The sequence below is a fragment of the Vanellus vanellus genome (genome assembly GCF_965231255.1).
Source record: "Vanellus vanellus genome assembly, chromosome: 2".
Lineage (NCBI taxonomy): Eukaryota > Metazoa > Chordata > Aves > Charadriiformes > Charadriidae > Vanellus > Vanellus vanellus.
This window is the reverse complement of record NC_138906.1, coordinates 2,213,323-2,285,411: the sequence shown is the minus strand read 5'-3', so window position 1 is coordinate 2,285,411 and position 72,089 is coordinate 2,213,323. Positions and strand designations below refer to the sequence as shown.

The window sequence follows — 72,089 nt, the reverse complement described above, 5'->3', positions numbered from 1 at the left end:
CAGTGTTGAGTATTTCAGTGTTGAGTATTTCCTCACCTTGCTGCAATGAATGTTCTAAGCTCCTTTAGAAGTTATGGAAATGTCTACAGATAATGCCATCCTGCAATCCCACGGCAAACTGAAAAGTCTGGGAGCTTGCACATAAATACACACATAAGCTAATTACGTGGCAACTTTAAATGGACTCTCAAACAAGCACTCAAATATTCATGCCCGCCAACCTCTTTTCCTTACATGCTTTGCCACTCAACGCCTTCTGTCAAAAGCAGAAAAACTCAGTGAAGGAAGGAGGTGAAATCCACCAAAACAGCACAGAGCAGATTTGAATTCTCCTTTAGGAAACGGCTGGTTGTCTCATTTGGAGTTAAATAATGAAGGATTTGTACATCTCCCTGTCTCTCACATCTCTGAATGGCTTTCTTCCTATTGACAAATTTCCCTTTTTGCACTTCGCACTGAAAATACATATTAGTGTGATGCATATGCGTGTGCACTTAAAATAATTTTAGACTACGGTTAGTGTTTAAAAAAAGCAGAGTAAAATAGGAGAGTTATTTCTGGAGAGAAGCCAAGAGAGACTGCGAAAGTACTGGCATGCTCAGATGCAGAGGTTTTTCAGAGGTCAAGTAGGTGAGCGCTGGGTGGGCAAGGGCTGCGGAGAGGTCTCAGCAGCTCGGAGAGGTTCAGCAATCCAGTCCGGTGGCTTATACACGACCACACGGCTCGTGGGGTCACAGAGCCGAGAGAAGGCATGACAATGTGGTGCAGCGGCAGCAGGACAGAGCCTCATTCCTCCTTCTGCCCCCATCATCGCAAGTCATACCAGGGATGTGGCCCAGTGGGCAGCACCACCAAGAATAAGGGGGAAAGCAATCGAAGAGGTAAATGACTTCTTCTGGCTGCTACCTGTGGCTTTCTGCAACAGAGACCTACACCAGCTGCCAAACCCACCTGGCTTTTTGGGGAAAAATATGCCCAGATTAAGCTCTTAAATAGCTGCAGATGGTGAACGGAGCCCTGATGTCTGCGGTGTCAACACGTACAGCTGCCTTAGTCTCTTTTCTCCCTCCTTACAGTCAGCAGAGGTGAATGGGAATTTTAGGGAACAATTTGTCTGAGTTGCCTTCAACACAAACTTTAGGGCGCAAGGAACCACACTCCAGTTTATTAAACGTATTGAACACATCTCTGATCACAATAAAAAGAATTCAGAGTATCTAGCTCTGGTGGAAATGTTGACTCTTAGTCACGTAATTCCCATAGCAAATACTTCACGGCAGCTATTATATACTGCTGTCCTACAGGATTCTGTCCAAGGACATTTCTTCTGTGCTTTGCCATCCTGTAACAGACATGAGAAATGAAATCTGCAGAGCATTAAAGGATATTGTTCTCAGAAATTGCCACCTTTGTGTGAGAGGACATTCATTCCCGTGTAGGTGGCAAGCAGAGTGTAACTCAGCGAGTCCTCATTACATCTCTGTGGTTCAGCCAATTGTTTGCAAGGTGCTGATTACAATCGCCGTCCGCGTCTTTCATTGTACGGGGGAAGATAATCAGGAATCAAAGAAAAATTATCAAGGCCCCTAAATCAGCCCACATCCTACAGAAATTCAGAGATGAGCACCACTGAACAGAACACAGCAAGGGAGGACAGGAATACAAACTGGCTTTCAGCAACATACGGTTGTGCCAGTTTCCCTCGGACTTTCATCAATATATGCCCTTCGAGAAAGCCAGTAAGAAATCACCAGTTTCAGTAGTACCAATATACACTCACGGCTAAGTCAATAATTGCGTATATTTGGATTTTTATTTATATCAGGGAGATGAAACCTTCAGAGGGCTTCAGAGGTAGGAAGGGATTCTTATGGCAACTGATTCCTGACCCCACTCCAGATGACTACTCAATTCATGTTTAATTTAAACAACTCTGTAATACAAATACTCCCTCTGTCCACACGCAGAAGTCAAAAAAATATCCCTCTTGGTTAAATTCCTGTGTGCAATTCAGGATCCCTACAACCTCAAGTCAAGAGCCTTAAACAGAAAATGTACCATGAGAAAGAAATAGGAGGAAGCCTGGATATTGGCAACGTCCAACATCCTTGTAGGGGGGGTAAATAAAAAAAGGAAAGAAAACAGTGGGAAATTGTCTCCTGAGCTGAACCACTGTCAGTTCAATAGCAGGAATTTCCACTTTTGTTCTTGTATTTGGATCAGAGTTAAGCACAAGAAATAGCCTTGCCTCAAACTACCTTTCATTTACTTGAGGTAAAACCACCTACTTTCCATCCTCCAGTGACAAACTATGGCACAAGCAGACTCAGTGTCATGCCCAAGGCAAGATGCTCTCTGTGCTCCACAGACACCTCATGTACCTTCTCCCTTGATGCATGTGACTGCCTGGAGAAAAGGATGCCCCAGCATCAAGTCCAATACTGGAGCTCAACCTTCATGAAGGGCTCTGAGGACATGGTGCCCACCAGCACTTACGTGGCTTCTTTGAGGCCCTTGAGCTCCACCAGCCCAGCCAGCTGCACCTACTGCTTGGAAATGATGGAGGAGGAGAAAGGGCCAGAAGGGTATAAATATTTGGCTGTAGGAAAGGTAAGAGATGAGCCTGCCATGCGTGTTTTGGGTACTGCGGACATGACTGGCAAGGCTGTACGATTATTTGGCAAACCAGGAGTAAGGTCTGGTCTGCAAGAGCTAAAACATAAATTCGATTGTGTGTTTATGTCACTGGAGCCCTGCACAGTGGGGACTTTCAGAGGATTTTGTGGCTGGGGAATAGTTCTTGGGTAAAAAGAAGGCCAGAGGTGAGGCTGGGATTGCAAGAAGCCCTTCCAAGTCTGAAACCTTTGTCCACCCTTGGGGAAACTTTGTGCTCGTCCGTCTGGTCATATCCCCGCATCCTTTTCTTTTCTTTTCTTTTTTATTATTATTTTTATCTTTTTTGCTCGTTTCTTTGTTTTCTCATGGGTTTGTGAGAGAGGTCACCCCTTGGGGAGCGGAGGGAGGGAGAAGAAGTGTCTGTCTTTTGTTTATGCAACATCCAGGCAGGCTGGGGACTGGCTGAGCATCTTGTCCTCTTGCAAAAAAAAAAAAAAAAAGAAACAGCCAAAATAGAGCCAACATATCTTTAATGGTGGCACTGGGGAGGGGGTGGTAGAGCTTTTTTGGGTATCTTCAGGAGCTGTTGTCTTTGGCTATGCTGCCCTGTCTCTAGACGCTTCCTGTCTTTCTGAGGTTTTGTTAATTTATAGAGTATCTGTGTTGGACTTGAGGTTCACTTGGGATATTGGTTCTTGCTGTAGTCAGCAAAAGTGAAGAGAATGGAGAAAAAGAGCCTCAGGCTCCCTGCCCGGCAACCCACCTCCCCATGAAGCCTCCAGAGCACTGTTTCCCCAGAGCAGTTTCTGGAACAGATGTGCTCTTCTGGATTCCAGGCGGGTTATTTCTACCACTTCGTTTTAAAGAGTTTTCCAACCCTAAACACGCAGACATCCTGGAGACCCAGCTCCCCTCTTTCCACTGCACACCTCCTCTTTGGCAGAAGGGAGGCCTGAAATTTCCCTTTTACGTTGGAGGCAGCGTTTCATCCTTCGTTATAGCACAGCCAGCGCAGGACCAGACCAAGTGTCTGAGAAATGGGAAAAGAGATCTTTGCTAAACACTGTGGCTGGGATGAATGTTTCCTATAACCTGATCTGCCCATCAAGGACTCCTGTTTCCTTTTCAGCCATCACAGGGTGGCAGGCAGTAAATACAGCCAGCTAATGAAGTGCTCAATAAATTAATGCGGGAAAGGTCTGCCATGGGGTGACAAGGTACCCGATACAATCCCTCCCTCCCCACAGGGGGATGGCAGCAAGGTCATCTCCAGTTCCTTCTGACATTATTCCTGGGAACAAAGCATCCTCTGGTTTTCATTCCGTTCTTTATCCTGCACCTTTGTCTCGCAGGTCTCACGAGCAGGAGCAGCTCATTAGATCTTTAACGTGATCTTAGTCAAAGCTACTCTACACAACACCACGTGGCTCAAATTATTCTGATGTATTCCCATAAATCGTGTCCATATTTTCATCCTGATGACAGAACTTTATTTAGCTTTCTAGATGGTTGCTGTATTTTGAACTCTGCCGGGGAGAAGCGTGAAATATCCAACACAGCCTAGGGCACACACTTCGCCACTCACAAATCTGTATGCCACGAACCCCGTCTAACCTTGAAACTTCTTCAGACAGTATTTTTGACTTCTGCTAGAAATATAAACCAGTCCCCTGTGGCACATATTTTCAGTTGTATTCTGGGGTTTTACATTTCAAACCTTTGTTTTTATTGCAAACTGGGCATTGGAGCAGAATTTGGCATTTTGATGTTATTTCTGTATTATTTATTAATGTTTATCCGATTACATTTTTTTGCAGTGCTTGTGTACATAAAAACAGGGTCTGGACAGTAGTCAGTATTTCTTAAGTATTTACACTGGCTCTGAAACAAACTCCAGCTTTGACCTTGGGAAGAATCACTTTAATCCATCACCCCTGTTCTAAATAACAGCAATAAGAAATTGGCTCCGACGTGTATGTGTCAGTGCCCGATAGCAGATGCTCTTGGGCTCCCAAACCCATTTATCGTAAGCACTACCTCGTTAGCTATGGACAGAGAGTCTCTTTTATCAGAAATAGCCTGTTTCTTTAGGGTGAGGAGAACCTTAACATGGTCTATAGGTGTCGTATGACTCCCTGAGTAGCCACAGCATCCTTCTAAACTCTGCAGCTGTGAGGCCAGTCATTGTCCTCCCAGAAAAAAAAACCCTCAGTTGATGAAACAGGGGCAGGGTATGAGTTCATAACATGGGCATAACGCTAGCATCGGCACTTATTAATACTGGACCTATCTGATATCACAGGCACTTAAGACTGCAGCGCTGCAGAGGTATCGTTACATACACACCACCGCTCTACCCGCGCACTCGCTGCCCTCTTCATTGGCACTGCTGAGAATAAAGTCCTCTTATTCCCATTTGTGAAGGGAGCTAAACGCATCTAGACACGATGCCAGATGCACCATCCCCTCTGTGCACATGGCCAAAGAGCTTGCCCTTTCCCAGATTCACCATCTTGATACTTAATCTAGTTTTCAGTCATGTCTGAAACGCCGCGTCCCTCGGTTAAACCAGGCTTATGGCAGGGGAGCTTTGATCAGGCAGCTTCACCGCTGCGCACAGACTATACCAACGAGAAATAAGCAGTCTTGTCTGTGTAATTATCCTCACAGCTTCTGCTGGCAGAGCTGCACCAGGCAACACTCACACCTTTTCATGCTCTTGAACAACATACATAAAGGCAGAAACAAGCATAAACACAGTCCCCTGCATCGACCCCTGGTTTGAAACGGCCCTTTAGCCCAGTGGTCGTGCTCATTATGGAGGGGAAAATTCTCCATTATATCACCCGCGCGATCCCACCACTGCCTGCAGGGTACTCAAAACAGGCTCTGGTCCCCAAGGGACGGCATCAGAGAGCTTCGGAGCGGGGCGGTTGTCCTCTGGGAATGTCTCTAAACAGGGACTTTGATTATGTGGTTGGAGACAAGGCTGTTTCCAGCTTTTGGTGGCGACATTTCTTCAGGCGATGAAATGTTTGCACAGCCAACATGCCCAGACTTTGCCACTGGGCGGGATGTGACAACGTGAGTCAGCCGTAATGTGAATGCAGGAGAGGTGCAAAGAAAAGTGTCGGAAAGAAAAGCTCCAGCTTATGCGGGTGTCGGTAACTTTTCCCAGACTAGAATTCACACCCATTCTCCGAAACAGAAATGTGAAATTGTTCTGCCACTTTTCATTTACAATTTGACCCCAAAAAATCATGGAAATTTGGGCTTTACTTTGAAGAATTTTCTTCTGCCGTTTTTCATCCGGTCCCTGCACATTTTAATGCTGCTTAAAATGTGGGGTTTTTTTTGTCAGTTGCTCACTTTTCTCTTTGATGGTATCATGAATCACTAGGAAAACACTGTAAATATGCATTTTGATGAAAACAATGGTTTTGAAAGAAACTAGACTGTAAATAACACAGTGAAGCAATTGTCTTTCTGTTCTGTTTTGGTCTAGCGTCAAGCACAGCATGGTCCCAGTCAATGGCTGTAATTTTTGGCAAGAACAATGATTATTAGGGATTTACAAATTAATAGCAATTAATGATGAGTAGAAGTTGCTAACAGTGCCTCTGTTCATTCTGGGGCTTTGCTCATCGTGCTTGTGATACTGGAATGTATGAATGCAATATTTTGTTTGGTAGCTGTCTCCCACATGTACACGTCAGCCTTCTCTCTCCGCTTTCTAGTTTTCAAAATGTATGAAACTCCATTCATTGGGCAGTAAAAGAGGGTCCCTCCTGGGACCTCGTGGGGGAATTTGACACTGCTGAACCAGAGAAAAGAAATTAATCTTCTACGAGGGCTTGACAGAGGCAGAGATCTCAGCAGTCCACTGCCACGGTGTTTCTGTTACCTCATGTCCTTCCACTCCAACCTCATGCCTTTGGTGTCTCTGTTGGCCTCTGTCTCCCAAATGACACAACCTGAAGGAAGTTTTTGGGAGCTCTGTAGCCCAACACTATGATTGCTTCAATGATACAGGGACTTGAAGATATGTTTGCCAGCAGATGGTTTATTAATACGGTATTATTGCTGCTGACACTTCAGAAATACCCACAGGCGATGGGTAGAATTCAATCCCATTGGGTTGCCCAACACTACTCAGTTTATCCCAAGATCCAATTTTATGCAAAGAATTACATCATTATTATAAAATTTGCCTCTTAAAATTGGGAGCGTGTGCAACCCCCACAAGGCCCAGTCTCCACTCTGCTGCAAACACCTCAACAGACCCAACCCCACCATAACAAATAAGCGTGCAACATCTTAGGAACCTCCAGGAGGTGTTGGGGGTTGGGTTTTTTTGGGGGGATTGTTTTTTTGTTTGGTTGGTTTTTTGTTTGGTTGGTTGGTTGGGGGGGGGGGGGAATATAGATGTTATAAATCTGGGACCTTAGAGAGATCTTCATAAAGTTTACTGAAGGTCTGGATCTGGGCAGAAGTTTGCTTTGGATTGCTCTGCTATGAAGACAATAAATTAGCTGTATAGACTAAACCTGGATTTTGGCTTCTAAGTATAGTTACTTGGAAGTCGTCTCTCTCAGTCCATTTCCACTCACCGCTCTACAGTGCTGGAGATCTGTAAGTCAGCGCGAACACTGATCCCCAGCAGCTTCAGAGATGAACTGAAGCTTCAGGCATTCAGCTCAGCAAAGGAACAATGTTCTGGGCAACAGCAAAACAAAAAAAAACCACAATGTGATGAACACATACCATGTTTTCAAGGACCTGTCCTTTCAGATTGAGGTAACCAGAGTGAAAACCCAATTAAATGTGGGCATCTAGAGAAGAGTGGTGCATCCAAGCTTTACTCATTGGTAGCTGAGATGCTGATAATATATTCAGTGGAGTTCTGACCATGAGGTATTTTATTCTACTGCTAATGTGTAAAAGAGAAAAGCTGAATCACGACCCAGGACTGAATATTTTTCCTTGCTGACTATGGTGGGTGCGCCAATCTGCATATACTGTAGATGTCTGAGTTACGTGAAATCAAAGAATCATAGAATCATAGAACAGTTTGGGTTGGAAGGGACCTGGAAGATCATCTCGTTCCACCCCTCTGCCCTGGGCAGGGACACCTCCCACCAGCCCAGGTTGCTCCAAGCCCCATCCAGCCTGGCCTTGAACACCTCCTTGAACACCTGCTTTCTTGAAACATCCTGGCACGTTCCAAATATCTTTGTTCCCATTATTTCCCAATACTCAATATTTACAAATGGCAGAGGAGAGGTATTAGTCTTTGGTTTCTGCACTTTTTGGAAGTTGTTTTTTTTTTTTCTGCAGTTCCATTGACTGAGATAAAAGGCTTTTTTTTTTTTCTTTTTTTTTTAAGATTTCTTTGGTGGGTGATAAACTAAAATATAGACAGTCTGGCAGGAGTAAGACATGACTGAGTGTCATCAGACAATGAGCTCCTCAGAAGCGTCACTAAGTCTCTGGGTTGCTCAGCTCAGCTGAGGGAAAACCTCTTCTGTACTGCAACTGTGATTTTTCACACTCTGGTGGGAGTGGGGATGGACTGAGGATATGTCTGCCTGGATCAAGACAGGAAGCCCCAAGGCTGTTTTTTTCCTCCACTCCGAAAAGCACTACATGACAGACTTATGCCCTCTTCTTCTGGCCCATCTTTTTCATTTCCTCTACAATGGGAATCTCTTTTGCCCCTGCCTGATTCTCCGCGATGTTTGATCTGTCCCTGTTAAGACACAATTTGGTCTGTTCTGTGAACAAGTGCATCCTCATGCAGCTAGAAGGTTTGAAATACAGGACAAATGTGAAGAGTTACGTCACATAAGCAAAAGGTGCCTTCTGGAAAGGCGGCTGCCAATGGATTTTCCAGCAGTATCTCTGTCTTTAGGTATCTGCGCATCTAAGTTCGTCTATGAGTGCACCTGGAAGAGACTCACAAACTTACATGCACAGATGCTGGAGCATGTCCATAGGAGAGCCACGAGGATGATCCGAGGGCTGGAACACCTCTCCTATGAGGAGAGGCTGAAACAGTTGGGGGGGTTCAGCCTGGAGAAGAGAAGGCTCCGGGGAGACCTTATTGCGGCCTTCCAGTGCCTAAAGGGGGCCTACAGGAGAGCTGGTGAAGGACTTTTTACTGGGGCATGTAGTGATAGGACGGGGGGGAATGGCTTTAAACTGGAAGAGGGCAGGTTCAGATTGAACATTAGGAAGAAGTTTTTCACTGTGAGGGTGGTGAGGCACTGGCACAGGTTTCCCAGAGAGGTTGTTGAGGCCCCATCCCTGGAGGTGTTCAAGGCCAGGTTGGACATGGCCTTGGGCAACCTGGTCTGGTGGGAGGTGTCCCTGCCCATGGCAGGGGGGTTGGAACTCGATGATCTTCAAGGTCCTTTCCAACCTAAACCATTCTATGATTCTATGATTTTCGCCCAGACCAACCCTGAGCATGCAGCTGTGATACTGTCACTCTGCCTGGTGTGCATGATAGACTGTGTGCCGAATTTCTACTCTTATACCTGCTTTACTGAAGCTACAGAAGGATACTACTGATACTTTATTTCTGGGAATCCAGTACGAAGTTGGAGTAGTAGACAAAGGTGATGCCCATAAGTCTACCTAAACACAGTGAAGTTCTTCTGAAGTTTTGAGCTGATTTGAAGACACACAGTGAGTTCAAACTGGAAAAGTACTTTGTTTTGCACGACCATGGGTTTTGAAGTTGTCCGGTTGATGGTGGTGGTTTTTTTTTTTTTTTAAATCTGTTACCAGGCTCCCAAAAGCCTGGTATCATCAAACTAGAAACTTCATTCCAGAAACGTCAAACCACATCTTGAGAGATTCTGCGTGAGTCTGTGTTATGTGTGTGTTTGTGTGTTTATTCCTGTGCACCCATTGATTCTTCCTGGTGGGAACAGAAGCTCAGCTTCAAATGCTACTGCTGTCCCAAATGACACACCGTTGCTTTAATCCAGTATAGGTCTACCTACACACATATATACTTTTCTTTCTTCATTTCTCCTGTCTTTTATCTTTGGCATGCATCATAACTCTCCCGTGGCACTTTTATTGAAGGGAAGTGAAGGAATTCACAGAACAGCTAGTTCAGAAACACAGGCACTTTTGGATTTATAAATGAAAACATTCATTTTGCTGTTCTGCTGGGCTTTTGACATATTTCAACAACTTCACCAGATAAACGGGAGAAGAAGGGTAGATGGACATAAGCTACCTAAGAAACTTTACGGAATCCAAAGAATTTTCTGTGTTAAATAAAACTGGGAAAAATAACTACGCTGTATCACAAGATGTTTGGTTAACTCGTAGCTCACATTGTCTACATTGTGCAGTGTGGTTGCATCTCTGCTTAAATATATATGTTTACGATCGGTATCATATAATCAGATACTAATTCTGCCAGTAAACATGAATTCACGGGTATTTTCACATCGTTACAACTCCAAAAACACTGCTGCTACAGTCAGATAAAGAAAACTATTTTACCTTGGGGTGGAGTTTATCTTGGTGGGGCAAGGAGGGGGTGAAGTAGTACACAGGCACGGTCTTTGCAGCCACAGTCTCTGTCTGTGAGCAAATCAGTCCAGCTTACGAGTTGAACAGGACAAATCTCATCCATAAAAACTCAAAAGAGGACTTCCAGAAGATATGCATACTTGTGAGTAAGCTGGGGCAATAGCCTAGAGCATTGCAAATGACAAAAATAGCACTGTTTAGGCGACCAAATCGAGTTCAAAAAGCCTGTTCTTGAAGCAGTTATTTAGGACCATTTTATTCCCAGTGGAAGGAAGAAGCAGTGTTTCTAAGGGCCAGTTAATCTCATCGTAAGAGCAAAAGGTATGAAAAATTAAATGGGTCAGGTGAGAAAATTAATCCTGAAACCAGTTCTGGGAAAAACTGCAGATTCTCTGGGGAATGGCATTACGGAGGAAACCAGGTGTAATTTTGACAACAGCTTTGGCTGAAAAAAAGTATAATTCTGGTCATAGAGAAAAATGTTGAAAATGTAAAAATGTTTCATTTCAAAATGATGCAGATGGATGCCTTTTGATTTTCCATTCCGAGGCAGTAATTAATTACTTGAGGTTAAAAAAACAGCTTTTAGAGTGATTAATAAGTAAGAAAATGAGCTGGAGCATATCACTAGGGAGTAAGATTTTTTAATTGACCCCCATAGATTAAATTATTGATGTATTTATTTGCTTATTTGCTTGTGGACACCATTGGAAAAAAATATTGCAGTATTCACTTTCCCTTTGGCTTCTGGATCAAAAAAAAAAAAAAAAAAATCCACACTGCACCCCCTGCTCTCATCCAGGCTTGGGTGGGTTTAAGGAGAGGGTAATGAAATGCCAGCCAATATCCTTGCTCCATCTGAAACCCCTTCTGCATGCCTGGGTGTCGCAATGCGAGTTACTGCCGGAATGTACTATGTAATTCTGGCAAGAAGTCAATAGGCTCGAACTCCTCAAATAACCAAAGCATGGTACTAAGGAATCAGTGGAACAGGCAGCAGCCCAGACAGCCGGTCCATTAGCAGCTTAACCACAGCAGATGTAAAGTCACCAACAGAACTCCCTACGGAGTCTCCCAAAGAGCCAGATGCTACTGCTATAAAAAGACCTTCTAGAAACTTGGCATGTCTCCTGCCCACATTTTTTTTTTTTTTAAAGAAACATTCTCTAGATAGGAGGTTATTTATTTATTCTTTAATTTAGGGTTAGGGGTAATGGAGAGGAGGAGGGAAAGGGAAGGGGGAGATACTGCTTAATTATTCTGGTTTGCTTGTGAGTGAATCTTGTGCTCGTGAAAACGAAATTCAGCCATAGCGTGTCCTGAGGCACGGGAGGCAATAGGCACAGTTCCAGCCTTCTCCCACGCACAGCTTTGCTTATGCACCTTGGACTGACCTGGGGATCCTTTCTCAAAGAGCCCTGCCAAAACACTTGGGGTGAAACACCAGCTGCTCTTTCATCCCCCTTGCCCCGTGGGCTGCGCTTTGGCCGTCCTCTTGCCTCGCACTCTTGACTGGTGCACACCAACTGAGGTGGGCGTGCTTGGCCTGTTGGTCTTTGCTTCTCGTGTTGCTCCGTCAAAGGACTTGCTTGCTCATTTCCAGCACTGCCAGCACTTCTAGTTTTCTTGAAATAATTGAGCCTCGTGTAAGTCCCACCTGCTGGATTCATGTGACCAAGGGTGTTTCAACTGTAATTTTAGTAACAGCAACAAAGCCAGTAACAAAAGCAGTAATAAAGTGTAATCCTCATGGTATGGATACCATCTGTGCCAATGAGATAAGCACTGAGGCCTAGGACAGATGGGGACACCAGCCCTACAGATATCTGCACTTGGGTAGGTGAATGACACCCATATGCCCATATGAAAGGCTCAGCCGCATCTGTGGATAAGGACAGATGGTGTTTGGGGGATGTATGATGAAATATTCTGCAAGATTTAGATATAACACCTCAAAGTGGCCCCTTCCTGGGAGTCTGAGCAGCGGCAGGGTGGTGGCTTTGTGTTTAGCAGTTGAGGAAGAAAGCAGCTGGTGGCCCACTGGAAAGAATAGGATTTCTCCTCCACCTAAACCGCACCTGATGTGGTTACCTGCAGTGGTAACTAAATCTCTCTGAAAAAAAGTCAGAACAAACAATTATACCTTGATTTTGATGCAAATTTTGACAGGTCTGGCCCTAGACTAGGCCACGTAGAACTCACTGTGTGATGCCAATAGCCCAATATAGAGATGAGTTTTGGTGAGAGAACAGCAGGGGAGGGAGGACAAAGAGACAGTCGATGGTACCTGCTAGCAGAGTGTTTCTGTATTGGGCCCTCAGGGTGCTCCTCAACTGTACAAGTCCTAGAGCTCAAAGGGTGTTTAAACTAGAGATACCTTCATAGGAGTGTCACAGAAGACAGGAGACATTCCCAAGAGATTCGTTGCACTAGCAGGAAAGGGAGAAAGAGCTGCATTTTCCAACTGCTGTACACCTTTGATTCAAAACAATATTAAGCTGTCATTAGGGTCTAAATGTGTATTTGCAAGACGGTAAAGGCAAGATGCCTATGAAATGGTGTTTGCCCCAAGACAAACTAGGCCCTAGGAAATCCCAGGAGACAATGCTGGGAATAGAAGTGGATGCTCACAAAGGGACTCTTCAGTAGGAGGTGGACCATGGATGGTGACTATCTCTGGTGCCCATCTCTGGCACACTAGAGCAGACCTAGCTGCTAATCCCATGGCTTTATCAACAGCCTGTTCAATGCATGGCTCTGTTCAGGAGTGATGCTTCAGAGGTGATTTCTTCAAAACCAACAATTCATGGTGACAATTTTTTTTTGCCACCTGTTTGCACCTTTGTGTACATTTAACCGGGGCTGGATATAAGACATTCCTATTATTATCATCTCTCTATTCCTCCTCTCTATTCCTCCCTCTGCACCAGCCTTTTGAATTTCCTTTAGCATTTTATTGTTATTGCCATCAGCTTGATACCACATCTAGCTCCCTGACTGCTGATTTTCTGTTATGGTTAGTCAATGGCACATTTTGTTACAGCTCTTATATTCATGTAATTTGACTGTGTTCTTTCACTCTTAGCAATTCTTCTCTGCGGGGATGACCTATTCAGTCATTGCTATGCAGTTTGCATCCTGGTATTACAATGCTCCACTGATCATCTTCCCTCCACTAAGTTTCCAAGTTGTCTGTTTTAACAATACCTCTTGCTTAAATAGAGTGTCGCATATTTAGATTTTTTGGTATTTCCTAACAAACTGTACCAGCCTCTAGCTTCTCCTTTTTCCATCCCCAAAGGATGTAACTTTCTTTTTTTTTTTTTTTTTTTTTAACTTTTTAAATTATTATTCCCAGGAAATGAGCCAACTTAATCCATGCGTTTTTTTACACTTCTCAGCTTTCCTTTGCCTCTACTGAGGTTTTTCCCAACAACATTTATTTCCCATTTCCCCTTCCCTCACACAGACACAGAAACAATGATGAAAACAGGTGACAAAGAATCCCATGTTTTACTGCAAAAAGCTACAGGACCGAGATATGTATATTAGAACAATTTCGAGTTTGCACTAGGAAAGACATTTTACTTGTTTCGTAGGTCAGACTGTTGGAATGGGAATTAGTCCTTGTGGAGAAGACATGCATCTTAGCAAATATTGTGTTCACTTCTGTTTTGCTTTGTTTTTTTTTTTTCCTTTTTTTCCAAAGCTAAGAAACATGTGAACAAGGTTGCGCCTGTTGCTGATTGCTGGGCATTCCACTTTTACTATCTTTCTCTGAAGATTAAGAGTATTCCTTGCATACATGAGATTTATACAATTGGTTTAATTTCTTGTCTCCCTTACTCTCTTACAGCTATCTTTTTACAAATGTAATAAACACCAAGAGAAATGTCCAGATGTTTTGGAAGGAAGAGAGGAGGGAAGGATAAAGCTAAATGACAAATACACTTTTTGATTGATTTAGTCATGAAAAAATTACTCCTGTTTTCTCCCCTATCCCTTAAAAATTTTGTATTGCTGTTTACACTCTGTATCAGAAAAAAAAAAAAAAAAAAAAAAAAAGACAAGACAATGCCCAGGTATTCATAGTTCAGATTCCAGTTTCTTCAGTTTTCTGGTGTATTAAATCTCCACAGAGGCCACCCTATTCCCATGAAGAAACAAAACAAAACAAAACAAACAAACAAAAAAAACATTTATCCAAATAACTTTTGGGACAGCACATTTTGTAGCTCTGTAATGGGAATCTGGGCTGAAAAATGAGAAGACATTCCATTACATCGAAATCCAAGGCCAGCATCCGGGGTTCTCGGCGCCTATCTTGTCCTAAAAATAAAGATATTTTTAAGCATTAGAGGAAGAAAGAAGAAGCAAACAATGCCACCAGGAATCAGCCTCAATCGTCCTCATGCAACTGTATGCAGCTTATTGGCAGCGCGGCCTGCAGCTGAGTGTCTCTTCGTTGTGTAGATGACAACTGACATCAAAGAGCAACCGCACAACATGACAAAATAGCCTTAGTTGGTCCCAACCCCACAATCTTACACTCAACGCGTAAATGATGAACAAAACACGGGAAGCAGGCACGGGAGGCAATATAGCCATGTCAGACATGAAGCTAGGTTACTCAGCTTTCCAGAAAAACAGTCCAGATCCTGGACCGCTAAGCAGTTTCTCCTACTTCTGTTACGCCTCTATATGTAGTCAGTCTCCTATCAGCAACATTTGAGCACAGGATTTTCTCTTAGCTAAAGTCTAGATTTCAGGCTGGATTCGGTTCCTGAACCGTAGGCATCTGATGCAATTTGGGAGACCCAAGGCATTCAGAACATTCCCATACAGCTGGCAAATATGACGTAATGTTCGTGGGAGATTTGTCCTTCTCAACGTCGGCAGATGGACTCACTTCATCTATGTCCCCTCTCCGGAAGGGATGAATCACTCTACATGCTCCATCTAACGACCTTCTTTAGGTCTGGAAATAGAGATAGCCTGCTTTCATGTAGATGCCTACTTGTAGGCATATTAATCTGATGGGAACCGAGGAAAATTACGTCAGCCAACCAAATACTGATGGCATATTCTAGGATTTCAGCTCACATGAGTTCAAGCCGCGGGGCTCAATCTGCTTCCCCACACCTCAGCACCTAGAACCACTTGAGATGTCCTAGAGTGCCCTGCCTGGCTGCCAACTGCCAGAAAGCACCAGTCTGCCATGGGCTCTGTGTCCCATCTGTGAGGCCATGGACGTATGAGACACCTGGAACATTTCAAACAACACCATGTACCCACATGTGGGACACCGAATTGAGCCTCTGCGTACACAGTACGGACTGTCCCTCCAGCTGTACTGCTCTACTACTTGAGCTTATATGTTTTAATAGGGTGGGTTTGTATCGCAAGGTTTGTGTTAGAGAAGTAGGTATCTGAACAACTTTGACAACATCCAACTCACTCCCAAAGATGTTCTTTCCTGGCATTTTGTGCTGTTTGATCAGCTCCCGTGAATGGATATGCACCCAAGAGATAGGCCAGCAGCTAAGGTTGACTGTTCATCGCACATCCAGTCACATGGCAAGGGGACACTTGCGTGCATTGCCTTCACAGGGAGTCCGTATAGTCCACTGCACATATCGCACAGCCCTGCAGTGGTCATTGGACCACCAGTAGGGTATAGGGCTTTCTGGCTATGTAAGAAAACTTAATGGGCACTGCTGCCCATGTCTTTCCCACTGAATAGTGCAAGGAGTAGATGTGTAACCAGTCTGGGAGTGTTTTGTACAGCAATGTCTACTGTGAAGGAAGACTAGCTGGATATAATGCTGCAGAACACTTGACCGGGGGGTGGGGGCTGAAAAAAGCAGTGGAAGAGTCACTAATTGAAGATGTAATTGATTACTCTGTGTTATAAATAGTACGTAGCACCTGGGGACAAGGCAGTGGAGAGGCTTGATGTAAGAAAAGTCAATACAGAGTAGTCACAACAACTATGCTCCGAAAATAAAAAGGAAAGACACAGTTCAGTTCTTATATTGGGAGACAGCTCTAGCTTTCCTCTAGCACACGGGAATGGCCGAGAAACATGAGCCACTACTTTGTTTTTGGACTCAGATCCAGATTCCCACTGAGTTCAAATCCAGTGTTTTGGGCTTTGTTTGTTATATGCTCCATGGCAAAGGGCCATCACCCTTTCAAGGATAAAGACTACATTTGTCTTTCCCTAAACATGCCAACAGCAACACAGCAGGGAGTGGAAGATGCCACCCCTGAATGACGCCCATCATGGCTCATTGGCAAATCAGTGGCGCATTGGTTGTCCGTGAGTCAGGAGCTCTCAGCTCCCTTTCCAAACCCATCATAAGCAAAGACATTCTTGCTGGCCCCTGTGCTGCAGCTCCCAGCCCCGTGACAGCTTTAGACCTTACCACCGCTCACTTGTCTTCTTCGCTGGCTGACGTTGTTTTAGGTGACTAGAAAGACTTTTGGCATCGGAATGGGAATTTCCCATGGTGGTGGGTTTAGGATAGGATTAAGGATTGAAAACATCTCTAAACATCAAGTAAGGATCACTCCAGCTGTGGGATTACCCGCTATGGCTGTGGGCCAGTCCAGATCTTTGGAATGGAAAATGGGAACCAGTGTTGGAAAACTGAGTGTATGTTCAGAGAAGATAAATGCCTTCAAGAAAGCAAACTGGACCATACTAAGAAAAGAAACCCAGTCATCTTTTTTAGCCAGTTTACATTTTGTTCAATTATGTCTTGGAACAAAAGTCCCAAAAACCTGGATGTGACTCCTTCTTAACTCCCTCCCTGGGGTGCCAGTGAACATAATTGAAAGTCACCACACAACAGACAGATCTCAGTGGGCTGGGGTAATGTTAGCTCCAAAAGCAAAACAGAGCCAGGCCTGGTCAGGACAATGTAGAAAAATAAACCAAAGCAGGAGAAAAAAAATTACAAAAAACCCAAAACAAACAAAACCAAAACCAACCAGAACAAATCAGAAAGGAGCAACAGCTTTTCCCAGTTTATCAGATAGTTTGCAGAATAGATGGAATTGGTTAACTCTCAGGTCAAACCTTCCCCAAGAGCTGAACAGAGATAAATAATGGTGAACGCCAGCTGAAAACAGTGGGCACCTTTTCCAGGAATACAAAAATAAATGATGACCAGGAAATACTGGAAATAAAGATCAGCTCATTTGCAATGGTGAGACAAAGATACCCTTAATGGTACTGTGGTTTGGAGAACACTACAGAATAAAGCCAGAAGATGTGCTGGACAAAGCTCGTGTCTTTTCCTGGAAAACCAACCCATTGGCCAGGAGATGTTGGGAGCCAGATTTATGGAAAGCCAATAATTATCCTCCTAGTGTAGGTTCAGCAGCAAAAGTATGCATTATTCCTTCTTATCTACTTTTCCTTGTATTTTTTGCCCACTCTTTCTCTAGTCAGCTCAATTCTATCTCCTTGCCATCCTAGGAGCAGTCTGGGAGCAGGGCCTTGTAAGTGGACATGAAAAATACGTATCCTGTGAAGTTTCCAGTCAATCACAAAGGAATGAATAATTATTCTTTGGAAATCTATTCCTTTTAGGATATATTATGTTGGACTTCTAAAATAAAGGCATCCAGATTTACCAGACAATTGCAAAAAAGTCTTCTGAAGATAACATTTTACGCGTTCGTGTCCTGCTTCCTTGTACAGCATGCTGAAAATATTCACTCTCTTTGATTACTCACTTACATGTTCTTCAAGCCTATATCAGATGCCAAACCAAACTAATAGGACGTGCAAGGAGGACAGAAGAGACTCACCTGGCGTTCAGTTAGCCATGATATGTTTCACAAAAGCTGGAAACAAGAGAAAGAGAAGGGTCATTTATCAATTGCCTTTCATTGAACTCTGTAATGGTTCTGGGTATCTCAGCTTGGTCGTTATTTAAATTAACTCTTCTTGTTTCCTCTGACGCGAGAAAGACCACAACACTTTGTAAATAAGGTTCCAGATACCAGACGCTAAATGCTCTGTAAGTCCTTAAGATGATACATAGTGTGGCATAGCCAGCAGTCAAGGTGGCCAGTGGAAACGAACACAGAGATCAGTCAATCCACAGCTTGCTTAATCCCTTACCCCTGGCTGCCATATGGAACTGGCTTTCCAAAGTACACAGCCATGAGAAACTCTAGGTTCTAATTTTGAAAAGCTTTCAAGACTTCAGCACGTTGTACTTAGTCAGGGGGCACTGAAGGTACCTCTGGAGTGAACCTCCAGAATCCACAGAAGGTCACCAAGTCAGGTACCATGGTTATATCTCTCTAGTGAACTCAGGTTTACAATCAAGCAAGGTATTTAAAAGTTAAATTAAGCTTTCGTTTCAAAAAAGTTTGATTTCCATTTTTCTCTGTTTAAAAAAACATTCATTATATATAATTTTGAAATTCACAAGGAAAAGGAAAAATACGTTTTGTAGTAAGGAAATATTTTTTCCTTCCCAATAATCCCCCCATGCTATGAATGTCTCTGAATTCAGCATAAGTTCATGAGACATTTGGGTTGGCTAAATCTACAGATTTCTACCAATAAACTACTTGTAAGAAATGTTTCCCTGAGCTCAGATCACTGGTATTCAAAACAGAAGGAGACCACCAACCCAAATATTCATAAGAGGCTCAGTGAATATGACAGACCAGCTAAATCACCAGGGTGACACAATGGTCAGTCACCAGTTAACCTTAAGAAGGACTCAGCTGTGTACAAAAGCGTGTGTTCATGATCCCAACTAGAATATTTTGGTTTTCTTGAAGAGCCCGAAGCATGTAGGCTTTCAAGATGCAGGACAGAACCATGGTCCAAGTACTCATGACCAAATCCTTTTATTCGGGCTTTCTACAATAGCAATGAAATAAAATAGAAGGTCTTTGGAATGTCTTGTAGGATTCTTAGGAGGCCAAAGAGGATACCAAGGATAACAATTTTTTGCTGAGATTTTGAAGGAAGGTTTAGTGATTTACTGTAAGGAAGTCTCAAAAGGAATGCATATCTCTTTTTGAAAGGACAAAGAACTGTGGGAGAAGGTAGAAAAAATAATGCAAATTTTTTTTTTTAAAACACAGAGTAAGAATATACAGCCCCACCTCCTAAAAGGGCTATGGCCATTTATCTTTGGAAAATACAGGTAACCTTCAACAGATAGAGTATATCAGATGAGTTATAGGATGTGAATTGGTCTAAAATTTGTAAAAGCACACGTGCTGCTCCAGATCTTCCACAGATTTAAACATTCGTGGGGCAATTGCAACAAAGCCTTCAAGCATGTGAGCACTGCTCAGCCTGGAGCGGTCATACCTACCTTCATAGTTGATACAGCCATTGGCATCTTCCTGACCAGCCATTAGCTTATCAACTTCCTCTTCAGTCAACCTCTCACCTGGGTGGAAAGCAAAATGCCTGTTCAGTACCTGGGCCCTTTTTGAAGAATTTACAAAGCACTGTTCAAAGAACCAAAGAATACAAAAGAGAATGAGAGAGAAGAGGAGGAGATTTGCTCTTGAGTTTCATTTGTGGTGCTGACTGCTCGGAAAGCTACTTTTGTACTTGCAAACTGAGAACTGAGAAAACCAGAAAGACAGAATAAATATGGAAACCCACATGATATCATGTTCACATACTCATTCTTCTAAGAATAAGCTTTTTCTAAGTGCCAAATCTTGAAGGCTTTAGTCACTTTTTAACCAAGCCCTCATTTAGCAGACTCTTGCTAGAGTCACCATCTAGTTTGACTCTGAGTTTGAGTTTCAGGAAGATTCCAAGGTCAAACTTAGGATCTCTGATTTGGATCAGCAATCCATCCCATTTAATTTAATTATCTAATTATTAGGTGCCTATTTGCCTGCAAGACTTCATTTTGGTTAAGCAGAGATCAACCCAATCCATCCCCTTATTCTAATATTAGGCACTGATTTTAGGATGAGATCAAATGAGTTCCAGAAAAGTAAATGAGAAATTTGAGGGTGATTTCAGCTGAAGTCATAGAAATGAAAATAAAATAAAGTAAAAGGCATTGGGGTGCCCTGCTACTCATGTTGTTCCACTTTTCCATCACTGAGTTCTGGCACACAGGAACAAGTCCCCAGCTGATGTGAACCTGTGAAAATTCAACTGAGTTTTTGAAAACTGAACAGAAAAGCGTGCTAATTTGCAGAATATTTGGCTGTGCCTGGGATTTGGCCAGTATTTACAGATGCTGCATTAAACAGAACTGTTAAGTCTCGAGATTGAAATATTTCCTATCGGTGCTTGAAAATCAGACATTGCCACGTTGTTCTGGGTTATTAGAAATAGAAGGGTAAGTACAAAAGTATTTCTTGTAGTACTGTGAAACTCAGAAAACTGCTCAGAGTGCTTTCTTTGTCCCAGGTAAGGTTAGATAGGGCATCAATCCCGACCCTGGGGCAGTTATTTTGTCATCACTGAATTTGGTCCCCAAACTGATCCGATAGCACCAGTGATAAAAAGGAAAAAAAGCATTGCTTTCTTTTCTTATTCCCTGTGTCATTAACAGAGGTGGATGTGTCATTGAATGAAAACCCCTGGGCATAAAAGGCTTGGCTTTTTGGATTGATATCCCAGGTCAAAACCCATCATTGGAATCCTTTGGTCTAAATAAAATGTTTTTTGTAAAGGCTCTTTTTTTTTTTTTTTTTTAAATAGTGGACAAACGCTAGTAAAAAAGGCTCATCTTGAGAAATGCTTACTGGATTCAGATGTCAACACGTCAGTGCCTTCTAATCCAAATTGGAAACCTGTCATTAAATTACAGTCAAATTCTCTGTCCTGCACTCATTCTGTTGCCATCACTCTCTGTGAAAAGCTGAGCTTCTGAAGTAAAAATTTGAGAGGACGGAGAAGTATTGATCCCTACTTTAAAAGCAGGAGCTTTCGATTTCAGAGACATTTCTGTTAAATAGACGACTGAGAAAAAAAGAAGTGCTTCATCTTAAAACATTTCTAGAAGGTGCAGAAAAATTGAGATAAATATTGAAGCAATAGATGGGGTTTCCTATGTCTGGCTAAGTTTATAGTGATAAAAATATTTATTGGAGAAATAAAACATTAGGACAGGAAGGAAGGAAGGAAGGAAGGAAGGAAGGAAGGAAGGAAGGAAGGAAGGAAGGAAAGAGGACGAAAAGACAAATATTTGAGCTGCAGGTCAGCGATTTTTAGCTTCATTATTAAAGAACTTTTTTTGGTCTTTATAACTGAGGACAATGAGACGGTCGAAGTCTTGCTTGGTCATTTTCTCCATAACAGTTACCCAGAATGACACAAGCTGTGTGGGAAAGACCTGAGTGATGAAACTACATGAGGAAAGGTTCACCTTACCCAGCGTAGCCAAAACGTGGCGGAGTTCAGCCCCCATCACCGTTCCATTTCCCTCCTTGTCAAACACACGCAGACCCTCCACAAAGTCCTCGTAGGTGCCAGTGTCTTTCGTCTTCGCGATATGCTGGAGCATGGGCAGGAAGGTCTCAAAGTCGATCATCTTGGAGTTCATGTCTACAAAGACAAGGATGGAAATGAAAGGTTTTGGTGGATTCTGGGAGAGTTGAGGATCAATCATGGGGCATCCACCATGGGTAGGTGGTGAGGGTAGAAGAACTGTAGCAATAAATGCCAGCTAAAGGACAGAAAAGAGCATAGAAATATTGTAAGTAGAGATGGAAGAGTGGATAGAGTGAGAAAGGTCTGATGAAGAGAGATAGATAGATATGTCCTAGTATCTGACATATGCAAACATCAAGGAAAGAAAATACTGTTAGACTCCCAAGACTGTTTTATGCAACATAAAAGTGTGAAACTAAGCAGAAGACAGTAGGGGAAGCTCATTGCCAATATGAAATCAGCTTTGCTTTGCAGCCCTATAACACAGAGATGTTTACAAACCACACTGGGAGAGGAGCTTCAGATCAAATAGGCAGGACCAGGGCTGTGTATCCCGTTTTCCTGATTCTTTGCCTTTCAAGAGCATCAGAGGGCATTTTGTTCCCATATGACTGCTTGTCCCACCTGCCACTGCATCATTGCCGACACACCATAGTTGTTGAATGCGATCCTAATTGTCAGTTCCACCTCAGTGGAAGGAAAAGACAGAGAAATAGTCTAGAAAACGCCTGAATGTAGATATAGTCTGGGAGAGATTTCCTTTGTTCTGAAGAGATACCCAGCGTATGGTGAATGTTGAAAGGAGATATTGTTGCAATCATGACAGACCCTCTAATATATACTTTTGCAGGACAAACTATCTCCTCACACTCAGTCTACGCCTTTGTTTCTTTGGATGTCTTCAGAATGTCGGCATTTTTAGTAAACACAAGTGAACGCCTGCTCATCAAAGCAATTTTAAAAGGCCAAAACTTGTCATTGTAAAACACATTGACGCACAGGGCCATTAAATTAAATCATTCTCCTAAATTTGAGGCAATTATATTGACTGCAAGATCACTTTCTTCCTCGTTTACTTTTCTGCTAGTGATTTGCTGAGGCTGTTTCATATGCTGTGTTATTTCACAATTAATCTTTCCATCAGAAAATGGAGACCTCATCTGCTTCTCGAATAATTCCTGGAGTGGTCTTTTTTGAAACAAACACAGAGGAGGACACCAACCTTCTGGTTTGGGTCTGCCAAGCACTTTCATGACCTCAGCCTGGGTTGGATTCTGCCCCAAAGCTCTCAAGACATCTCCGCATTGTGCGTATGTGATTTTCATCTCAGATTTAGGAGTCCGGTCGAAGAGTGAGAACGCTTCCTTAAATTCTGGAAGACAAAACGACAAGAAATGCATGCCATGCTCCCTCGGATAAAGTCAAAGCAAGCCGAGACCTTCCCCCTATCTAACTCTGCCTGACCCTTTTATTTTGCAGTTTGGGAACAAGCTTGATGAGCTTTGTTGTTGCTGTTATCTGCAATGTTTGTGTTCCTCCTCCCCTGCATTTTCCGGTTCAATCGGGGAATGGAATCGGAGAGGTCAAATGCTCTTCTCATGGTATTTCCGTCTCAGCTAACGTCAGGAAGTGCAGAAAACTATATGGAAATGGTTGGCCTTGAGAGCTTCTCAGCTCATCAGGAGCACTCAGGATGGCACAGAATTCAATTGCAGTTCTGCTCATTAGCTAACTGGATATTGTATTTGGCATTGTACACTTAGGGAGCACTGACACAGCTCACTGAGATAAAGGAGCACCTCTATTAGGGGGTAACAAGATAAGCCATGATAACCTACTGGAATGATCACACGACAAGCAGTCTCTTGGTGGGGGAGGGTGAAGGTGTACAGAAAACCTTATAAGTGATCAATTGTTGGATTTAACGGTGCCAAGGTGGGGATCTAGAAGAATCCTCTGATTTTTCTTGTTTCTAGCACTCAGTCCAATCACACCTGGAGAAATCAGGTTTGGTATGCCATCAGATACCTATGCCAGGCCAGTTCTCATGTGTGGGGATGCACTTATTCCCACCACTGTTTTCACATCTGCCTGCTTTCCCCCCGGTGCCCATGCAGAGCCCTTCCCCTTGCAGGACAGCCAGCTCCCCCCCACTACATGCCTGTAAACATATCCCCATGTCTTCTCTACCTCTGGCCAAAGAGTGAGTCCCTTTGAGCAGCAATACCTTGACACGAGCATTCCCATGGGAAAGGGTCCCTGTTCCATCATTAATTAATGGGGTCAGTGAAGGATCCCAGAGAAGACTTCCCCAGACACACCAGTTACTCAGGTTTGGCTCTCTCTGTTGGGGTTGCAGACACATTGCAGAGACAGAGGAGCATCTCAAGGCACAAGTGCCAGTGATAGGCTGTTATCCTTTGATGAACACACTGTATAGTGCACGGTCTACACATGATCATAAATATCCCTTTGGCTGTAAAGCTATGGATCCCCCGGAATCTGCCCCTTGCCCTGCTGCTACTCTTCTGTATAGGTTTCCCTCCTACTCTCCAAACACAGTAAGGCTGTCTTTTCTTTCCTTACATCCCAGCTCATTCAAACATTGAGCCATGTACTCTGCATGCCAGACTTTCTCCATCTTTCCCTTCTCAATTCCTCCTTATTATTCCCCCTCCCTCTTTTTTCTTCCTTCTCCTTCGCTTATTTGCCTCTCTTCTTCCTTCTTCCAGTGTTGCTAGGTTTGCCTCTCCTCCTTTCTCCCTCCCTTTTCATTTTTGTCATCCCACTCATATCTTACTCCTTTCCTTCCTCATCCAACACTTCCAAACAGTGTTGCATTTTCTCATTTTGGACTAATTAATGTTCCCCTTGTTTTCTTCTCTTTCTCCTCTTCTCCTTTCTTCTCTTCTCCTCTTTTCTCTCTCTTTTTTTCTCACCGTGCCTCTCTCGCCTGGATCTTTGCCTCCTCTATCACTGGCCGGAGCCTGAATCCCATTGGCAGCCCTCGCTCCAGCAGAGGGCAATAGTGGATTTTCACGGGTTCCTTGCTGACAGCGGAAGGGGGTCAGAACCCCACTCCCAGCTCTGTCCTTTCCTGGGGGTCTCAGCACCTGAGGTGCATGAGAATTACACCTACCTCCCTGAGCTACTCACCCGCCTGCCTCTTACCCGCTCCCTGAGACCAATTCCCTGAGCACCCATGGCACCACCTCCTAAAAAGGTTCACGATTCATCATAGTTACTGACAGCTCACATTTATTTCTCTTTTTTTTTTTTTTAATTTAAAACCAGATGTAACTGCCTCTCACCAGAGCATTGGCCTGTGGGTTTGGAAACCCCATTTTGTCAATATACAGAAGCAGCCTTTTTCTTTTTTTTTCTTTTTTTTTTTTTGCTGGTTTAATGCAAGTTCCCATCAAAGCAACGAAACCAGCATGGCTATGTCCTCCTTCATCCTCCTGCTAGCCATTAAACCACTGGCAGGAGCAGCGTGTATTTTCATACGCCTAATTGCTACCTATCTTCTCATCTTGAATAGCTCATATTCTCTTTTCAGCAATTTAGGGGAGTGAAGAGGCCAGGAATCCAGTTTCATAAATACACATTGCCACAACCAATGAATTTCACTAGCAGTTGAGGCAGGAGGACATGTAAAGATGGGTGTGTTACACGTGGCTTCACCCACAGACCATTCTTCTCCTTTGGAGAGTAATATTTTGGGAGGCTAACATAATAACGAATCCTTGCAGGGAAGTAAGTCTCATGCAACAAAGTCTTTTCCCGAGCAAGAGGTTCAGAGTATCCTAGAAGATAGGGCTGGAAAAGACCTTGAGATGCTGTGTTGTCTGTTTGTCCTCCACCACCTCAATTCAGAATCAGTTGCCAGAAAGCCAGTTGGGGTCAGTGGTGGTAGACTGGTGGCCAGTAATGTCTAACGCATATGATGAACTTCCTATTGATCTAGTTTCAGCTGACAAATAGGGAAGGATCTAGTTTCACTGAGACACCTAGGTCCTCATCTGGTCAGCAGAGAGAGAGAGAGGTGAGGTCTATTTTTAAACAAACACATATAAAGGTGTGACAGGGGACCTTGACCTCCTGATGACTTCATGAAAGAGGAAATTTGACAAAATTAACAGTGCAGCACAGAGGTGAAAACGAACCCAGAACAAAACAAGTGCAACTGAAACCCAGAAGAAATGGAGAGCTGGCAATCTTGGAAGCTTGAGAGAGTGAGGACAGAATGGGAAGGAGAAAACAAATTAATCTAGAGCTCCTGTGAGTCCCAACTCTCAAGTCATGCCAACAGCCAGTATAACAGCTATAAATCATGGCAAGTGGTGCTTCTTTCCTAACCTGTGTTTTTAACACAAAATAAAACAGTCTCAAGCACTGGAATACTGATTGTCCACTTTCTTAAATGGGTGGCACATTACTTGGAAAGGTTATGACATGTGCAAACAAGTATAGTGGACAGCGTAGGCCAGTGAAAATCCAGGGACAACTGTGGGCCATGCTGCAGATATAATTCTACAATCTGAAGCATCTAAGCTCTGCCTAGGAGTAAATATCTATCTAGCAGCTATCAATCTGTCTGCCTACTCATCTATAAACCTAAGAACCTTCTAAAGGTCAGGTGCAGGAGGGGGGGAAAAAAAAAAAAAAGAAGAAAAAGAAGAACCAGAAAAGGCCAGGAGGAAAGGAATTGAGGAGCTGACTGATGAGCAGTGATCAGTCCCCAGGTGATGCTCAGGCCATTAGGGACCTCTTCCAGCAACTCATGGCAGAACCTAAGAATCAACCGTGGGATTAACCTTGGGTGGGTTTAGTGTTTCTCGCCAGTGCTAGCGCACAGTACAACTCTGTTGTGTTGTTGTAGCTGACATGGAGGTCTCATAGCCTTTCTCACACTGGTGACGTTATCTGCTTCCTGCCCCCTGGCTTTGCCTTTAATATTTCAAGGACTTCCTATTTCACAAGTCCTGGACTCCCAGCTTCTCTCTGCGTATGCAGTGAATACAGCTAGACCAGAAGGCAGCTGTAAGAAGAAAAGAAGAAGAGAAAGAAGATGCAACTTTTTGTTTGTAGAGATGGACTACATCTGCTTTAGACCTGCTACATTTTATGGCAGCCCTGGGGTTGCTCCAAATTTGCCCTTTCCTAGTCATTCAAATGGGCTGATGGCCAGACAAGCATCCTGTTATTTTCTGAATAGGCCTTTTCTTTTCCCATTCTTGTATATAGTCTCTAGAGCTAGTTCACCTTGGGGAGAGAGAAAACAAGGCATAGAAACTAGGTGGTTCCTGTCCAATTCCCAAAACATTAGCTGTTGAGAGATCCAGATGGTGTGTGCTGCTGGAATAGTTCACAGGTTTTTGGCTCAGAATTGTGGCTCTCTTGCACTTGTCCCATGACTTTGGGAATGAATAAGGGGCGAGTTCCCAGAAATTAACAGTTGCCTCCAATCATGAGTTACTTTTAACCTGTTGTTAGAAAATAGAAACTAAAGCCATTAAGGGGAGGCTTGAAAATCCCAAGGTAATGTTGGAAGTCCATGACAAAGCCTCAGTCTCTAAGATACTATGGCATTTGGTTCCAGTTCCAAAAATCCTTCTTTCTCTGTCTCTTCTCTCTGAATCAGTCTGACCGGATACCCTGTGATTTTTTTTTTTTTTTCATCTGTTCTAGTTAACCAGTTTTCTGATACCATCTTTCATAGGCTCTACCAAGTTCTGCCAAGTGTTTAAAGACCAAAGCAAAATTCTGCCAGATGTTTGACTGCATCTATCAATTATCTCTTAAAGTAAAAAGCAGGCTGGTAGCTGGGGAAAAAGGGGGCAGCTGCAGTGGTAGTCTTCCCAGGACTTCGTGCATGAGGTTTCAGCATCAGTTTCTTGGGCCAAGACAAGGGGTTCAAAAACTAATGCTGATGTTTTGCTTTGAAAGAAAAGAAAAATGCCATCTCTGGCATTATTTGCTGGTTTCCATAACACATTTAATTCTGATTGAATACAGGGAAAAGTTCTCAAATGCAGAGCTCTGAGACTTTCTCTTGAAAAGATTGATATTTTGTCAGTTGTTTTCTTAAAGAAAGAGCATATATTTGGACCGAAGTTTTAAGGGGGTTAGGTTTTTCCTTTTTTGGTTTTGCCTCATTGGCAAACGAGGCTGATGTTTTCTTTAATGAAAAAGTACCTAATCTGCATGGTGCATGACTTTCCTCCTTTTCCCTTGACAAACTCAAGAGAGGACCTGGAGGAGGGACGAAGCAGGAGCAAAGCCATGACTTAAAAACACAGGAGTCAACTCCCTTCTCAAGGGAGCTCCAATACCACACCCGTGTCCACCCCAGCACTTGCCAGCACCTCCCAGTGGCGGTCTTTACTGTGCACAGAAGAGAAACACATCTTCCTCACCTTCAATCTGATCAGGAGTGAATTCAACCTGGAAGAAACAAAGAATAAAAGCCAGATAAAAACAGAAAATTGAATCAAATGAGGAGAGCACTGGGTTAGTCTCTTTGTTATGGTTCTGGGTGCTTGTGAGGTCCATGAAAAATAGTGACTCATAAATCCAAGAAAATAATTTTATAGAGCTGGTAGATTCTTCTTCTTTCCTCCTCCACCTTCCCTATCCACCAGCCCCAACTTTAGGACATCTGCCCCCACCACGAGGCTGCAGATTCCCTTTGTCCTTTCTTCTGCTGCTCCTGTGTTCCTGCTGTAGTCTCCTTCCCCTATCCCAAGTGACTCCCCACCGTTGATGCCCTCTGCAGAGATGATTATGGTAGCACCGTGGTAAATCCCGGGCTGCTTCACTGAAAGAGTTTTGTCTGTAGACAGGTGGGGATCTGCTATCCATAGCCTTTTCCAGCAGAAGAACTAGAGGGTATCAAGTGAATCAGGCTCAAAGGAAAGCAGGGGAAGTTGTTCTTTGCTCTTACAGCTGAATTGTGGGAAGTTGGTCATGACATACTGTGGTTGTTCACAGCCTACATGTGTGTATAGTATCACAAGACCACTTCCTGGAAAAGAAATCCATTCCTGTACATTACAAAATGTGCAGAAATACTTAGCTTGGGAAGTCTCTGATTGATGTTTAGGACAGTGTTTTGGAGTTTTTCTCTGTTCTTTTACCTTTTTGTAAAGCATCCTCTAATAACCACTGCTCTCCTATATTGGACGACTCTCTGAACCTTGCTTTGACTCTCCCATCTGCTCCTGTTCTCTCATCATTTCACATTTCCTCCTGTTTCTGAAGTTTTAGAGTTTTCCCACTCCCTAGTTTTACACAGCACTGCCCTCTTGCAGCTCTGGACTCCAGAAAAAATGCTCCAAAATGCCAACAGGCTGCTGCTGAACTCAAACGCCAAAGAATGAAACACAGTGTCAGAACACAAGGTCCAAGCTTCTGAAAGAACAGGCGCATGTCAGCAATGTGAATTTACAGCAGAATTTACATCTGCCCCTCGGGGAAAACCAGCAGAGTGGGTGTCTCTGCTGATAAGGGCATTCCTGCAGTGCAGGAAGATTGGCGGATGGCCCTTATGATGAATAGACAAAGAGAAACCATATTTTAGTATGCATGAGCATGCAAATGCATACATGCAAAGCATACGCTAGGGACAGACCTAGTGCTACATGAATACACACCCTTGGGAGCGTTCCTCCATGGACATATTATGACGCTTCTCCCCTCCCTAATGTATATACAACTCCACATATTTTGGTATGGTTTTCCTCACGAAGCTGACCACCTCACATTGCTTAGCATCACCTTTTGTCCCTTGGCAGCAAAGCAGCCAAGTGGAACAAAAGCATAGTGAGAACCTCAAATACAAAATCCCTCTTTCCTTGTTTCAAGGTGAAATGCAACATGACGCATCCTTTCATCATCTACTTGGGATTTTTGTAATATTAAAGGGTGGAGCTGTTGTAACTCCTCAGCTGTCCAGCCAGGATGGCTGTGAGATGGCAGAGCATGACAAAACCAACCTCTCTGGTGGTGTTTTCTCTTCTACACCACCCCGAGGTCCTGTAGTTACTTGCCATTTAATAATTGGTCTGACTGGGAGTGGGGGAGACTCAGGAGGAGGATAAGACTTATCTTTGACCCACTCATTAGTGTTTAAAGCACCCCAAATATTATCATCCCAGTCTTCAAGAGACATAATTAATTTTCTAATTTGAGTTATGTCAGGGGAGTTTGGTGCTTGCAGTAGCATCATTTCAATGCATACTCCAAGTTTTTGGTGTTTTCGTGTGTCCTGCCGACTACGCCAATTTCTTGCAGATGGAAGTATTTGAAACAGTCATGATTAAGCAGCGATTCAAAATCTCTATCCTTATCTGAACTAACTCATTCAGGGGATTACCACTCTGTTCGCAATTCTTAGTCATGATTTACCTTGAATGAAATCCAATTAATAAAATAGTTACCTAAGTGTCAGCCAGGAGGCTGTATAGAAGGAAGATTTTTATTTAAAGAACGCAAGAAAGGATGCCCTGAAAGAATCGCAATGCTCTTCCCTTTCCTAACACATGGAGCGGTCCAAACACATCTTTGTCATGGAGATTATAATTATCTAGATTGGGTCCTATCCCAAATCCGTATACCTTAGTTCAGTTAGAAATAAATACCCATCGGGGGGACACATTTATACAGGTGCATTGTCAGCAGCAGCATTATGCCCAGCGTGTCTAATTATATCAAGCTTTGAGAACTCGACTGAAGCTAATTGCATACTAAGTTTATTCAGACATCAACAACCAGTGTGGGCGAAACAAGGCCAGAGGTGCTGGCAACTCGTATTTAAATCACTACGATGGCTTGCTCTTGGGGAAGAGTTCATCTCAGCTATGCTTAGATGTAGACATCCAAATGTATCAGTGACCCCCATGTTTGCTCATACCAGCAGCAGGGAACAGGCACTTCTAGGGTGTGATTGACTTGGTTTAGGTCTACAGGTGAGGAGAAGATGAGTTATGCTCTCTTTTTCACTGAGTGGATCAATCAATTCTACAATGACGACAAAGAGAGTGTGGCTGACCAGCACAGATGTAGATGTCCTTTTCAGGTGAGTCCCACCAGAGAGCGTGAGCCAGCCCTTTGGTAGACTGAAGGCCAGGAGAAACTGCGCCAGGGAGAAAAAGGAGGACTGCAAATTTCCCACGGCTGGATCAAAGGGAAGGTTTGAGCTGAAGCGCTGAGTGTGCCTCACCTCTAATCATGGCCCCTACAAAAACACCACCCAGCGCTGGAGGACCATGCGTGACAGCTGGCAAGGCGGTTGCAGACGGTTTGACCAGACCTACCACCCAGGCATGGCTTCCTCTTGGGAGAGCTGAAGAGATGTGTGGGTGGTGGCTGCTGCTATTTTCTCCCCTCGCAGCACATACCACCACGGAGCTGTAAGGAAAGGCGAGTCATCATTTACTCAGCCACAAGGTGTCATTGAAGATGGATGGAACGAACTTTGGGCTATATTTAGATTGAAGGTGGATGTGGTTTTGTTTTGCCTCCCCTCTCCCTCTGAACAGTGTGGAGCACACAAGACCAATGCCACCTCTGCGTAGCAAGAGCAAGGGTGGAGCTGTCTGCGAGGACAGCAGGGTCACTGTCCCAGAGACCCCATGCAGGAGGGATCCAGAGGACAGGCTGTAAAAATGGGGTCAGGCTAACGCAAAAAGTGGGCAAATGAGTCCCAATGTGTTGCAGCCACAGACAGTGACCCATACCCATGCTCTGAGGCAGCTTTGCTTCTGCTGCTCTACTGCAACAAGCATCCAAGGGAGGGAAAGGCCCCAGCAATATCTCTGATGTCCAGGCCCACTCCTGCCCCCAGGCACCTCCACCACTGCCCACCAGCATCACCCTACACTTCAGAGTTCTGAGAAGTTCTCATCGCCCAAAGCTGGAGGCTGCAAAACCGAATCACAGGTTCAATGTGAATTTGCTTTCCCAGATATATGGCTTTACACCCTCCAGTTCCTTGGAAGTAGACTGGGATGATTTCCCTTGGGGTCTTGTTTGTTTGTTTTAAAGATACTGGCACTTCAGAAGAACTGAGTTTCCCCCGACATTTTTTCTGTTGGCAACTGAGGTTTTAAAGCACGGACATTCCTCTGGACATCAAGCATCCACAGCACCAAGGCTCCCAGTGATGGTATTTAGTACGAATCCATACGAGGGACAGAGCTGCTGACTGCTCATCTCTTTCCACTTGTGTCCTGCCCTGATGCATGGGCTGCGCTGCGTGTTCTTTGAAGGCACCAGACGTCAGAATTAAAATCTTTCCATAGCAAACAGGAAGTGTTATGCCAGCTTTCCTGCTGTTTTAGCAATCCTGGTTTTAGGGGATCATCACCTGGTCACCGGTGGCGTCAGCTGTAGCGCTAATGCCAATGTCCTCTTGGCCTAAACAATGGCATTAAGCGGATTTTGTCCCAGAGACACCAGGAGGGATGCACGCATCCCTTGGTGCTGTTAACGTCATTCACAGCTTCATATCTCAGGGAATTCTTTCATAAACCCATGGCATCGCAGTCAAGCACATAGCTCTGCGCATGATAAGTCAGACATAACTAAGTCTGAAATAAGTGCTATTAATAAAACCGTAGCTAACCAGCAGTCAAAAGGTTATCTGGGGGGAAGCATTTAGACAATGCAAGAAAGGAGCCCCTCCTGAAAAGAAACAATATTCTTCTTGTTTCATAGTATTCTGAGGAATCCTAATGCAAAGAGCAAGGTTTTCACTTTTAGCCATGGCAGGGCTAGTTTTGGACAAGGGTGGGTTTTTTTATTGTGCTCTTGGGACACCGGTTTAGCAGGCAGAAATGCAGCAGATGGAAAGAGGCCCAGAAGGCCATCAAGATCAGTATCATTGTGTTGAGGTTACATTTGTATTTCACAAGCATGTGGCTTTTTCCACGAAGACCTTTTTAAGGCTATTAATACACATCATCCCCATCATGCCCTCTCCCACCACTTTCTGCGCAGAGCAATTACGATGTACAGAAACTCCTCCACTGCCCATGGGTAAACCTTGACACATGGTCACGTTTCATACAGCTCCACGTCACTCCTGATGTCTCATCTCCTCTGCCTTCTGAAACTCATTTTGTACATCTACATTTAGGTCCCAGGGTTGCCCGAAGGACTTTCCTCATTATTTCTACTCAGCTCATGATCTAATGGGAGGGAGGGCACAGGACAGCATACAGACACCTGACTGGTATATGAGCTGTGGCAGACGACAGCACAAGATGCTCCACCTGGTCTTCAGGAGGAACAGCTAAAGTACAGTGAACATTTTGCAGAACAGAAACCCAACCATAAAACTCTTCCGATACTCCATGTTTTCAGTTTTATGTTTGGTCCCCAGAGTTTTCAGAAGAAAAAATTATTTCAAGTTGATCTGAAATGACAGGTGGCTTTGGAATAGCAGAAAATACATTGTTTGGGAGTCAAATAGAGAGCTGAATTGTTGACCTTTTACAATACCTCACTATACTGATAATGAAAGTGAAGTGAAAATAGAAGTCAATCATTATTTTCAGCTGAATTGTTGAAGCCTGGTGACGATACGTATTTCAAGATCGGGAAAATGAGGCAAAGTCTTTGTCAAGGTCATGCAGAGGATGCTGCTACCTAAAGAAATACACAAGCACATTTTTCTTCAGCATGCACTCTTTTCCACCAGAAGATGGTCACCTTGAACCTTTCTTTATCTGGTTTTCCTGAGAGCTGGAAAATTACAGCAGTGTATCGCCACTATAACTTCAGCAGACTTTATGGCTTCCAAGTCCCTACTTTATTTTGGAATAAGCCTGGATGAGGTCTGCCATGTTGTGGCTTTTGATTCACCTGGTCTCTCAAGCAGTGGATACAAAAGCCTTGTGTGAAGGACTGGTGTCTGGTTTGGGGCTGGGAAGCACTGGTTTGGGTCTCAGAGTCACTCCATGGGACATTCCCAGGTGGTGAGACAGCAGGAGAGGGGGACACCTCAAGTAGGTGCATCGCATTGAAGGTGATGGGGGGTGGTGAAGGACTGTGGAGAGACTGAGAAATGCATTTGGGGAACCTGTGAGGTTCCTACCTCAAGGAAAGAAATATAACACAATCCTGAACTTCAATATCTCAGACTAAGTCTGCTCAGCCGTACTGCTGTGCTCTGAATCCCCACTGAGCGAGGAACCACAGCCTGATGAGTCTTCAGGGCACAGGTTCGGCTTTGCACTTTGTAGAAAACTTGTCCAAGCATCCTCACCTTAGGCACTGATGCTCTGCATCCTTATCCTGAGCCTGACCGCTGGGTGGCAGTCCCCTGGCAGGGCTTCACATCCCCTTGCTTCTTGCTTTCCTGTAAATACCTTCTGGGGCTGAAGGAGAAGCGCTCTTTCCAGTCACTGTGCTTTTCCAACTCTGGTAGTAGCCTATAAATCGATAGTTCCCTTTCTCGGATGGGGAATGTGTTGCCACAACTTTCTGGAGCGCAAAGGGAAATTCCAGAGCCTCGACAGGAGAATGACACAGTCGCTTTGGAGAACTGAGACAGCTTCTGGCAACAGCCAGCACCAGAAATATAAAACACTTTGTAGACTGACTGTTCTCCCTGTAGCAACATGGTTTTGGATTCTCCGACCATTTATTGACAGCTGGCTTTCCGCCTTCTCTGCAGCTCCCCCCTTCACCAGCCTCACCAGCAGATGTTTGTTCAGATGTTTGCAACCATGGAAGAAATTATAAAGCCTAAAAAATACCCTGTTAAGTCCTGGAGGGGAGCCTGGGGTGTAGGAGAGGTCAGACGTTGCTTGTGCTCTCTGCTTGAAGTAGACACTAGCTCGTGGGTTGGGTCTCTGATGGAGAAGAACCCCAAGGGTACAGCTTGTGGACCTCATTGCAACACTTCCTGGGGGCTTCAGGCCCTCAAACCACCTCGTAAGTGGGTGCTAACAAGGAAAAAGGCTCATTTCTAAATCCACATGCATGGTGGCAGATGGACTCCACCATTCCACATGCAATTATGGGACAACATTGCAGCTGTACCCTTTGCAATACCATCATCTTAAGATGGAAAGTCTCACACAGGACAGTGAAAATTAGTCACCAGGTAGCACATGCGGTGGGTATGATATGTTAGAATGTACCCAGGAAAAGTGAAACACTTCTGTATTTAATTTGGTAAACAGCTTAAAGAAAGGAAAAAAAAGTGAGGCATTATTATTATTACACTTTTATTATTTTGACATAAAAGCCTTTCCCTTTGTCTTTCATTTCCAAAATCAAATGTTTTGTCTTGTAAATACTGGCAGCTTTTTCTTATCTCCTTTTTTTTTTTTAATTTTAAATTCAAATATTTTTATATTGAAATGGCATATTTCATGTAAAATTGACTTAAAGAATCCAACTCCCCCACATTAGATCACTCCAAACCCTACCAAAACAATTCTTTTGGGGCTGAACAAATCCATTTTGAGTTGCCAAAAATGAATTTTTGTGGCTTTTTTGTGTGTTGCTGAAACCTCCTCCTGAAAATTCAAGCTGGTTTCTTCTAATATTTTAATTCCCCCACCAAGCCAAAAAACAACCACCCTCCAGTGAACTAATTTTGCTCTCAGATGAAACAATTGTGTAACTCCTCTAAGTTGCTGATTGACATGCCAGTCACGCTAGTAGTGAATGGGACCATATGAGGCATTTAGTTGGCCTAAGTGAAATGAGTTTGGTGGATCTCAGGCAAGAAATAGCCTAAAGGTGTCTATAAAGCAAAAATCTGGAAGCAAAGGAGTCGTTTTTGGATGTGGAAGCTGAAGCCGTTACTCATATACATCAAGGTCCCACAAGAAACAAAATACCTTGGCGAAGTACCTCCACCAACAGCACCAGCCACCACAACCATCTACCATCCTCCAAGGTCTAGTCTGAGCTTCAGCATCCTGAGTAGAAAATATTAAGGTTTACCCAGAGATACCCTGACACAACACCACACCGTGCAACCTGATGCAAATGTCCATCTCTGTGTCCCAGCTCTGTGCCAAAGGCGGTGTTTTTCTCCACCGTCGGCATTTCAGCCATCACCACCCCAAGCCCTCCCAGGGATGGGATGATGCCAACCGCCAGCCCCCAGCAAATCCAGTCCATCCTTGTGCTTTTCCAGCTCTGGCAAAATCAAACAGTAGCTGGACCCAGTGAAAATGTCACACCCCTTGCCCTGCAACTTTCTCCAAAAAAAAAAAAAGGGTTAAGCTGCCAAAGAGTCACCGCGATAAGGTGCTGGCAACGGGGCGAGCTCTGCTTTTGTTACACGGAGCTGGCAAGGCACAGCACACATGCCGCTCCCAAAATAATCACGCTGTGACCCAGCCACAGTTTCAAATTGGCCAAAAATTTTCCTGTAGAAAATCCACGAGCACAAACTAATATGTGCCGTACTTCATACTCCGGGGGTTGGTTTTGGTTGGGTTTGATTTTTTTTGTAAATTATTTTCCAAAGCAGGACGTTATTCATTGTGCTGAAAAACAGCGTGCTCCCATCTCGCTATGCAACCGCAGCCGTACTGGATGTTCCTGCCCGTCCCCAGCATCACCAGGGAGCTCAAGTCCGAAAAGCTGAGCCCCCGCTGGGAGGCTGGTCAAGAGGATGGAAATTTTAAATCCTGCCCTTCTATCGAAATTTCAAATTCTGATGGAAAAAAGAAAGAAGGAGAAACCCTTTCCCTCTCCCTGGCACCACCATGAGTTTTTCCTTTTAGTTCAGCCTGCTGGGGTCCTCTGCTTCATTTAGAGGCTTATTTATTTATGTAGAAAGAAGCCAAATCTGAAGTTTCCTCCAACCGCAATTGGAGCTGACGTTTCAGAGTTTTGTTTTGGTTTTCAGGTTTTTTGTTTTTTGGTTTTTTTTTTTTCAGTCCGCTTACAACGATGTCGATGTCCCAAACCTGATCATATTAACAAGTGCTCTGACCCGGGACAGTTTTCTCCAGGCTTTGCAGCGGAGCCTGCAAGGTGATACTGAAAAACAAGTTTCTCCCGAGACCCACAAGGTCCGTGCACGTCCCTCTGACGCCCTTTCGCACTCCCCACAGCCAGCTCCCGCCATCATACGCAAGGATGTTGGAGGCAGATTCAGTCACCGTGTTTACACAGTGCTGTCACCGACCAGCACAGCATTCCATGACATTTCATTCCTAGGCAGAGGGGCGTGCATTTTTTTTTTTTTTTGGGGGGGGGGGATGGGGGGGGGGGGTTATTTTTGCAACCATCAAATCAAAGAGAGGGAACTTTTTTACCCCCTGCCAGGCTGTGACTGTTACCTACTAGTCAGCACTAACCACAAACACTGAAATGTTCGAGTTATTTTCTTTACCAACATTTTATCTTTTTTTTATTTCTTCGTTTTGTTTTTTGTTTGTTTGTTTGTTTTTTAATTTTTTTTTTTCACCCCCAAGCGCTCAGCAGTTGTTGTCAGGCTGTTCTTAACCATAGCTGGGTTCTCAATGATGCCTTTTTTTATTTCCTTGCTCTACAATGGTGTTTTTTTTAAGGCTGGGTGGGTTATAACCCGGGTTGTTTTTCTAAGATCGTTCACAGGAGCAGACTTCTCGCAGGAGATTTTTCAGCCGCGTCTGCCCAGTGGCTGTGATGTTCCTCTGCTTCCCAGAAAACACAATCGATGGATTGTCACTGTTTCTATTCTGGGCTTTGGATGCGTAAGTTTGCCTGGAGCAGAGCAGTTTTTGCAGGCTGGAGGTTGGGTTGGCTCCAGCGGGGTCATGGGCTGAGTGCCACCTTCTATCCCGGCGCAATCCCGGCAGGATGGGCTGTGGGGTTGGGCTCTCCTGCACCTGTTGGAGGGGCTGGGAGCGGGGCACTGGTCCCCAACTTGGCCATCCAGGCACCTTGCATGGGTACAGTGTGTGCTGACATAAGCATCAGGCATTTGGATAAAGAAAAACTTCATAGGGGTATGCACGGGTGGGAATGTTTGCTCATCTATTTATACCTCTGTACATATGTGGGTATTTATCCATATGTATATATGAATATACATAAATGCACACTCACATTTCTTTCCTACATACATATCTATGCACACGTGCACATACTATATATTTTTATATAGAACTCTAAACTTACTACATATATGTTTATATATATATATCATAGTGTCATAGAATGGTTTAGGTTGGAAGGGACCTTAAAGACCACCAAGTTCCATCCCCCTGCGATGGGCAGGGACACCTCCCCCCAGCCCAGGTTGCTCCAAGCCCCGTCCAACCTGGCCTTGACCACCTCCAGGGATGGGGCAGCCACAGCTTCTCTGGGCAACCTGCGCCAGGGGCTCATCACCGCACAGCCAAGAATTTCTTCCTCATATCTATTGTATGCACAACTTACATTCACAGCCATACACACACATTAATCCTCAAGTCAGCCAAAGAAACTAAAAGTGATAGATGATGTTTCATAAAGGACCAGGATAAATCTACACTGATCCTTTTAAATCTAGAGGACACGATCTTTTTTGGATCTGGAGCACAGCTCTTCGGAAAAGCAGGATGCAGGTATTCAGCTGGGATAAATGCACGTGGGTGCGTGCGTGACTGGAGGGGGCTGTGCTGATTGACCCCTGTGCTGGGAATCAATCCGTGACGTGGACAGCATTCATGAGCAAAAGCCGTTAAAGCTCTCCTGATCCCTGTTATTAGTGGCAGCGACACCCAGTTCCCTGGCTATGGCTGGGATTCTGGGAAGCAGCTATCTCATCAGAGAGCTGGGTTGCACGCTGACCGCATACCCTGAGCATAGCACGGTGATTTCAGTTTAAAGTTAGTTGAGTCCCTCTTCTCCCCATCTGCTTTCTTAGGATTCAGATTGCAGATAGGATAGGGGAGTGAACAATGCCACGTAAAAAGCATGCGTGCAATGAATGAGATACGAAATTAAACTCAAGATGGAAAAGAAGGAAATTCGCTTCAGAGGGAAAAAAACCCCAACATTCTGGAGATTATATTGGCATTGCCCCTCTACTATTATTGCATCCATTTCCTTTCCCATATTTCTCTCCAGTTCTTCATACTGGCCCACATATGATAATTTTATACATATATATATATGAAATATTGTTAGGAAATATGCTTTGACATCGCTTTGTTGTTGCTGGTTTTTATTAAAAAATAAATACCCGGGCTTTACCCAATCCTTTCGCCACTTGGAAACCTTACTCCAAAGTCTAAGCAACTGATCAGTCTTTGGCCTGGGCAAGAAGAGACGGTTGAGGTGGACGAGCTCACTCTCAGTCTAATGTCAGAAAATGCCATAGTTTGAAACCATTCAGAGACACAACAGCTTTAGGAGGGGTTGGGATGCTTTGGCACCCAAAGTCTCAGAGCCTGTGCAGTGAGGTGGGCAGGTCTGATCAGCTGGAGCCGTGTGTATGGAGAAGAAGCAAGAGTTCTTCACGCGGTCCTGGTCTTGGTGCAGAGCTAACTGGCTCTTGGCAGGTACCCACTGCATGCCTGAAAATCAATGTAGATGCATTCTGCTTTTTTCTGCTGCCAAGGGGAACCACTCTGTAGTAGCTCTTGGGTATTTTTGTCAGTCCTACTCTTCTATCACATCAAAACCTTTCATGAAAGCCCATCTCAGAGCTACAGTAATCGCTGTCCCCATTTTGCTGCTGGAGCATGTAAGTGCAGCAACAGGTCTTTACCCAAGGTTACTGCTCCCAAGGTTACAGTTCCGGGTGGCACAGGGAAGCTGAAGGGCTCTTTCACTTGGGAATGCTTTTCATAAGGAAATGCATTGCCCTGGGCCAGCACTGCAAGGATTGGTGACAGTTTGGTAACCACCCTGACCCTGGGAAGGGATGAGGTGCAGGACGGGGAGGGAAGGCAGCACATTATCATCTGGCTCTGAGTCACAGCCCCATCCAACTTGCAATATTTGAAATCATAGAATGGTTTGGGTTGGAAGGGACCTTGAAGATCATCCAGTTCCAATCCCCTGCCCTGGGCGGGGACACCTCCCCCCAGCCCAGGTTGTTCCAAGCCCCGTCCAGCCTGGCCTTGACCACCTCCAGGGATGGGGCAGCCACAGCTTCTCGGGGCAACCTGCGCCAGGGGCTCACCACCCTCACAGGGAAAAATTTCTTCCTGATATCTCATCTAAATCTCCCCTCTTCCCATTTGAAACCCTTCCTGCTCGTCCTGTTGCTCCACTCCCTGATAAAGCATCCCTCCCCAGCTTTATGTGGCTCTGCTCCATGCAGGAAAGACCCACTAATGTCTTTTTCCATCCTGTCAGCATCGACACCAGGGAAAAGTGAACCCAGGCACCTCTGCCCAAACACTAATGTCTTTGCAAAAGTTAGGAGAAACCTAAAGTTTCTGCTTCTATTGAGAGTTGCTGTTCCTCCCCGCCCCCTTCCCTCCTATAGCTACTCTCAACATTTTTTCCTCTTCTCGAAGTTAAGATTTAACTGGTTTACGAGAGGAATAAATAATCTGTCTCTACAGTCCAGCTTTCCAGCAGCTTGGGAAAAGTTAGCACTTTGGCCAGGGCCTTCTGCATGCTCTGAGCTGTGCGTTTAATTTAAATTTAATAGTTATTGCACGTTACACCAATGGCGATTAAAACCATATTGATTGAGGTTTAGCAGCTATGTGAGAAATGCAGATCTTATTACAGAGCTGCTCCGTATCCAGAGTGTGCTTTTAATAACTCCCTGCTCATCAAGGGGCAGATTGGAGAGAGGAAAAGGAAAAGGCAAAGCTGGGAGGCACCGGCTGGAGGGGTGATGGTAAGGCTGTGGGTCGGGCAGCTCTCGCTCGCTTCCCACCTCGGGCAAGCACACCCACAGCGTGAGATCTCCACACCGATATTTTGCTTTCTTCCCCATCTATAAATCAAAGAAAACCTACCTTACGCACAACTACAGACACGCAGACAAGCCTACAGAGGCCACAGCCCCACCACGTGCTGGAGAAGCAGACAAACATATTGCTTCAGATCTCAGAAGATGAATTTCCGTGGCAGGATGCATTGCCGTAAGGGTTTTCTAGGTCAGGACCTGCTGCAGAGCCACTTGAAAACCCCAGAATCTGTCAAAACGGGGCCCATTTGTTATTCTCTCATCCCCACCCCCGCCTTTTCGAAAAGCTGCAAAGTTCAGTTGGTGGCAAAGCAGAAATAAACAACCTCTTGTATCCTACTTTGTCTGAGAGAATGACTGAAAAGAGAAAAAAAAAACAGGGAAATAATAACTGCATTTAAATCACCCTGCTGAGTGCTATGCGCACCCTTCCAAACCAACTTTTTGCTTTTGCACAATTCTTTGCTTTGCACAGTTTGCACAATTCCCGTGCTCCACGCAGAAGTGAGAAGCTGGCTGGGAAACACCGCAGAGACAAGAGGGATGTAAAGATCAGGGGAGGCAGATAAAAATGTGAAACATGCAGGGGTACGAGGGCAAATGTAGAGGGAGACGGATAAAAAAAAACCCAACCTAGACACATTTGCAGAAAATCTTACTTTTGATGGTTTGAAATGACTCAGTCAAGCTGGGCTACCCTTGGGCAGGGTTTACCTGGTGCCACAGCCTTTTCTTCTGTATTAGGGAAATAAAGTTAATAGCGTTTAAGACCCTCTACAGAAATCGTCTCTTTTCTATGAGAGACTAAGGAAAGTCACGTTCAGAAAATCCCGCTGCGCTCCTGTCTCTCAGCAATCCAGATACAGACACAGAAAGCTGCACGTTTGGCGTTAAATGCTCCAAGCCCTCAGGATTCAGCAGTGCTGCAGCTCTGAGCTATTTCAAATAAAAAAGAGCATATGGGACTTGACAGGTTTTTATCTCTGCACCCCTCAGACCGAGCTGAGCTGTTCACAGGTTTTGTTTTGTACGTCCCGGTGCCACAGACATCCGCCATTGCAGAAAGGTTATTTTTTGGCAGCTGCATAACAAAGATTTGGAAGAGGAAACTGCCCAGAAAAATTATTAAAAAAAAGAAAAATTATCATAAATCATAAATCTACATATTTTAGGGTGCCACTGGGCGATTTCCAAAATTTCGGGGAAAATGTCCTTTTGATTAAGAATGAAAACAGATTTGGGTTTTGTGTTCTACTTGATGACAGTTTTAGTTGGAAATGAGGGAGAAAAATTGTTCCAGATCAACCAAAATGTTCTCTTTTGCCCAAATTGAAGTAATTTCAGCCATTAAAAAATTCTGGGTATTTTTTATATAAGAAGGAAAGAACCCTCCAAAATTAATAGCTGCTTTAGATCAAAAAAAAAAAAATCTAAAGAGGGAATTAACTAAAAAAAGCTGAAACTGGTAATTTTCTTTATCCTTTTCAGATTTTTTTGCAAAATCTTTGCAAAATCTGCATTTATTTGCAAAACAGCCTGGTACCAGCAAACTGAACTTTTCAAGTCTTCCCAAAAAAGCATTTTTATGAGACCCGTCACCCAGCTCTGGAACAAGAGAGATATACAAAGATAGCCAGACTTTCGTTGGCCCCGAAAATTCATCTGGAAAGCTCCTTCGATTTCCAGTGCTGTTCGGTTTTGGCCCTATGAATGAGTGGAATATACCACAAAGAAACCCTTTTGCTGCGTTTTAATTCATGCTTGCTCAACATCTTGCTATTTCTTCGCCCTTCTGCATCCTGGCCCGCATCTCTTGGGGCTCGTTTCTTTGGGGATGCCTCCAGCCCCGAGGACGCGAGTCATCCCATATCCCCTCTTCTGCTGAAAGATTTCACTGGGTCAAGGACACAGGTTGTATCCTAATGCTAAAATTCCCTTTATACTTTCAGACACTGGTTCATTTCTGTCAAGCAAGCTGCCAAATTCATGTCAACCCGGGGCCACCTGCTCCGAAGGGAGGGACAGGAGGGAGAAAGGTGCTCTCTCCATTATTAAGAGCTGCTCCATGAGGGCCAGCCTGGCTGGGAATGTCCTGTGCTTCCAAAGTGACATGGATTGTGATAAATAAAGGAGAGAACAAAAGAGCAGAGCCGCCTTTAGAAACGTGCTATGGCAGCATGGCATTTTAATTATGTTTACCGCAAGAGTCCCTCCAGAAGCACTGAAGCAAATTGTTAATGGGGTATTATAAGTATGACCATCACTTGATTTTAATGTGCAAGGCAGCACATCTCAGCCACCGAGCCCTGCGAAATACCTGTGGTAGATGCATTACAACAGCCCCTCGCATGTGGGGAGGCTTTGGAGAGGGAATAGAGAGGAAAAGTGCCATGCTTCAGGCTTTAGCCATTATGAATTGGGAGGGGAATCTCTCCAGGAAGATGATCCTCTTCCAGTTCCCATCCAAAGCAATCGCTTCCCACTATGACTTGAAATCCTCAGGTTTTTCCCTAGGAAGGACCACTGTCAACTGCAGTTGTATTCCCCTGAGCTTTGAGGGGATGACGGATGGGGAGGATGCGAGATTTTCTTTCAGACGTGGTAGAGATTGCTCAGGTTCAGGATCCTGCAGATCTGTTCTCCCCCATGGTGAGTCCAGAGCCAGGATTTTGGAGTAGGTCCATCAGAGTAGGTCCCTGGAGTAGGGATTGTTCAGCCTGGAGAAAAGGAGGCTGAGGGGAGACCTTCTCGCTCTCTACAGCTCCCTGAAAGGAGGTTGTAGCGAGGTGGGGGTCGGTCTCTTCTCCCAAGGAACAGGTGATGGGACAAGAGGAAATGGCCTCAAGTTGTGCCAGGGGAGGTTCAGATTGGATATTAGGAAAAAATTCTTCACAGTAAGGGTTGTCAAACATTAGAACAGGCTGCCCAGGGCAGTGGTGGAGTCACCATCCATGGGGGTATTTAAAAGATTGGTGGCCGTGGCGATGAGGGACATGGTTTAGTGGTGGGTTTGGCAGTGTTAGGTTGCTGGTTGGACAGATGATCTTAAGGGTCCCTTCCAACCTAGACGATTCTATGATTCTATGATCATTACTTTTACAGTGGGGCATCGGGCAGAACCACCAACACTCAGCAGCCAATGTCTGTACTGTGGAAAAGTTCCCCAAACCGGTAGAAATCCAAACCATTGGAGCTGCACAGCCCCGTACAAACCAGCTAGTTTTACTGGCTTGCATCCAGGCACAGTCCAGCTCTGGCAGTGCTCTACTGGTGAGCACCAAGTATTTGCAGTTCTCATTAGCTGGGGCATAAAAGTGAGCTGCCAGGGCTCTTTGCTGCATCCAGATCATGGCTTGAGTGTCCCTACTCTTCAGTGGGCCCTCTTCTCTACCACTGCTTTATTTGACCTACCTTAGATGCTCATCTTCGGGTGAAATAAGTGAACTTCTGAAAGTGCCTGTTTCTCTTTAGCAACTGTATTGGGAGCCTGAAGAGACTAGCTCAGCCTTGAACATCTAACTTGTAGATGCCTGAAATACAGCAGGTGAATCCCACCTTTTTTTTTTATTCCTATCTTTCTCTCTTATTGGGTCCAAAATGCTTTTCCCTAACTAAAATCTTTGGGCTCAGTAGAGCTTATCTGGCTCAAAATCTGTGTATATGATGTCAGATTAGATGATTAAACAACCTTAAACTCTATAAAACAAGTACTCACCACACTCAGTGACATGAAATGCTAATAGACCATGCAGGAGCCTTAGGTCTTCTTCACTCATCCTCATATTTCTATTTGGTGTAGGCTTGCAGGGCAGAGGACCCTGGTTATCCTAGTTATTCCAACTGAATGGAATTTCTCCTATTTTATTCTTTTCCGATTCTTCTCCTATGCCTATCCCAAGGGTACCAGGGCACTTTGGTTCATTAGCTTTCTAGTGCAAAAGAGCAGTGGGTCGCATGTCAATTAGTTGTAGAACCTTTTCAATAACGCAATCCAAGCTTCCAGTGCAGACTTTCTGCACTCATGGGGATCATCTACAAAGACTCTGTGTTTGAGATAGTAACTCGAACTTGTGCAGCCAAAGGTTTCAGGATGGAGCTCCTTTTTCTTCACTATAACCAACTGAGATAGACATCTCATCTAAGTTAAATGTCTGGGTTGTCTCCCTAGGAGCCAGGCTGGGCTTTTTCTACTTTCAAATAAAGATTCATCCCAGCCCAAGAAAGATATCTGGTATTTAAAATAGGTGGCATTTGAAATCTTCCTCTGGAGTTACAGGAGTTGGTGCCATTATTATGCTGAAAAGGGGGTTGTCTCTATGCATCTGAAGATATTTTGCCAGATCAATGCAATTTTTGAGCCCATACCTAAGACACATTTGTCACTCGCTAAACTAAAAATAAATCACAATAAGCTTACAAAAGTTCTCACACCTTACCAGGGCACCGGTCCATAGCAAGAACGGTGAGTCAGAGGCAAATCCCATAAAATGCAAAAGGAAAAATTTCCTGCTGACTCCCACGAGCTTCCAATGGGGTCTCTTGTCTTTGCGAAACTTTTAGTCGTTTTTGCCTGGGGCCTCCTCGAGACTCACTACTCAAATTTCTCTGTGCTTGAAAGGTTCAGGAAGAAACGACTGAGAGAAAGAGGCCCAGCATGGGCTCGGTTTAGCCTGGCAGGTGTCTGCCCACTTCAAAAACCTTCAAATATGTGAGCACAGGAGGGAAATTGCTCTCTAAAAGTATTTCTGCTGAGATGCACTGGAGGCCAATAATAATAATGGTGATGACAATGGGAATATGTTACACCTGGAAGGAATGAAACCAAAAGACAAATAGATTGGAGAAAGAAAGACGAGAGGGTGTTGGGAGGTTGAACGCATAGGTGGCCACCTTCAGCTGTTCTGATGCCTGATCTTGGAGGCTCAGGTATAGAGTTCCCACATCATTCTCAGGGAAGGCTCGGCCAAACTCTTAATGAGATCTAACATCCTGACAGGTTTCAAAGTGGGCAAAGACCTGCATCCCCCCTATCATCTAAGTGCCGGGTCCTGCACTTGGGTCACACCAACCCCATGCAGCGCTACAGGATTGGGGCGGAGTGGCTCAAAAGCTGCCGGGCAGAAAAGAACCTGGGGGTGTTGGTGGACAGACGGCTGAATATGAGCCGGCAGTGTGCCCAGGTGGCCAAGAAGGCCAACAGCATCCTGGCCTGTATCAGGAATATTGTGGTGAGCAGGACTGGGGCAGTGATCATGCCCCTGTCCTTGGCACTGGTGAGGCCCCACCTCGAGTACTGCATTCAGTTTTGGGCCCCTCACGACAAAGACATTGAGGTGTTGGAGCGTGTCCAGAGAAGGGCTACAAAGCTGGTGAGGGGTCTGGAGGACAAATCTTATGAGGAACAACTGAGGGAACTGGGGCTGTTTAGCCTGGAGAAGAGGAGGCTGAAGGGAGACCTTATCACCCTCTACAACTACCTTAAAGGAGGTTGTGGAGAGGTGGGGGCTGACCTCTTCTCCCCAGTGACAAGTGATAGGACGAGAGGAAATGGGTTCAAGTTATGTCAGGGGAGGTTTAGATTGAATATTGGGAAACATTTTTTCACTGAAAAGGTTATTAAACATTGGAAGAGGCTGCCCAGGGAGGGGGTGGATTCGCCATTCCTGGAAGTGTTTAAAAAAAGGGTAGAGGTGGTACCTGGGGACATGGTTTAGAAGTGTTTTTTGTCAGGGTAGGTTAATGGTTGGACTTGATGATCTTAAAGGTCCCTTCCAACCTCAGCAATTCTATGATTCTATGATTCTATCTTACTAAAACATAACACAATTTCTTCTTTCAAGCTGGATATGATATGTATACACCACATGGGATATCCAGACAGGCTTCCTTCTGAATCAAACAAGCCCTTAGCAGTTTGGATGCCTTTACTATGTCCCAGGTCATCATCTACTCAGAGACCCAAAGAAATGGTTCCCGCACTGAGTACTGTGCTCCCCTGTGTGGGTGGCTCAGGGACAGCTCTGTACCACCTTCTACCTGGTGCACTGTTGACATAGCTGTGCCTTTCTGGTGTCAAGCAGGGGTGAAACAGTTTGTTGAATGGCTTTGAAGACACCTGCTCCTCTTGTCTCTGCACCATAGAGAAGGAGTTCTTCAATACATTGAGATCCAAATCATGCCCACGCTGGGATGTCCTAACCTTGGCCCAGAAAATGGCTTTTTCTAGCAAGAAAAGCCCCCCTCTTTCCTAAGCAACCCCTGCTGCATGTGCTTGCCATGGGTCTATTTTGCAAAGGACCTTCCGCTCCTGCCACCAGAGAGCTACAAGGTTACCTGCTGCTGAGTCTCGCGTGCCAGAAGAGATGGGCCCCCGTGAGCTCATCCCCTGTTTCCCTCACACATCCAGACAAAACACTTCTTTTGCACACTCAAAATCTCTCTCAAGTGGGCCAACACCTCAGTTTTCTTATTCACAAAGAAGCCTTTTTGCCTACAAAACCCTTCCTTCCTACAGCCCCCCCCCCTCCTCTTCTTACAGAAGTCAGGGACGTAGCTGAATTCCTCTCTCTGAATAAGAGGTACATTCAAGACCTCTCACGCAGCTACAAAACTTAAAGAAATCAGGGCACACACACCATAGCTACTGATTGCACACACAAACACCACGAAAACACGACCACAAAAACTCTGTTTCACACACGTGGGCACAAAGGTGTCACGTGCTGCTTCACCCTCTCTTGTACGAACATTCATTACTCCCATAAACTGAATTTCTTTAATACAGCCACATATTTAATAGAGCATTTTTTTCTCTCATGCACACTAATACAACATATTTGCCTTACAAGCAAAAATTCCTTTTATCCACAAAGTAACTCCTGCTTTTTCATTCCCCCATCTAAGCTCATCTCACAGGTATGTCCACTCTTAACTCATATACATTTCTCCCACATCCACGTTCACTCTGAAATAATCATTTCGCTCACTTCAGCTCGGAATAAATTATTGAAATGGGATTTTTCCCCCATGAAAATCAATCCGTCTCCCCCAGGGGATGATTTCTTCCCTTCCCCTGGACTGCAGCCACCCTGACCCTTGCTCAGCCCAGCGGAGACTCGCACGTGCACCCCTGCCCATCTGCCTGCCTGCCACCCCGCCATTGCTCTGCCCCGCGCTCGCTGCTTCGCAGCTGAGCAGGCAAATCTGGCAAGATCTCATCCTTACAGCATCACAGAATCACAGAATCCCAGACTGGTGAAGGTTGGGAGGGACCTCTGAAGCTCCACCAGTCCCACCCCCTGCCAGAGCAGAGGCACCTCCAGCAGTGGCACAGGACACGTCCAGGAGGGTTTGGAATGGCTCCAGAGTGGGAGACTCCCCCCCCTCTCTGGGAAGCTGTGCCAGTGCTCTGCCGCCCTCACAGCAAAGAAGTTCCTCCTCATGTTTAGATGGAACTTCCTATGGTCAAGTTTGTGCCCGTTCCCTCTTGTCCTGTCACTGGGCACCACTGGAAAAAGACTGTTCCCATCCCCCCGGCACCCTCCCTTTAAGGAGTTATGAGCGTTGATAAGATCCCCCCTCAGTCTTCTCCAGACTAAAAAGTCCCAATTCCTGGTGGTGCATGCTGCCCGCTTATTTCCCTTGTGGCTGCTCACATCCCAGATGCTCTTACAGCTTTTCTCACAAAAAAAAAAGGGAAGGAGCTTTTATTTCTTAGCATCCCTGCAGATGTTCAGAAGCCCACAGGGTTTTTCAGGGAGAACAGGTTTCACATGGCTTCAAGATCAGAGTACTCCACGGAAATAAATGATGACTGTTTTTTCCCCAGGCACCAGTATTACCGCATGTTGCTACAATAAGCATATCAAGTGATGACAAGGGAAAATGTGGTTATTAAGGATAACTCTATATGGTAAGCCATGTCCCTTCCAGGTCCTCACATACACCAGCTGTCTCTGCACGGCCTTTTTGTACCCAGGACTCTGGACTTTGAGCACACGTCATCTCAGCTAACTTTAGCTGCTGAAATGTTGGCATCCAAATATCTGTCTTGTCTCCCTCTATCAACAGCATCTCCCTGGGCTGATTCAGTCCATCCCAATATAGGTGTTTAGCACTATTGAAAGGGACAAACCTCTAGAGAGTTTCTCTAGAAAACTCTAGGGCCCCTCACGACAAGAAAGACATTGAGGTGCTGGAGCGTGTCCACAGAAGGGCAACGGAGCTGATGAGGGGTCAGGAGCACAAGTCCTGCGAGGGGCAGCTGAGGGACCTGGGGGTGTTCAGCCTGGAGGAAAGGAGGCTGAGGGGAGTCCTTCTCGCTCTCTACGGCTCCCTGAAAGGAGGGGTTAGCAAGGAAGGGTTGGTCTCTTCTCCCAAGGGACAGGTGATTGGACAAGAGGAAATGGCGTCAAGTTGCACCAGGGGAGGTTTAGATTGGATATTAGGAAAAATTTCTTCCCAGAAGGGTTGTGAAGCACTGGCACAGGCTGCCCAGAGCAGTGGTGGAGTCGCCATCCCTGGGGGTATTTAAAAGCCGTGTAGCCGTGGTGCTGAGGGACATGGGTTAGTGGTGGGCTTGGCAGTGCTGGGTTAACAGTTAGACTCGATGATCTTAAAGGTCCTTTCCAACCTAGACAATTTTATGATTCTGTAGCGATCACCTTTCCAGTGGTTAAAACTAGATAAGCCAGTCCCACTTTCTGTGTACATAACAATAAAAGATGAATCCTGGTTTGCATCAGCCTCACTATCTTTCAGAAAAACAGAATATATTTCTGGCAAAATAAGCCCCCCCTCTAAAAGACAGCATTCAGGTGGATATCAATCAGATGTACGGAAAAGACAATCTTCTTGGTACAAAATCGCTTCAGGACAATCTTGTCCCCAAAGTAAAGAGGTTCAGGGGCCATTCTAGAGAAACACTTTCCTTCCATGACTTCCTCATGGACTCAGCCAAACTCTTACAGAAAAACAAAGAAACAAATGCCAAATACTCTTTTCTATGAGTTGCAAACAATATTCAATCACACCCATTCAATCTACTTTGAAAATTTCTAAGTATAGGATCAAATCCTATGGGAATGTATATGTGGGTAACATTAAAACTTTAGAATAACTACATTTACTTAAGGGGATGTGTCTCACGTTTAGGCTACTGTGACTGACACACCAATATAGACCCGATGCAGATTGAGCCCATGAAGCAGCAAGAGAAAGACAGAGGGATAATCTAACATGGTGCTGGAGTGCAAAATAAAGCTGTTCGACCCTTATCGTGACAGCAGACTATGACAGTTAAGAAAAACGAAACAAGAAATATTTTTTTCCCCTCCACAGAAATATTTTAGTTCTGAGACTTTTTAGTGTCTAAAAAAAAAAATAAAAGTTAGAAAATACCAAATAAAAATTGTTCAATGAGGTCTGAGAATAAATACTGACAGTTGGAGACATTTCCATCAAAAAATGCATTTTGATCATTTTTAACATTTTGTTTTGATACAAGCTTGTTTTTCCTAGCCTTTTTTTTTTTTTTTTTTTTAACTATAGATTATCTTCTGCATGAAAACAAGAACCAGTTTCACCCTGGAATGCAGAAATGGGATGTTTAGAGAATTTTAAAACTCATTAAAGCATTTTTTCAAATGTTGTACAATGATCTAGGGAGGTATCCTGATCTACACCAGATGGCCGGAGCTCCACCAGAGCTAGGTTTATGAAACGGGAAGCACTATATTTGCCAGACCCAGCCCTCGTGCACAAAGAGCTTCAATTTTGACAAAAGCATTTTTGATGAAAAACATTTAATTGAAAAGTTCCCAGAAAAACCTCTCTAGAGAATATCATCTCCCCTTGCTAAAAGTTTTGGGAAATAAAATACCCCAGACCCAAACCATGCATCTACCAACGCTTTCCCTTGTCCAGTTTGGTATATAATAGATAAGGGAATATTGTCAACAAAGATGAAGAGATGTTATCATAGGAGTACTGTATTTATTTTCTTTTTAGGAACTTTATGCATATTTTTTAGCACTTTAAAAACCATAAGATTCCGTAATTGAAAATTGTGTGCTGTTGCATGAACAAGTGTACAGAGTGAGTAAGTTAAAAAAAAAAAATAAAAATAATCAAGTTTCAGATCCTATTAGGATGAAAATATATTTGATGCTTTTGAAATTGTAGCGACCGCAAAGACGCGCGATTATTTTTTGAGTGGTACCAGTTTGGGGTTTGGATTTTTTTTTTTTAATTACAACTCATCTCTCTACTGGACTTAGCTGCCCTTCATACCACAGTGTCACAGTACCCCAGCTGGATATTACCGCAATGTCATGGCATCCCGGCTGAAGGTATCTGTGCCCTCTAAGAGAAGTTGTTGCAATTGCCCCCTCCTCCTTTTACAGTGCAGGAATGTTAAGTACAGAGACACCAGCAGATTGCTGCATCCCACCACGTACCACTTTGCCCAAGGTCATGGTGGAAGTCCTTCTCAGAGTACGGCACCAATTCTGGCGTCATTACTCTAAAAACTAACCCAAAACTGAATTCCTTGTAATACGACTTTTCTTGATATAGTTACAAATGGTAGCTTTTTTTTTTTTTTTTTTTTTTCCACAGGTATTTAAACTGAAAGATTTGCAAGGTCTTTATGATTCAAGGCAGGACAAACCCAATTTCAGTGCTTCCTTTGTTAGAAATGCCCAGCTGCAAGACTCAGTCCCACGTGGAAGAAGCAAAGGGTTTCAGCAGCCCGGGATTTATGAGCCACCCCCGCGACCTGCTGCAGTGTGCTCACGCTGAAGAGACAGAGGAACATATTCCCTTCCTCACATAGTTCCTGAGAGGGAAACTTTACATTTTTTAGCTAACAAGAGGGGGTAACTGCTTTTTTAGCTAACAAGAGAGGGTCCCAGAGACATTCATCCTTCATCCCTCACTTCAGCTCCAAGGAGCTGGTCCCGTGGACCACTCTGTCCTTTTTGCTCTTTGGCATTATCTAGTCTTGTCTCGTGTCCTCTGGCTCACCAGAAACACAGGTGATCACCAGGACTCCCCCATTGGTTGCCCAGTTTCTTTTTAAAAAACAAAAAAAAACAAAAACAAAACAGGAAAGAATCTGTCTGCTTTAAACTAATCAACAAAATAATGCTGATTTACACCCAGTCATTGCCTGGCCCAAAGCCCCGTGAGAAAGAAACCTGTGACATGCTGCAAACCTCCTCTTCTTTTCCCCAAGGGCAATGCCTTTTCCCAAAGGAGAACTCCCAGAGGACAATTCCCCAAGGACAATACCTTGCAAAGAAATCCTGCTCTGTCTTACAACGTCTATCTGTCATGTGGTATTTACTGGGAAAGCTGTTCCTAAAGATACATGCAGGGGTCTCTGACATCGCCTGTGAATGCGTGTGGTGCCAAAGGAGCAAAGGGGAACTAGTCATTTTTAGACCTTTATTCATTTATTGCGGTTTTTATAAGTCAAGAGGTCACTCTTTGATAGTCCATTTCATGGTCATTTCCATAGGAATATAATATTCCTTTCTCCTCATCATTGTCTGAGAGAAATTTATTTTGAAATGAAAGAGTCACTCTCAGATATCTTCTGAAGGGTAAATTCCCATGGAAAAAAAAAAATGTTTTAAAGGGAAACAGATCTTCAGCATCATTTCACTGGAATCAGCTACTTCACAATTTTAAAAGCTCTTGTGTCTCTTAAACATTGGCAGTTCCCTGTCAATGGGGTGGTTCACTGAAAGGGCAATATGATGCCAGTTAAGCATCTCAGGATTAGCGTAGTGACCCCAAATCTTCCCAAAATCTATTTCTGAAATGGCCTTGGAAACCCAATCTTGTCCTTACACATTTGAGCAAGACTTCAACAAACCCTGCTGAGATCAGCAGTGACTCTTTCCAGCAGGGACTTATTTAAAGGAGGAGTAGGAGAAGGCTCATGCCCTTTGGAGGAATTCTTGGGGCAGAACCTGAAGAGCAGGTCATTCAGGAAATCTGGATTTTTGCCTAAGTTTCTCTCTGCCTTCCAAAGCACATACTTTTGCCATTCAGCAAAACACACGCTCTTTGCCATTCAGTTGGGCTTTTCTGGAAAACCACAGGAGGTAGCACTGGCTCACTTTAAGGAAGTCCCAGGCTGGTGATGTCTACCAAAGTGATGAGAGAAATTAATTCAACCCATGCTCCAAGCCCACGCCAAGCCTACCATGTGGCATTGGCCGTTGGTTACTCAGTGGTCAGCCCTGAGTGCAGTCGGGCCTTCCTGGCATCTGCCTGCAGAGGAGCAGTAAGTTTCCCACTGAGGTCAGTGAAGCTCACATGCAATGAGATTTGCTACTTTGGGGCTAAGACAAATAGGTCTGAACATCCTCAGATCAAACAAGATCCATCTTTTAGCTCCTCTGTTTAGCAGAACCCTCAGTGACTTTGCTCACATTCTACCTATGGCAATTCCTGTTGCTGCTCACTTTCTGCTCAAAACCAAGAGCTACTTTTGGAGAACATCATCTCACAGCAATGAATACACCACCACTAGGACCACCACCAACCCAAGCCCCACCAGCCTGCTTCCTCCCACGCCAGGTCAAAAGATACATACTTTGATAGAAGCTGGGTTAAATTCAACTTCTTTTTTGGGTTCTGGTTCTGCTGGTTTGGGTGCTGGTTTGGGTTCTTCCTTCTTAGGTTCAGCCTTCTTAGGTTCAGGCTTTTTTGGAGCCATGTTGGTTTGCTGGTGGGCTGCTTTGGGAAGGGAGAGAAGGAGACAGACAGACAGACAGAGAGGAAAGAGGTGGCTGCTGCAGGATAAATCACCAGCGCGCACAGGTCTTTATCCCTGGCCAGTCTCTTGAAGTCACACATTGTGTCACTCCCAGACCTGTCACATGCCAGAGCTTACAATAGGGCCACTGCTATAAAAGGACAAGACATTTACCCGGCTATTTTAGAGCCATCGGATACGGCATTGTTACGAATTAGCACTTAAATGGAAAGAGAGTTTGGGGATTTTAGGGCTGAGGCTGGCGCTGAGTCAAACATTTTTGGTGTTCATGGGCACTGGTGTACATGTACAAGGGGGAGGTTGGGTTACAATCCAGGTCCCATCGATGGGTTTTATCCTCCCCAGGGCCCTGCTGACACTTATCTTCCCGGCTCACTTGCTGCAGAGCCTCTGTCTTCCAGGCTGGATGGCACCCCTGGCCTTTGTTGTGCCACGGTTCGTTAAAAGACAAGAGCAGGTTTATATTTAGACGTGAAGATGAGGCTGTATGGGAGGTTGACCATCAACATATCAGCTGGCACAGGGGAGAATTCATGACCCAGATCACACGCTGGTCTTCCCCTGGGATGGTGCAAAGCACCAGTATTGCTTATAGCAGAAAGCATCTAATGAGCAGGGAAACACACACACACACACGCACGCACACGTGCACGCGTGCACACACACACACACACACATACAGGCTGGGATAGCACTGGGTGTCTGTAAGCACATCCTCGTGGCTGAGATTTTCCAGACCACTCTAGGGACCTGAATGCCAAATTCCTATTAAAATAACTAAGATAAGGGTAACCATTTGAAGCTTTTCTAATCTCAGGTTTACTTTGATTTAAATAAACCCCCTTCAAAGCAAAAGAGAGTTAACAATTTTCAGATCTGTGTTTGCTTATGTCATTTTTCTGAAAGAGGAGGCCACTCTCTGAAACATGGTTGCTTCCATATTGCTTAGATTTATTTTTTTTTCCCCAAAAAAACATCATCCCCTGTAACCAGACAACCACCCACTAAAACACAAAGTATTTGAAAAGGGGACCTCCGCTGGCATTTCAGTTGAATCATAAATCTCTTTGTTGTTTGTACTTCCCACGTTGTCCTGATAATCTACACTTCAAGCCCCTTTGAGACCTACTTTTCCCAACACCGCTGTCAGCTTTACCCCCCAGTGCCTCCCTCGTCGCGCTCCTCTGTTCTCTGGGTGGCTCTACTGGAAGAGCGCTTATGCTTCATCCTGCCCAGCTGCTCCCAAATCGCTGCACATCCCTCACTGGCAACACACAAGCAGCTTTGAAGTGCACCATGAATCACGGAATCACGGGATCATGGAGTTTCAGAGTTGGAAGGGACCTCTAGAGATCATCTAGTCCAACTCCCCTGAATGCTACGCACAAGGCCGGCCACCCCCGTTAAACTGCCGTCTCCCCCATGGCTTCAGCAACTGAAAACAGTTGAGGATCCTGGAGAGACTGGAGGGGGAATGGAGAAGGGCTGAGCTTTGTTGCTATACACCATAGTGTGCAGTTCCAGGTCCTACCTGAATGAGAGCTTGCTGTCTGATTCCAGGTTTGAGGCAATGCCACAGTATTTCTTGCAGTAATAAAGACATCACTGCAATAGTGTGATTATTACAGTAATGGTAATTTGCGCTTTTTGGATAATGGGAAGCAAATCTTATTCCTTTAATTAAAGAGGGCACTCTGGGGACGTTGTCTATAACAGGAGCCATGAGCTGCTGCTGAGCAAGCTGGGAAGGTATTTTGGTGTTTCAGTGTTTTAGCGACAGCCTGGAGAATTGCGTTTTTCCCTGTTGTCTGTCACCTTCCAGGAAACTCAATTCTGGTCCCCTCCATGGAGGTGGTAGTAGAGAAGGGATGTGTCTCCATGAGAAGTGGTGCAGAGGTTTGTCTGCTCGCTCTGACCAGACCAGACTCTAGTCGTCTTCAGTTCATCACAGCCACAGATCCACCCTGATGGAGCCCACCAGCCCCAATCTATGTTTGCTTGGTCACCTGGGGAAGAAGTTTCTGACAGCAGCTTACCAACGTGTCGAGCTACTCACTGTAACCAGTGCAGCCAGAGCAGTTCAGCTTCCCTAGGGTAGAAACCTCCATTTGGTCATTGGGTTATAGGGTGGGATTCATTTGCATTGGAGATGCAACAGAGATGCACTAGATCATCCCACCTGGCCATCAGCTGCCGTTGCAGAAGGGCCTCAGTCTCCCATAGGGTCTGTGCCATAACTGTATACCTGCCAGTCCCATACATGTCTCAGATACTATAGGGTTGCAAAAATGGCTATAGAAACACCTATGTAGGCAAATTAATCCCATTCCCTGTGAATTATTAAACTACAGGACACCCACACAGTTCTGGAGAGGCCATTGTAGGCAGAGGCATCTCCAATGACACCAGATATTTGCATTTAAGCAACTGAGCGAGGCCATAGATACCGACAGCTGAAAGAGGTGCATCACCCTCACAGTGAATATATGGACGAGATCTCTGCTGACTGTGATGGGAGCTATGCCCACCACGGGAAGCCACCATGGGAACTCTGTCGCATAGTTCCCATAAAGATATTTACATTATAGACACCTAAATTAAGACAGGTGAACCCTACCCAAGGCTGAATTCCATCTTCTGACATTTCCTTCATATTGTAAAGCCCCGGAGTAGAGGTTTTTCTGCAGGTTTCTATTTTTCATTTGCCCGTTTTCTGTCCAGGGCAAATAAGAATTAAGTGTGGAAAGTGTCTGACGTACCCTGCTGATCAGAATAAGCAATCTCTGCAAACTTTGCAAGCTGTAGCTATTTTCTGCAAAGAAATAACTGAAATCATGCATTCTTTTCATGCCCTGTAAGAAGTTTTGCTGCATTGATTTCTGCGTTGAAATGAGTCACGGCTGGAGAATCGTAAGAGCTTTCTACAGACCCGAAGAAACACCAGGGTGTAATTTCACCATGTCCCCCCACTACGGACTTCTCGATTGACATGGCAGGAGACAGCACAGACCCAGCAAATTCTGGGTTCTGCTAATTCAAAGCAGCAGAGCTGCAGTGCAAATTAGCATGTGCCCGGAGAGCAGCCGTAACCGCAAGGACAGCATCTGAGCAGGCACCAGCCTGAACGCGTAAGTGTGTTTAACCCAACACTTGAAAAAGCCACCAGGTCTTATTCCTGAACTGAAAAGAGCACTGGAAAATATCAGGCAATTAAGATGCCAGCAGCAGCTCAACAGCAGCTCGGGATCTTGTCACCTCCACCTCTGTGAGATAAGAAGAGACCATAATAACTAGGAGAGTCATATTTCACTTTCTCTTCCGAATTCCACAAATCAGCCATGGTTGTGGGGCCTGTTGGTGGTTTGTTGTTTTGTTTTGTTTTTGTTTTTTTTTCCCCTCAGCTTTCTCTGTAATAAAAAGACACTGGAGAAATAATAGCAAAGATGTCCCAGAAAGATGGCTGAAAGCTCACCTCAGCCAGATTCCCAGCCAAAATTCAGTAGTGTTACTGTCGTACAAAGATTAACTCAATCTGTTTTGGTTTTTTTTTATGTATTCATGGTAAAGTATATTCATGATACAGCTGGCATGACACAGTTCACAGAAAAGATGCTTTGCGCTTCTGTCAGAATCAATATGGTTGCAGCATCCTGACACTTTCTGTAAATTGCCAGTTCTGCTTGGAGGGGAAACTTCTGGTAATGCCAAAAAAATCCCAGTTAAATACTTCGGGATTTTTATGCAGTCTCCTACCTGTCTGTGCCTCCTTTACACCCATGGCACGTTCTTTTTTGACTTCTGTTTAGTTTATTTGTGTAGACCTGTCAATGACCCAAATACCCTAACAGATCAACCCTTTCTCATGGCTTCAGGTGGTTTTTCATCTTCATTTGCTTTTTCATCACAAGGTAGCGTAGCCGGCAAGCAATACCCCCATCTGTGCAATTACTGCACATGTGTCTGCTTATCTTTATTTAAATATACAATGTCAAGGCAAAACAGGGAGGTACATTATGAGTTTTAAGTACCTGCAGGGCTGGCTAACCGCTGCTGGGTGGATGTCTTGGACCAATTCCATGGATTAAAGATACTCCAATGCCCTGTAAATCCTTCTGCAAACAGCCAAATCAATGCAGCTAATCTTGCCCTAAATCCCCCATTCATCTCTTCCATGAGGATCCCTGGAGTCCCAGCAGCTGCAAAAAACCAACCCTGACCAAAAATCCCTCTTCCTATTAATAGGTTTTAAAGGGCAGGGGGCGGGGGGGTTGTGCTCTTTAGTTTTTCAGTCATGTTCACAACAGACATTAGCAGCGGATCTCAGTGCCAAAAAGCTATTCCAGAGTCACCCTGGAGTCCTACATGAGAGGCTGGGCTAGCTGTGAATTTTCTAAAATTCTCTTATCATCAGGGTATGATAAGTTTCTCCTGAGAGATGGACCAGGATCATCTTCAAAGAGAGCAGAGCTCATCAAGACATTTCCCACAGAAAAAAAAAAAAAGGATTTAAGAACCAGAAAAGTAGAATATAAGTGAAAACAAAATATTCTGGCTAAAATCTGTATCATTTAGATTTAGGAGTACTGCCACAGTGCCTTATCATTCTCTGGTCCTTGATAAGTCTGTCTGCCCAATTTTACTGGAGCGATAGAGCAGCCCAGGTTGGAAGGGACCTCAAAAGATCACCTGGTCCAGCCTTTTGTAGGAAAGGGAGCCTAGACGAGATTATCTAGCAACCTCACTCCATTTACTGTGATTTGCCACCCTCCCCCTCAGACCAAGTAGAGGAGTTTGTATAAAGAATGTGAATCGCCTCTTTCTGAGGGAAATTAAGAGCTGAGAAAAGTGAAGAATTTTCATGAAATATTGTTGTGGGATATTTGAATTGAACTATTTGGGGCCAACACGTATCAGTTTTCAGATATTTGACTTCTCAACAGAATAACTTCCTCTGCCCCCCAGGTAGGTTGTTCGTTGGTTTTTTTTTTTTTTTCTGTTAAAAATAAAACTAAAATTAATCTTTGAGTTTAAACTTCAATTCTCCCTTCAAAAACAACCATTGATGGAAACTCTCCAGACATCTTTAAATGAGAGGTTAGGAGCACGTCAAAGATGTTCTCTCTCCAACCAAAAGTGGTTGTGCAACTTTTCCCCATAAGGAATGCTGTCCTTAGAGTTGTAAGACAGCCACAGCTTGAGTGTCTTCCCCAGAGAACAGAGAAAAAGTGTTTTTAGAAGATTTGAAACCAGAAGACGATTTATTTTTCTGCTTCTTCAGTCCCCAGCACAGCAGATGTCTTGTCAGCTGTTGGACGAAGAAAGCAAGCTCCAAACCACATCTGCTCATATGCTACTCAACCTCTGTACTTTAATATAACCAAGTTATAAACAGAAAGCCAAATATTTTCAAATGGCAATGGCATTTCAAAGATAGTTAATGAAAAAAAAAGTAGAAAAAAAAGAAAACCAGAAGGAGAACTTCCAAGAAACCTCCAATTTTCTCCTTAGTTTTTGCCAACTGTAAAGCTCATCAGTTTTTCCATCCATGCTTTAACACCTGAGTGGTTAAAACAAGACAAGAAGGTACTGGAAGGAAGAACAGAAGGGGTTGTATCCACAGAGAGAGAGAGTGATGTGGTGGGCCAACTGAGAGGGTGTTTATCTGATGGGAAGCTGCTGTGCGCAAAGGTGGAGGAGGATAGGAATAAAGGTAAAAATGAGAATTTTCTCTGAGATTACTGTCACCACTCCCAATTTCCATAGGGTGAATTGTCTGACCAATAAATATTACCACTGCTCCCTACAGGAACATCAGCTCAAAAGAAGCCCTGCCTTTGGACCAGCTCTTCAGCTGCTATAAATCAGTGAGTTCCACTAACTTCAAGGGAACTATGCTGATTTATCCCAGCTGTGGATATGGACCAGAATAGTAGATTGTCTGGCAGTAACCATCATTTACTCTCTGACTATTGGGATCAGGAGAACACATGTTTGTTCTTCATCGGGACGGGACGGGAAGGGAAGGGAAGGGAAGCTGACTATATAGAAAATGTAACACTGAAGATAACGAGCAGCAAAGCAGCAGTGGTGACACAAAACTCGGTGGAAATGTGCTCTTGCTCTTGCTGCGTGCAAGATTTAGTAGAAAATTAGTGTATAAAGGATCTTGACACTCTTTAAGTACCATGGGACAAGGAACAGGAATGAAATGCTTTGTGTGTTACAGCCTTAGCAAACTTCTAAAGTCCTGCTGCAAGGCCAGTAACAGTCTGCAAAAATCATCAGGATCCTTCAGCTGATTGCTGAAAGGAAAAAGTGTTAAATGTCAATTAAAGAACTAATTAACAGCTATTGTGCAGACTTCATGATAGCCTACTCCTTTTAAGTATACACTTTTATTTTCTTCAGCAAATCATCTAGTTCCTGTTAGAAACATTAGGGGACAGTGATGACATTTAACTTTAGCATCAATGAAAGGTCTAGCTTTTACATGAGCGATCGGCATTGCCTTCTCTTTGTCAAAATGAAGGAACGCTCCCAGATGGTGATTCTTTCCACCCCTTTGTCTTTATAACAGGTAGGATGAATATCCTTCTAGACTTTTCTTTCACTATATATATATATATATTGGCAAAGGAAGTCCCAGCCGTTCACATCGGAGGCTTAACTTTCAGATACTTAAAGTAAGGTAATTCCACGTTTCCATACTCGTACAGCCCATTTCATCCCCGCTAGGCTATTTCAATTTTCCTTTTCAGGAAAGGAATACAATACTGCATTCCTTTATTTCCAAAAGGAGTATACCTACCCCCAGCCTTCATCTGTCACAGGTTTTTATGCCTTTGTTTCTGGGACTCAACAGAGGCTGAGAAGTCTGCTCCTTTGAATACTTAGGGACTACGAGCAAGTCAACTCATGATCTTCTGAGGGACAAAGTAAAAGGATCAGCCTCAGCAGCTGACAGGTTGACAACAGGTCACTGCCCATACCCTTAGCAGGCAAGAAAATACTTCTTTTCAGGGTGACCTTGCAGATCCTAGAGCAGGTGCTGAAGGCAAACGTGGCAGATCCAAGTGGGTTTATCCAGAATCCCCCACTACCGATACCATTTCATCATTACTTTGTGTTTTTAACTTTATAAAGCCCATTATAGGGAAAATGGGATCCCCACAGCTGATTTCAACGGGGCTGTGGCATTTTGCTCTCCTCCTTTCTGCTCCTTCGCTCTCTCTTTTTTGGTACTGTATGAAATCATCAGCTCATATGGCACTGCAACTATTTTTACAGCCTTTGACTGTCCCCACTTGTACTGCAATGTGGCTGCTGCAGATTTCAAAGCTGAGCATCTCATGTCGTTACTAAACCACTACCAGAGACAGCTGCAGTGCAGGGGGTGGGCAAAGGTGGGTTTCTTCCTTTCTTCCAAGCTGTGTTTTCACTGGGATTAGCTGAAAAACAATCCCAGGGACTGTAAGGAGCAGCTGGTCTCTTCTAGAAACCTGAAGTGAATGCACAGAGATCTAGCTCTATACTGGGAAAGTGACCCAAAAAGGGCCAGTGATGGACACGGGGGAAAAATTTTAAAAAAAAAAAAAAAAAAGGTAAAAAAAAAAAGAAAGAAATTTATCTGGAGTCACAGTAAAGTCTGAGAAGAGGACATCTCAGGAGACTTCTCTGACCTGGTGCTGGACACAGGAGATAGTTAATCATACAGCCTTCTTTATGGGATCATCTATAAAAAGTTGAACATCCCACTCCTCTCTGCATAGTCACATGCAAGCAAAGCTGTAGCACAAATTCTTACTGCTTAAGATAAAAAGAAGTGTCAGATGCTAGACAGGAATGTGGTAAGTATTTTGGGAAGCATTTTCATCTGGACCCATCATCAAACACTGATTTTTTTTGTCCCAAAGTAGATGAATCACCATGGCAGGTCATACCTCCTAGAGCAAAGTTTGATCTGAAGCCCTCCAGAAACTGAAGTTTTCCAGTCACCTCCAGAGTCTGAGCACAGGCCACGGCTAACAACCTCATGTAATTAAGACTCTTGCTTTCAACCTCAACAAAAAAAAGTTAAAAACTAGTCAGGAACTGCAATTGACTCTTTCCCTGTTTGAAGGAAAACACCAAGAGCCAAGTTTGATCCCACAGTGGATGTACAAGTCATCCTTCCCTCCTTCCTCCCTCCCCCTAAATACACATATTCTTTTGTATTATTCATTCAGGTTCCCTTTCAGGAACGAATAGAAAGAATTCCATGGGAAAAGGGCAATTTAACACATTCTCGTGGAAATCTGTCTTACTTGTTTTTCAAAGGGATCTATATTGCTCCACTTAGCAGAGAAGAAGCCTGGAAGACTAATCAGTTATATGAAATGAGCACCAGCCAAATCATCATCATAGAATCATAGAATGGTTTAGGTTGGAAAGGATCTTGAAGATCATTGAGTTCCAACTCACCTGTCATAGGCAGGGACGGCTCCCACTACAGAAACTGCATTTCAAGCTGTGAAGCTGTGGTAACCACTATGGTATTGCAAATTTGTGGTTAGCAAAGGTCCCAGACTCGGTCTGAGACTCCCACATTTCTGTTCTGATGCCCTCAAAGTGATGTGCGAGAGACATTCATGAATTTTCCAGGGAGCTGTCTCTACTGCAGTCGTTACGAAAGCCCAAGCCCGGAGTCCATCAAAGCAAGTTTCCAGGACATACACAACTCTGGCATTAAGAACTGCTTTGGGAAGCTCTGAGCTTATGTTATCTCCTGATGTGATGGGAGATGAAGGCAGAAATCCCACATCACAAGAAACAGCCTTCAACAAGCAGGGCCTCTGTTGGAACTTTCTATTCAACAGCAAAAATAGATGTACCCGGCTTATCTCATTTCTGCTTCCTGTAGGACAAATCCTGCTTGCACATGGGCACTAACAACTTCAAACGAACCATAAAGACTCATGATCTGGCCCTGCTACTCATTTCCCTATTCCTTTTTTATTACCAGAGATATTTAAAATTCTGGGCCATAGCAACAAAGGCAACTCTTGCAGTGATGATCAACGTAATTCACACCTTGCTGTCATTTATAATTATCATTTAAGTCACAGGACTATCTTGAGGTCCCAGCAGAAACCACAATTCCAGCTTGCTAGTTACAGACGTGGTGGGAAAAAAAAAAATTAAAAGAGAAATTATGTAAAACATCATAGAAATAAAAATATAAAAATTTACAACATACGTACAAGTGACAGGCGGAGAAAAAGGCAGTGGGGACTGTTATTCTATACCTTTTTTTTCTTGTAGTGGGAGGATAGATGATTTGACCAAGGTCAAGCAGAGAGTCTGTGACAGAATTAGGAAATAAATAAATTTCTCATGATGTTTCCACACTGCCCTATACGTCCTGGGAGGTAAATACACTCCCTGCAGAAGGCACACGGTGTATGTGACGGGAACACACTCGTGAAACCTTACACGGCAATGTTTTAACAGTAAATAATTTACTTGGTGTCGATGCTCTTTATTTTGTTTGTTTTAATATGTAAAGGGGGTATCAAAAGGGAACGTGGAGTCTTTTCTTGTGATGTCATACGTGTAACATTAATGTCACTTCCCAAAATACTCGTCTTCCTTTTTCATGCAGTGGAATTTCTGGCCTGGTTATGAAACTCAACCCGCCCTGTGAAGGGCTGTAACCCAATCTGAACCAACAGCTTGGGAACAATAGTCACATCGAGTCGGCCGGCAGAGGAACGCCAAGAATGTCCTGGGCTGAAGGACTCAAAGGTTAGAGCTGCTCCACGCTCTTGAAACCCTGGGGACCCTCCACCAGGCACTGCTTGGCTGAAGAAGACACAGAGGCGTGAAAAGAGAGCTGAGCTCCGGCAGCCGAGTTAGTGGTCAAGTACGTGTAAAGCATGTGGAGATCCAGATCTGCCCATGGATCAGTCCGTGACACACAGACACAATTCAGCTCGCGAACAGGGAATATGATCCCATGCTAACTCCCCAGCGTTCATACCCAGGACCTGCCCTTGGGTGTATTTCCATTTCTTGTTTTGCCTTAGTTATCATCTTATCCTCTTATTTCTATTTCTTTAATGATCAGCTACCACATTTCTGAAGGAGCTTGAGATCTTTTGTAAAAAGGTTTCCACCAAACATATTTTTGGTCTTGACATCTAACTGAACTTCCATTGTTCTTCAAAAATTACCCTTTTCCCCTTTTTTGTTACACTTTTCCCACTCCTTCCTCTTGCTTTTCAATTGTGCCAAGAGAGATTTCTCACATACAGACTGAAGAAGCTGGAATAAGATTTGGACAGTTATCTAATGACTAAAGACTGCATGAGCTCTATGATTGGTCAGCTGATCCATTGCTAACATTCACTGAATCTCATTTGAGATAACAGAGGCACAGATTTTGGGACCTGGAAAGCTGTTTGTCATGAGTCAGTCATATTTAATATGCATTTTTCACTGGGGAGGCCAGTAGTCTGCTTCTCAGAAGACCTCCCCTGCAGTACCGCATCCAGCTCAGGGGCCCACAACATAAGAAGGACATGGACCTGTTGGAGTGGGTCCAGAGGAGGCCATGAAGAGGATCAGGGGGCTGGAGCGCCTCTGCTGTGAGGACAGGCTGAGAGAGTTGGAGTTGTTCAGCCTGGAGAAGAGAAGGCTCCAGGGAGACCTTAGAGCCCCTTCCAGTGCCTAAAGGGGGCCTACAGGAGAGCTGGGGAGGGACTCTGGATCAGGGAATGGAGTGATAGGACAAGGGGAAATGGTTTCAAACTGAAAGAGGGGAGATTTAGATTAAATATTAGGAAGAAATTTTTCACTATGAGGGTGGTGAGACACTGGTACAAGTTGCCCAGGGAAGTTGTGGAGGCCCCATCCCTGGAGGTGTTCAAGGCCAGGTTGGACAGGGCTTGGAGCAACCTGGGCTGGTGGGAGGTGTCCGTGCCCATCTAATCTAATCTAATCTAATCTAATCTAATCTAATCTAATCTAATCTAAAACTCTCCTCTTCCAGTTTGAAGCCATTACTCCTTATCTAATCCCTACATGTCTTTGTAAAAAGTCCCTCTCCAGCTTTCTTTTTGGCACCCTTCGGATACTGGAAAGCTGCTATAAGATACTGTCCCATAAGTGCTGTCTGCAGGATATCCTGCACACAGAAAGGCAATCCCTTCTGCCCCCCAAAACAGCAATTTATTCCCAGTGGTTAGCACTTGGCAGCAGTTGAAGACTCACTGGGTATCCCTTTCAAGATCCCAAAGGGGTGTCTGAGAGCACATCCAAACTTAGCATATGCTGGGACTGGGCTCACAAGTGGACCTTGGGCTCCAGCTCATGAGATAAGAGGCATGTGACCCCCCATAGCTCAGGCCAGTCACATCTTGGTTTTATAGCGCACCGCAAGAACGTAAATAAGAGGACAGTTCCTGGAAAGAATGACTCCAATTCATACTTGTTGACGTCAACAAACCAGAGATGTGCTTGACTATTTTAAAACGCTTCCCAAAACCCAAAAGTGGTTCTGTAAAAATGTTCTGAGGTTCTGATATCAAAGTATTTTTGCCTGCTGTCTGGCTTGTTACGTTGGCTTATCTGGAGCAGAAATACATATATACTCGTGTGCTTGCATTGCCACATCCATGCCTATGAATATGTGTATGTTACTGTGTAAATACACAAACATATAGCAGGAAGTGAAAAATACAATGTATTTCAATTAATCTGTCAAGGAAATTTTGCATATATGAAGATATGTGTGTATGAGTTTGTGCATATCACACGTATATAATCATATTATGTGTGTGGTCAATATGAAAGCATTAATAACGTTGTCATTTCAAAAATAAAAACCAAAACATTCGAAATCTGCCTGTTAATTTTGCTTATGTATGACCTGAGGGTTTTACGCTCCTTCCATATCTTCTGATAGGACCACTGGATAGACACGATTCCTGAAATTCCTGGCACAGAGGGCATGGTAGAGGGTGGTCTACAGTCCTTCTGGCAGGATAAAGGGGATCTGGGACTTGGCAAGGGAGAATCAGAACAACACAGAGAGATTTGTCTCTTAGTTGAGTGGTGGTGATAATTTTTTGTGTTCAGCTCAGGCCTTAGGTGGTGCAGTCCAGCTGTCACCCTTGCAGCGGATCCTATACTGGGCAGGGAAAGACCCACTTGGTGAACAAGTCTCAGTGCCACAAGCAGGAGTGGAAAGATGGATGCTGCGATCGGTTCAGATCTACGGCGGTGTAAGTGCAGTCATGATAAACTATTCAGTGTATCTTCAAAAGATATGCAACTATGATCATTTTCTGGGATTTACCTGCCTGTGCAAAGTAAACTTAATTAAATGAGTAGTACATGCTACTGGACATGCTACATCCCATTTCCCATCCTCAGCTGGTAAAAACATCTGTAGAGAAAAAGAATGACCTACAACTGCTTATGGATATGAATTTTATGAACATTTCTCAGTCAATATCAGCCTGCTGATCATCTTTCCCTGTACACAGCCACTCAGTGTAGGAAAATTACAGAAAAATAGAGTTTTAAGATAAACAAAAAAAAAAAAAAAAAAAAAAGGAGGCTGAGGGGAGACCTTCTCCCTCTACAGCTCCCTGAAAGGAGGGTGTAGCGAGGGAGGGTCGGTCTCTTCTCCCAAGTAACAGGTGATGGGACAAGAGGAAACGGACTCAAGTTGCGCCAGGGGAGGTTTAGGATGGACATTAGGAAACATTTCTTCACCAAAAGGGTTATCAAAGGTTGCAACAGGCTGCCCAGGGCAGCGGTGGAGTCACCATCCCTGGGGGTATTTAAAAGATGGGTAGATGTGGTTTAGTGGTGATTTTGGCAGTGTTAGGTTGGACTCAATGATCTTAAAGGTCCCTTCCAACCTGGACGATTCTATGAGCAGGTAAGATAGAAGACCCACCAGGTGGGTTTTCCAAGTCTTGTAGAGTTTGATTTTGTCCCATTTGTGTCACGCTGAGTGACAGCTGCAGAGAGAACAGTCATATTCACAACAGCACTGCACACTCTGAAACAAAGCAGCATGTCAACCTTGCTTACATCTGGACTGCCAAGAGGGGAAGATTAAGTGCAATCTGATGACAGCATTGTTCTCCCCATTCTCATAAAACACGGAATCTACCAGATTTTCCCTTCTGGTTCATCAGCTGTGAAACGCTTGGTTTCACAAAATGTCAGATCCCCAGCCACCGCTCACAAGGTGTTAGATGAAGTGATGGGCGTTGCTGGGATCCCAGGGTAATAGAAACCATATGACCATCTGACTTGTTACAACATTAGCTGGGAAGTTGATTTAAAGGGAGGGAGGAAGGGAAGGGACTTCCAGTTGTGTAAATCCTCGTCCGATGAGTACTGGTGGGTAAGGGGTGAGCGCCTACTCTTGTGAAGTGCGGATGGCCGCATGCTCTGCAACCCACCCATCTCACCCAAATGTCAACCCATCAGATCCTGTAGACAGACAGAGAGAGACGCAGAAGTAGGCTTGTTGTTTGTGTGGGGAGGGGATGGTGGACCTCCCCCAGCTGCTGCCAAACAACACGTACCCAGATAATATGAACTCTGAGGACAGACTGAATGAACTGGGGTTGGTTGGGCGAAAGAGGAATGAGATGGAGGAGAGAGGAAGAGAAGGCAAGAAACTAATAACCTTCAAGAACATGAAAAAATGCCTCAGAGCGTACAAAACTACTCTGTTCTCAATGTCTGTGATAATCAAGAGCTTAAACTGCAGAATGGTTAATCTTTCTGCTTAAATGTTAGGAGAAACTCTGCGTTAGGATGAATCCTGTGTGCTGGAATCTGTTTTATGGAAAACTTTTGCCTCCTGGAAAGCTTTAAGGTGAGTTTAAATAAACTGCCGTCAGGAAGAGCATAGATGTAATTGTTCATGCCTTGGGACTGGATGGTCTTTCAGGGTCTGCCAGGATGTTGGGAATCCCAATAGGAATCAGAACTAATCCCACCCTCTCAATCACACAGGCATGACAATTAGCTGCTTTAGTTTTCAGTCACAACCCTATGACAAATGAAACTTGACAGCTCTATTGCCTATGAGCTGTGTGTTCATTGGTATATCATGCCCTTCAGTTGGGTTTGCCATCCCCTTTTATCCAGGTCTTGTTCTCATTAGTTGATCAACAACATACTTGTTTCTCCTTGTTTAGAAATTCTTCACAGCCATATGGATTAAACAGAAGAAAAAAAAGAAGCATCAAAACCCAAATAAATATCACTAAATATAGTTAGAGCCAGCTGGTTTCAATAAGAATGGTCTCAAGGCAGCCATGCCAAAAGCAATCTGAGCCGAGCTTTATGGCATGATCTGTTGATCAGCCAACATCTTTCAGGGGTTTACTGTATCCCCTGCAGTGAAACTGCGTCCCTGTGTAATACAATGACGGTGCATTCCAGACATTTTTTTCTGCTGAGAGGCAGTGTTTTGGATGCAGTGGGAGCAATTGCTGTCATCTGATCCTTGGGCTCTGTTTTACGTTGAAGGCATCGCATTGAAACCTAGATGGGCTCAATAACCAAGGTGACCTCATGGGAAGGAACCATTGCCATGGAGAGTCCCCTAGTGCGTTGGCGAGGATTATGTTGCGGGGGGGGTGAACCAACCTTGGGACATGTCTTGAGGCTTTTTCATTTTCTGACCACCCCAGTCATCGTGTAGACCACTGGGCCCAGTGTGTCAGTGAATGGTACCAATTCTGCAGTTAGGTAGGCTGACAGCAGTCCGGGTTCCCCAGGAAGTTTTTATAGGGATGGCATCCAGCTCTTCTTGTTGAACAGCCTTCCTGACCAGGGTAGACATTAACTGCACAGGCTATAAAAACATGACAAGGCCCGTGAGCCAGAAAGACTCTGCTACTTGCTTGTCTTCTCTGTCCCAGCAGGGACAAAAGGAGTCAGATAAGTCTAGAGTAGTTTTTTTTCACGAGTCGCTTGGAAAAACAGAGGAAGAAGGAAAGGAGACCGAATCACCATGGGGGCATCCAGGCACGTATTAGAGACTTAGGCTTTTTGTTACTGGGCCCAGGAATATTCAGTCTCAGCTTCTTTCACCAACAGATAAAGATGGTAGATGGGGAAATGGCCTGCCATACCCTCCACCAGCCCATCATCTCAGAAGACTGTCCTAGAGCCAGCCCCACTCTGCCTCGAGGTAAGCATATTGATTTGATTCATCCTCAAGATTTCTCCCAGTTCTAATTCGATGTGGTTTTACTGGTGGTTTCTCAGATGGGCCAATTCAAGACCCGCTGAAGTCAAAGGAGTTTTTCTCTGTAAAGACAAGCACAGAAAGTTATAGCTGTTATATCTAGGTCACGTAGCTCTGACTTTATGAAAGGAATTTGAGATATCTCCATATTCAAAGGGCTGCAGTCTCATGTCAGATCACATTTCCTCGTGGTCCTTTCTATACTGAACAATTGTTGATGTGCACATCTTAGTTCTTACATTTCATCACACGAACAGCCAGAGAATATTCACCACAAATAGAGAAAAAGAGCACTGGATAGCCATCACAGACACAGACAGACCACAGGTTCAGCTGTCAGTGGATAAAGGACCTCTTCTAGACCTAGTTCTGGATAAAAATGTTAATTCATTCAACTGTCTGTCTCTGCCAGCTTGAAGTTTGATATTGCTGCAGCTTGCTAGCGCACAGGACAATGTTGACATTCATTATGTGCTCCAGGCGAAGTCATTAAGATTTACTGATGAAGGCTTGGATTTATATATAGCTGATGTGGTTTCAGCCTCCCCACAATGTCTGTTCTTCCCTGTCCCCAGAAGAAACCTCAAGCCCTTGCAACCAGCAGAATTAGGGTAGGTAGGACGCTCCTTAATCCACTTCAGCCCAAAGACAGGTAACCTTGTGGTGAGAGGTAACGCCCATGTGAACTACTCCAGAACAAACCGTGACAACAGTTAACCTTAAAGAAGGTACTGCAGCAAACAGCCAGCAGGGGATAGGAAGTGGAAGTGGGTAAACAGGAAGAAATTTTTCAGTTTTCATGGTCAAAGAGAGGTGAATCTGTCTCTGACTCCATTTGTCCTCTCTCCTTGCTCCCATGGAAGCCCCTTTGGCATTGCTCAATTTGTCGTAGGAATTACCCACTTACACAGTCGCAAAAGCCACTTTACTCCACTTTTGAGTATCATTTTAGCTTGTGGTACATCAGGTAAAAGGCTGATCGTTGCACGTACATGAATACAGAAGGCAAAGTGATCGTGTGTAATTAAAATGTGTTTATAAGACTTCATCTTTCCCCCAAAGAATGACAAATCAGTTTATTCTGTTTAGATTTCTTTCAAGCAGTACTTCCTGAGAGTGTTCTTCCAACAGGAAACTCTTTGTTAGCATTACTTGACATATGGGAGAAAGCTGGATGGGACCCCATCAAATAGCAAAGCTCCTAGAGTCCCCTTTTGCTCCATTAGGCCTGATCCTAATCTTATTTATAAATCTTCATCCTAACAAGGCTTCGTTTTCCTGCCCGTGCCAAAAAAAGCAAAAGCAGAATTAACAAAATATTTGCAAAACTAACCCTTCCTCTGCGATTCCAGAGTTGGTTGAAATCTCAGAAAGTCATCTCACTCACATCTCCTCTGCCAAGACCGGACTAAGTCTACCTGTCATTCCCAGTAGGAATGTGCCTAAAATCCGCAGGGAAGGGAAATTCTCTGTCTTCCCAAGTAACGCATAGAAGGTTTCCTTCCCCAAGCCATTACACAGACTTTGGTGGATTTGTTTGTTTGTTTGTCTTTGTACAGATGTCTAAACTGGTTCACCCTTGTTGCGATTTAACCCTCAGACTATTCGGCCTATCTGGATTGGACACTGCAAACTTGAAAATAACTTTTTAGCCCTTTCTTTGCTATGTTATTTTTACACTGCAGATGCTCTTCATTTTTCTTGGGAACTTTCAACTACTTCAAGTTTATGCAGCACCAAGCCATATGGGGAATCGCTTCTGTTGGTGTAGTACCGTAACAGTACAGAATATAAATATTTATATTAAGATTAATATTATATATAATATAAATATATAATAATAATATTTTTTCATCTACATATTTGATTAGTACTAGTTAGAAGTCGAAAGGAAAACGCAAGTGAGGAAATTACTGTATTTGCCTGTGCTCCAAGCTCGGCTGTGTAAAGCAGAATTCCTTCACTCAATGCACGGTGCTTGGCATTCCAAATAAATTGATGAGTTCTGTCACTGGTAACTCACTAAGCAGAGATAATCAGACCGTTTATATTTGTCCAATGTGATGTTGGAATCACACCTATCAATTTCATAATAAACGTCCCCAAAGTGGAGGGAGAAAGAAATGAAGCAGAATAAAAGGGATTTGTGCCAGCAACATAGTGTTCCTCTCAGCTTCCTCCTGCCACACTGCCCCACGCGGTGCAAATCTCAGTTGTGTGCTGGATGCAGATTTTTCAGATGCAGCGGTAACAGGAAAACTCTTCATCTGGTGCATATGAGCAGAGTCTGAAATGGACGTTTGCCATGTAGCCAGAGAGACAAATTTTGCCCATCAGTTTATGCATATGTTTCATAAACAAAAAGGAAGTCTATGCTAGGGCACTGGGGGAGATGCTATAAAGTTTTTATTGCGACTTGTTTTTGTAAGTCTTGTCTAGCAAATCCATGTGGTTTCCCTCAAATTTTCAGTAATAAACATTTAACAGCATGTTCCACCATCCCACTTATATAGGAGATTTTGTTGGTTGAGTGAAAGAAATTGCTCAGAAGGAACAAGGATGGCTGTGTTGCAGTGTGACAACTACATGCTGCAGAGAGCCTGAGAGTCTCAGGCTTGGTGCCTCTGCGAGATGACCTGTGGATGTGGCATCTTTGTCCTGAGACTGGGAGACATCCTGGGGTTTTTTTTATATAAAACAATAGGTACTCCTGATCAAAAGGTGTCACATGGTCAAGCAAAATTTTGAAAGAATGATAGAATGGTTTAGGTTAGAAGGGACCTTAAAAATCATCTAGTTCCAACCCCCCTGCTATGGAAGCAGGAAGACCTTTCAGAGGTCATCGCTGTCTCCTGCAAGACCTACTCAACAAAATTTCACTTTACCATTTAACCCTGATTACCGCCCCACAGAATACTGTTTCTTCTACTGCATACCTGCTCTTGCTTCAAGAGGTAAAACAGACATCACAGATTAATCAGATGCTGTGGAAATCATGTTATGTCAACATGGCAAGACCTTTCCTGTCCAGCATGACAGGAGCTGTGTGGAAAATGGTAAACTGAAGCAGTGGACCGGAGAGTTCAAAGAACAAAGGAGTCCTTCTGTATATCCCTGGTGGAGAGACTCAAAGAGCATCACACGGGATCACTGTGCTGGGCATGAGGACCAAATTACCAGTCAAAGGCAGACCACGTGTAGTCTAGAAAACACAATCAGTTCTTTCTATGAGAAAAATAAGCATGAAACAGGCTAATTATATCTGGAGCAAGGAGATGAAAGGTGAGATCCACAGCAATTATCTTCAGCTACCTAAACATATGGAGCAGGAATTCATCTCCCCTACCACTGGTTGTGTACCCCAGATGTCTGGGGAAGAAACAGAAGAGAAACAGAAACTTTGAGGTCACAATACATCTGGTCTGTAGAAGAGACAGAAGTTAGGATGAGATGTGTTGTTCTCTGAGAAATATACAGGAGAGAAATAGGAACTTTGCTGGTACAGTGTTTCTGGTCTATAGAAGATACAGACTTCAAC

At 44.2% G+C, this 72,089-nt stretch overlaps 1 protein-coding gene across 2 annotated transcripts; it reads right to left on the bottom strand.

Annotated features, from left to right (window-relative positions):
* Positions 1-14,415: 14,415 nt before the first annotated feature.
* Positions 14,416-53,226, bottom strand: MYL3 (myosin light chain 3; the record flags this gene model as incomplete). 2 transcript variants are annotated; one of them, XM_082499428.1, is made up of 7 exons in its annotated part: positions 14,416-14,499; positions 17,992-18,027; positions 19,527-19,604; positions 21,560-21,733; positions 22,842-22,991; positions 28,039-28,066; positions 53,104-53,226. In XM_082499428.1, the coding sequence occupies 6 exons, from the start codon at positions 53,224-53,226 to the stop codon at positions 17,999-18,001; spliced, it is 582 nt and encodes a 193-aa protein (XP_082355554.1). The 2 variants fall into 2 exon arrangements, with proteins under 2 accessions (XP_082355554.1, XP_082355553.1); XM_082499427.1 differs by lacking the exons at positions 14,416-14,499; positions 17,992-18,027 and having other exon boundaries at positions 19,405-19,604.
* Positions 53,227-72,089: the final 18,863 nt, after the last annotated feature.